The 62,911-nt window shown below is 42.7% G+C and overlaps 1 protein-coding gene across 7 annotated transcripts; it reads right to left on the bottom strand.

Moving 5' to 3' along the window:
- Window positions 1-22,750: 22,750 nt before the first annotated feature.
- Window positions 22,751-47,827, bottom strand: PGAP4 (post-GPI attachment to proteins GalNAc transferase 4). Of its 7 annotated transcripts, none has more exons than XM_073876639.1 (3): window positions 46,267-47,827; window positions 39,793-39,990; window positions 22,751-31,302 (listed from the first exon to the last, which is right to left on the bottom strand). In XM_073876639.1, exon 3 carries the CDS (start codon window positions 31,223-31,225, stop codon window positions 30,014-30,016), a length of 1,212 nt encoding a protein of 403 aa, XP_073732740.1. In that variant the 5' UTR covers window positions 31,226-31,302; window positions 39,793-39,990; window positions 46,267-47,827; the 3' UTR covers window positions 22,751-30,013. The 7 variants fall into 7 exon arrangements, with proteins under 7 accessions (XP_073732740.1, XP_073732741.1, XP_073732742.1 ...); XM_073876640.1 differs by having other exon boundaries at window positions 46,968-47,827; XM_073876641.1 differs by lacking the exon at window positions 46,267-47,827 and adding an exon at window positions 45,899-46,002.
- Window positions 47,828-62,911: the final 15,084 nt, after the last annotated feature.

The raw sequence follows: 62,911 nt of genomic DNA, 5'->3' as shown, positions 1-62,911 counted from the left end.
TTCGCCCCTGACTGGTGCCACCTGCTGTGGCTCTTATGGCATCAGCATTTGGCCACCTCCGGGCTTGGATGTGCCACTGAAACTCGAAGTGCAGGAAAGCAAGGGCAAGGCTTCCTGGAGCTTAGAGAAACAGCAACCCCGGCGCAACACAGACTGCTTGCAGGGTTGTGTGGTTTTTTAAAAGTCTCTTAACTTAGCAAAATGTTCCAAAGTGAGATATAATATGATATGTGGAAAGAGCGTGGGACTCGGGGGCTGTGAAACACTGGGGAATCCTCCAACCTCTCTGATCCTCAGTGTTGCCATTGGTAAAATGGGCTGGTCATGCCTCCATCCAAAACTGATTATGAAGCAGGAATGAAATGACATATGGTGAGGGGTGTAGCACAGAGTACATTTTTATTAAATGGCCCAAACTGAATGCATACTTCTGGTTTAGAGGTCTCCAACTGCAGACTCTCCTAACAGGCAAAAATAAGATGATGTCATTCGTGAGCATTACTGTCAATACCTCCAACAACTGCCATGTTTATTTTCCACTCCCCACCCCACTCTAGACAGTTCTGATTTGACTATGAAGGGCCACGAATTCAATGTATTCGTGAGCCCTATGAGGTCTGAGTCCACAAACAAATTTGTACATGCCAGTAAATCTCCTGGATCATGGAGTTACAATCAGTAGAGACTTAATAATATTATAGGGGAAGGACTTTCATAAAAAGGGACCACATCTACACGATGCAAGGAAGATCCATGGTTGGGTCAATATGGCATTTTAAAAATCTCTTTTCTAATCTGTGGTGCAGATGTTTCCTTATTGTCTTGAAATCTGCTGTGGGGGTCGGGATAGTTTCAGCACCCTGAAACCAGCAGTCATTTTGGTCATAGGGATAGAGCTAGTGTTATTTCAGCATGGTTCACAAAATTTTTATTGAGGTTCTATGTATAAGGCATTTGGTTAGCTCCAGAGGCATTTCGCAGAGAGTATACTTTTGTAGAGAATACACGGTGAATAAGACTGGCCTGTTGTCAAGGGGCTTCTAATCTAAGAAGTGGGAAGAGAAAGTTGAGTTGAGAATCAAATCAAATCAAACCAAATAAGAGAATGCATATTTAAAAAGTACCAAGTTGTGGTGGTAGTGGCAATGTTCAATGAAGACTCCATGAAGTACCGTGAAAGAAAAGTCTAGATATTCCAGATTGCTACATGGCTAAATCATGCTCCATACCGTCTGATCGAGCGTGTCAGACTGTAAAACCTATGCACAGAGGGACAGTGAGAATTTAAGATGATCTAAATTCTAGGGCTTAGAAATACCACCCCCTTGAGACTAGAGACAACTAAAGCCTGAATGTGATAAAGAACAAGGTTTGCCTTGTCCGAGGAAACATATATGTGCAGTTAGGACGCTGCTGAGTCAGAGTCAGAAAGGACAGGGCTGCAGACTTTCAGGATTAGAGTGACCAGTAGTTATCTGACAGGAAAGAGTTACACTGGGGTCAGCAGTGACCACCAGCCCCCATTGTCCCATATTCCCTCCTAGCGAGTTGTTTACTGCCTTGTCAGTGTTTTGTCTTTGACTTTTGCTCAATCATATCAAAGTCCAATTTTTCCCTCACTATCTAATCAGGATTGTCAGTTACTTATGTCATTTATGACCCCCAGCCTGTATTTTTTTCACTATTCCTTATCTCTTTGGTGGAACTGTTTGGCCTTTATGTGGGTAGGCATTGTGCACCAGTGGAAAGAGGTACAGGGAGGGAGGCACAAGATCTGGGTGGTGGTCTGGTTCTGTCCCCGGCTAGCTAGGGGACTGAAGGAAACCACGTTCCCTCATCCTCCCATACCTGATGTGCAAGGTGGGCCTAGGAATCCCACCCCTGTATAACTTTTCCATGTGGTCCCACTGAGTGAGCGATAACATCTAAGTGAGTGTTTTGGAAACGATAAAGCCCTACCTAATTACAGGATGACTAAACCATGTTGCTTCAGGGAAGCAAACATTACCAATGCTTCTGTGTTACGCATGTACATGTGTACACACACACACACACACACACACACACACACACACACACACCCCACATGAGAATCAGAAAATAAGGTTCTGGTCCTAGTTCTACACTGGGTGGTGGAACATATTACCCAAGGGAGAGTAATACTATTTGTTGATCCTTCCTCCTCACAGGACCTTTTCTGGGCACCTCACATAGAATACATCATTCAGCTGGCTAGGCTTTGTTTTGGAGAGGAAGGAGTTGATCCTGACTCTGGCTCAAGGTCACGCCATTAGTAAGTAGCAGGGCAAGGACTTGAATATTAATCTGTGATTTTAAAGCCATCCTCGGGCCTTGAACTCATCATCTCTGCAGTGAAGGAGGGATCCCGTCTAGTGGCCATGTTCTATGGTCTTCTCCTCTGAAATTGCATGTTTTTTTAACACACATGATTGTCCTAAAACAAAGTAAATGGTTTCAAACAATAATATAAGAAACTCAGACCATAAAAATGTTTTCTTTTGGGAAGTATTGTTAAAATAGATTATTTTTGACTACAGATCTTCAAAATACTGGGGCACCTGGGTGGCCCAGTTGGTTATGCATCTGACTCTTGATTTCAGCTCAAGTCATGATCTCAGGGTCCTGGGATCAAGTTGGGCATCAGGGCATCAGGCTCCACGCTCAGCAGGGAGTCTGCTTGAAGGACTCTCTCTCCCTCTGCCCCTCCCCCCTGCTCGAGCTCCTGCTCTCATTCTCTCTCTCTCTCTAAAATAGATGAATAAATCTTTAAAAGAAAAGAAAAGAAATCTTCAAAATACTGGTGTGTATGAAAGAACCTGGGTAGTTCTAACTCCCTGTCTCCTATTCCCCTACCCCTTGGGTTGCTTCTTCCCATAGGAATGAAGAGTGCCAGGCTGACCCGATCCTGGAAAGCTGGACAAAAGGCTCAGACTCTGAGGGGCAGGCAACCAGCCAGCATCTGCAAATAGTGGACCAGTCCATTGCTTAGTGACCACCTCAGCCATCTACTCTCAGGTAATTAATCCAGTTACCTACAAACTCAACGTTGTGCCTTTCTGAACATCTAGACATAAAATTTTGTGGCAAGTCAATATTTTTTCATCATTAAGAATCTGGACTCTGAAGTTAAATAGAACTTACTCTTAAATTCTGGCTCAGGGCTTCCTCACTGTGTTACTTTGGGCAAGTCCTCTAAGCTCTTCGAGCCTCAGTTTCCTCAGCAGTGAAAGGATAATAATAAAACGTAACCTACAACATTGTTGAAGGATTGGATTGAATGATGATGAACAAAAAGGGCTATGCATAATGCCTGGCAAAAATTAATTACTGGATAAATAACAGTTGCTATCATCTTCTTCATCATTATCCCCTTCTCCTACATTCTCCAAATTCCCTTTTCCCTCTCAGTCACCAAAGAAGAGTCACTCTAAAACTTTTGCTCCCACAATACCCAAACTCATCATCTCCTGTGTCCTTCATCCTGAATCTTCCCACCTCACTCCCACCCTCAAAAGCTTTTCTCATTTAATAGGCAGAAAAATTAAGCTGGATCCCGAGTTCATCTCAAAAGTGGCGTACCCACACCCAAGAAGAGTAACACTCCCCCTACCCCAGAGGGTAGCGGGGAGCTTTAGATGAGGAAAGATTTTTTTCACCCCTTATGGTATCCAAAGTTTCAAAGTGTGACTTATCCCTTGAAAGAGATGAAGAGAGAGGTAGAAGCAGGTCTGAGGAGATGGAAGAACATGGCAATGTCTGGGCGCCTGGGTGGCTCAGTTGTTAAGTGTCTGCCTTCGGCTTGGGTCATGATCCCAGGGTCCTGGGATCGAGCCCCGCATCGGGCTCCCTGCTCTGCGGGAAGCCTGCTTCTCCCTCTCGCACTCCCCCTACTTGTGTTCTTGCTCTCGCTATCTCTCTCTGTCAAATAAATAAATAAAATCTTTAAAAAAAAAAAAGGAAAGAAAATGGCAATGTGATTTGTGGAAAGCGTAAAGGGGCATGAAGGAGGAGAGATGAATAAAGACATGGCCATGCATTGAAGACTTAAATATGAGACAGAAAACCATTAAAATCCTAGAGGAGAACACAGGCGGTAACCTCTTTGACATCGGCCATAGTAACTTCTTACGGGACACCTCTCCTGAGGCAAGGGAACCAAAAGCAAAAATAAACTATTGGGACTTCATCAAAATAAGGAACTTCTGCACAGTGAAGGAAACAATCAACAAAATTCAAAGGCAGCCTGTGGAATGGCAGAAGATATTTGCAAATGACATATCTGATAAAGGGCTAGTATCCAAAATCTATAAAGAACTTATAAAACTCAATACCCAAAAAACCAATAACCCAGTTAAAAATGGGCAGAAGACATGAATAGACATTTTTCCAAAGAAGACATACAATTTAAAATTGAACATTCGTCATCCCTGTTCCTAAAAGTCCTTTGAGGGATGCCTAGGTGGCTCAGTCGTTGAGCGTCTGCCTTCGGCTCAGGTCATGATCCCAGGGTCCTGGGATCGAGCCCCGCGTCAGGCTCCTTGCTCAGCGGGGAGCCTGCTTCTCCCTCTCCCACTCCACTGCTTGGGTTCTCTTTCTTGCTGTGTCTCTCTCTGTCAAATAAATAAATAAAAATAAATAAAAGTCTTTTGAAACACCCCCACACGCAAGCGGGCTGTTCCATTCACTGCTGGAGGCTCTACCTCTCTCCTCTGCCATGTCCCCTGCTCATTTCCTCCCTCTCAGGTTGTCCTTAGAAGTCTGACTTGTTTTTACTCAACCAGTAGGTTGAGGCAGTACCCCACCACGCACCTCCAGACCTTTGTATCTCCAAACAAATTAACGTTCTGGGCTGTCAGACGGCGCCCTCTGCTCTGCTGTGACAAGCCACTCAGAAACCCTGAAACTTCTCCAACCTGCTCCACCTTCCTTCAGGGGTGTTTGGCATTACATCATAATTTTGGTTTCTCTTGTAAGCATATCCCAAAGTTGTGTGGCGAGGGCCACAAGAGAGGCAAGCCCCCTTGTGAGTTCAGAGGAGGGTCATCTCTTTCTCTGAGATGGTCAGGGAAGAATCCAAATGCAGGCCCGCTGACCAGAAGTGAGAGGGTCGAGATTTTCCAGCTCTGAGATCGAACTTCAGGTATGTGTTTTGGATGGAGGTGGGTGCCAGGCTGCAAGGAGGAGCAATCCCCTGTGGGCCTGTTTCCCCCTTGCCCTACTGCTCTGAATGTGGGAGTGGAACAGAACCAGAAAACACCAGAGAAGAGTGAACAAAGGACAAATATTCCTTTGTACGCAGATGATGTAATTTCATTTTCTTGAGCTAGACATAACAAGGACAGACTGTGACCCTGTTAGCTAATCATGGCCTGGAAGAAAGGCAAGGGAAGATCTGCACGATTCTGACTTTAAATTATTTGTTCGTAGACATTTACCCCTTTTAAAGGGGGTCTTAAAAATCAAGCCCACACTAGTGTGGTTTTTACACATTTGCTTATAAAGCCAGGAACAGCATTGTTTTCATTAGGTATATATCAATGAGGTTTTTTATCTTGGCCAAGGAGGCATCTAGCCAAGGCTAGAACTACTTGGCTATTAACATATAGACTATAAGTTTTGGGCATTTAACTTTAACCAGGACCAACACGAGAAGACCAGGAAGATCTGAGCTTCACATTCAAGAAAGGCCTCAAATCCATTTTCAACGTTATCACCAAATGAGTTATACACAAAATTATTGTTAGATGTGTGTATTCAAAGCATTAACATGCTAAACGTATGCATGCAAATTAACTCTGGTTTTGCCATTTCTTCATTTTTAATATACTTACTGGAAGCTGAAAAACAGGGAAGTAGCTTGGATCTCCCATGGCCTCTGAGAGGCCCTGTCCCATGACTATCTTGATTATGTAGAGAGAGAGAGAGAGATCTTTGTTTTACAGCAAAGGAGTATAAACTTGGGCTTAAGTCCCTTAATTATTGGAAAGATCGCCTGAAAGAAACATCAGGAGAGGATCCCTGGAAGAATATGTAGTCCATCCAGTATGATAATGTCAGAGGTATAGAGAATGGGCACATTGCATACCCAGGCCTACACCTTTCCTGCTGGAACTGTTTTTGGGTGAATAGCGCTAATGTGCTTTTGGTGTGTCATGCTCTGACTTGCCTGGGAGCCATCACCAGAAATCAGTCTGTGCTACTCACTCTCAGGCCATTGTCCAATAATCCCCTCACAGCGTGTGCTCGGTATGAAGTGCACAGACAAAAATTCTTGCCTGACCTGAGAACTAAGAAGAGTTGTGCTTCTCCTGAACAGTCAGTTAATCTTCTAATGTTGTGAAACCACTTAACTGACCACGTTTCCATTTCTCATTGCCTGCTAGTTCATTCATATTTTTGATCTACTCATATTAAGTGTTGAACCATAGTGGTTAGTTAGTTCATTGTTATTAGTTTGGCTAGTTCTGTTTAGGTTTATCTTTGTTTTTTGGCGTTTTAATGTATGTTTGGTTTTATGTGTGTGTATGGGTGTGTGTTTTTACATTTTATTCATTAATCCAGATGTATTTTATTTTTGTGAATAGTTTGAAGCAGGAATTTAAATGTATTTTTCCCCAAAGAGTGAAGAAGGAATTTAAATGTATTTTTCCCCAAATAGTAAAGTGTATGAGCCATGCATGTTTTTTTTTTTTTAAGGATTTTATTTATTTATTTGTCAGAGAGAGAGAGCACAAGCAGGGCGAGCAGCAGAGGGAGAGGGAGAAGCAGGCTCCCTGCTCAGCAGGGAGCCCAATGTGGGACTCGATCCCAAGACCCCGGGGTCATGGCCTGAGCTGAAGGCAGAAGCTTACCCCATTAAGCCACCCAGGGGTTCCAACCATGCATCTTCTTAATGTTCTTCATGCATGTTCTTAAATGCAAATAACAGACTCAACTTGTCTTTGCTTGGTCTGCTATACCCAAATACGATAGAGTGGGTGGCTTAAACAACAAACATTTATTTTCTCACAGTTCCGGAGGCTGGAAAGTCCAAGATCAAGGGGCTGGCAGATCCAGGTTGTGGCGAGGACATGTCTCCTGGTTTGCAGATGACTGCCTTCTCATTGTATCCTCCCTCACCTGGCAGAGATCAGAGAGAAAGGAAGCAAGCTCTCCCCTGTCTCTTCTTGTAAGGGCACTAATCTCATCCACGAAGGCTCCACCTTCCCAAAGGCCCCACCTCCTAATACCATTATGCTGGGGCTTAGGAATATGGATTTTGCGAGCACACAAACATTCAGTCCATGACACTACTCCAACTTAAGCAGAGAGGGATTTGTTAAAGGATATTTGGTAACTCACAGACCTCTGTGAGGGCCAGAGAACTAGGCTTGTAGGCTACAATACACAGCCAAGAACAAGACAGGCATGGTCAGCACATCTGACCATACCGCAGGATGGTTCTAACAAAAAAACCCCAAAACTTTAAAAAAAAAAACTGACTCAGTGAGACACCTGCAACTCTGACATGGCTGCTCCAAAAGAGCAAATGCTCTTGACACCACAGGTCCCAGAAGAATAATCTCTCCCGGAACATGCCTCCTCACGTGGCTCTTTTCCACATCGGGTGTCTTGGGGCAGGGTAGGGGGAGTGTAGACCTAAGTCATATGCCCGACTTATGGATTCTCCTGGGAAAGCAGGACTTGTTTACAAAGTGAGAAAGGTCAGAGGGTGTTCAAAAGATGTTGGAGCGCCATGAGAAGAGTTCTGTTACCTTAATCTGGATACTATTTCTAAAAAATTCAGCATTCTTTTGAGGTACTGTTCATAATATACTTGATTAATACATATATGTAGGGGCACCTGGGTGGCTCAGTCGGTTAATTGTCTGCCTTCAGCTCCGGTCATGATCCCTGGGTCCTGGGATGGAGCCCCGCATCGAGCCCCGCATCGAGCCCTGCATCGAGCCCCGCGTTGGGCTACCTGCTCAGGGGAGAATCTGCTTCTCCCTTTCTCTCTCCCTCTGCTGCTCCCCCTGCTCATGCTCGCTCGCTCTCTCTCAAATAAAGAAATAAAATCTTAAAAAAAACACATATATGTATATGCATGCACAGCACACATATATGCTTTCTGTTTTTCTATGAATGCATTTTACTTTTTCCTTGTAGTACTCAGCGCTGTTTAATTACTTTAACTTTATTATACATATAAATATCTAGATGACCTCCCCTACAATCTTCTTCAAAGATTTCTTGGTTCTTCTTATCTTCTAATTTTCCAAGTGAACTTTTAGGAGGGTTTTGTGAAATTTTCAATTTGACATTCTGATCGAAATTATAGGAAATAATTGATCTGTTGCTAGAACTTAGTATCAACAAAGATGAAATGGCACCTCTACTTATTTTGTATTCACAAAATTATCATAGTTCTTGTGATAATTGGCTCTATGCATTTCTTGCTAAGTTTATGCTATGTTGCTGTGTTAAGTGAGCTATTTTCCCTTTATATTTTTAACTTACGATTGCTCTTAGAAAATCCATTTCTTTCATTATAGAAAAGCTCTTTAGTAACTCACCTTCTTTTTGACATTCATAACTAGTTCTAATAGTTTTTCAGTTGATGTTCTTCCATTTTAAGTATTCTACTCTGAGAGAAATGATATCTTGTACGAATAATAAAATACTGCCATAGTCCTTTTCAATAGCCTCTTATACATTGGTTAGAACTTACAAAGGCTAAAATTTTGTGCTAATAGTGGCCTTCTTTATTTCTAAATTATTTTTCATGGCAATCTACCAGTGTTCTATTGTTAAGCGTGATACTGCTTTTTGGTGCGAGATACTCGTTTTTAGGAAATGGTCTGGCTTCACACAAGAAGGAACGCTGAAGCACTAGCTTCCGTTGGGGCGAGGCAGTCGCGCGGGGTGCCAGTAGGAGAGGCTGGCGGGCCGGGTGCGGAGAGGGGACGCTGCCCGAGGCGGGCAGCAGGTGCGGGCTCGGGCTGCAGGGACCTGTGGGACCCAGTAGGGAAGGTGGGGCCGAGGTAGGGGGGGGTGGTTTCTGTCCCGGCAGGTCGCGCTCTTGCTGAGGGAGGGGCTGTCGCCGTGCCAGGCGGGATGGGGGGCGCGCGCCGTGGCAGGGAAGGGGGAGCGAACCGCAGAGCCCAGGCCCTCTGCGGGGAGCGCGCTGCCCCTCTGCGCGTCCCCGATGCCTGCGGAAAGCAGGCCAGACGACCTGCAGGGGGCGCACGAGGAGGCGGTGGCCCCGGCGGAGGCAGAGCCTGCAGAGTTGGACGCCAGGGGCTGCGGCGCCAACACTTGCGGGGGCCGCAGTAAGCGCAGCCACCTGACGACTTAGTCTTGGCATCAAGCCCATAGGACCGTCCACGAACAGGCAGTATCTATCTGAGCGAATCGCGCACATCCGTGCGAGAGGAGAGGAAGGGCAACCATATAAACCGTGCGTCGGCAGGCAGATAAAAATGTAGATAAAGATACAGATATACATCATCCTCTCTGACTTCCAAAACAGATTGAACGTATGCTTCAAGAATAAAGGAAAAAGACGTATTCCACCCCTCAAAAGGCAACAAAGGAGAAAGAGGGAAACAAAAATGGAAGAAGAGATAGTGCAAAATAAGGTGGTAGAAATAAATACAAAAATCTCAATTGTGATAATTGTGAATAGATTAAGGTCTCCAATTAATAAATTTCCTATGCTGGATTTTTTTTTTTAAATCAGTATATGCTGTTTATAAGAGACATAGTTGAAATGTAGAGTCAGAAAGTTTAAAGTAAAAGACATTTTTTTTTGTTCTAAATGTTTATATCACAATAGCAAAGAGACTGAAAATTGAGCTAAGCTACTTAAGTTGAAAGACAAAATAAATCCAAAGAAAAGATGAGTAGAAACAAATGAAACAAAATAGAGGTAGAAGATGATTCTTTGAGAAGATGAATAAAATGGCAAACCCTTTGCCAAGACTGTTTACTTGTCTTCTTTTTTCCTTTATCAATGTTAAGAATGAAAGGAAGGGAAGAAGGCAAGAAGGATCTCAAGAAACTTGTTATTGGGGCGCGTGGGTGGCTGAGTTGGTTAAGTATCTGCCTCCGCCTGGGGTCATGTTCCAGCCTCAAGTCCGGCTCTCTGCTTAGTGAGAGCCTGCTTCTCCCTCTCCCTCTGCCTGCCGCTCTGTCTGCTTGTGTGCACTTTCTCTCTCTGTGTCAAATAAATAAATAAATAAATAAATAAAATCTTTAAAAAAAGAAAGAAAGGACCTTGTTACCTACATATCTGAAAACCTAGCTAAAATGAGTAATTACTGGAATAATATAACTAACAAAAATGACTAAAGAAGAAAATAAAATAATCATTAAAGAAATAGAAACCGAAGTTGATCTTACCACAAGGATAACTCTAATGTCACACAGTTTTATTGGTTTGTATGAACCATGGAACAAATGCTTCTGATTTGAGTCAGTACCATTCCAGAGTACAGAAAGCGGGGACACTACCCAACTTATTTATGAGACTTCCATATAAACCTGCAGCCAGAACCTGACAAGATGGTATGAAAGAGGACAATTACAGCCAATCTCTTTAGTGAACATAGATGGAAAAGTTCTGGAGAAAATCTTAGCCAGTTGAATACAATAACTTGAACAAGTAACCATGACATGGGTTTATCTCAAGACTGCAAACTTAGTTTATCATGAGAAAATCAAATAATGTAAGTGGCTACATTATCACATTAAACAGGGAAAATAATCATTTCTTAGAGAAAGTTGTCAGACAAAACTCATGATTCAAGACTTATTATTGACAAAAGGAATTGCCCTTTAATAAAAGTATCTATGAAAAACCAATAGCAAGCATGATCGTTAATGGTGAAATATTGGAAAAATTTTGTTTAGGATAAGAAGTAAGACAAAGGTCCCTGGTATCACCACTTCTGTTCAGTATTGTCCTAGCCAGTGAATTAAGACAAGAAAGAATATGGGGCACCTGGGTGGCTCAGATGGTTGAGCGTCTTCCTTCGGCTCAGGTCGTGACCCCAGGGTCCTGGGATCGAGTCCCACATCGGGGTCCCTGCTCCTTGGGAGCCTTCTTCTCTCTCTGCCTCTGCCTCTCTCTCTCTCTCTCTCTCTCTGACTCTCATGAGTAAATATATAAAATATTTTTAAAAAAGACAAGAAAGAATAAAAAGCATAAAGTTTAGAAATGAAGAAACAAAATTGTTCATTATTTGTAGATGATAAGATTGTCTGCTTGGATGGAATAATTATTAGAATTAATCATAGTTTAGGGGCGCCTGAGTGGCTCAGGTCATGATACCAGGATCCTGGGATCAAGTCCCGTATCGGGCTCCTTGCTCGGCGGGAAGCCTGCTTCTCCCTCTCCCACTGCCCCTGCTTGTGTTCCCTCTCTCACTGTGTCTCTCTCTGTCAAATAAATAAATAAAATCTTTTTTAAAAAAGAATTAATCATAGTTTAGTAAGGTTGCAGGATACAAAATTGGTATCAAAGGGCAAATGTCTTTTCAAATACCATCAAAAAAACAGAAAACATATCTTTTAAAAAGTAACTTTCCAAAAAAAGTAATTTTCAAGAGCATCAAACAACACAAATTACTTAGAAAAAAAACCTAACAAATAGGTAAGATCTCTATGAAGGAAATTAGAAAACTATTTAAATTTTAAAATGAAAATATAATTAAAAGTTTAGTTCTTTACTTACTATAGTCTCATTTCAAGTGTTCAGTAGCCACCTGTGAACAGTGCTGCCTTAAAGTCTTAAGGTTACAGAAAACTAAGAAAGCTTTTTTTTTAAGTTGGTTGCAGAGAAGTATGATACAGTCAATAATAAGACTTCCAAGTCTAAAAATATATCATATATAATTCTATTTAGCTAGAATTCTGTGAGGGAAATGTAAAAGAATAATAAAATGTTCCAAACTGGGGCACCTGGGTGGCTCAGTGGGTTAAACGTCTGCCTTCGGCTCAGGTCATGATCTCAGGGTCCTGGGATCGATCCCCACGTTGGGCTCCCAGCTCAGCAGGGAGTCTGCTTCTCCCTCGCACTCTCCCTCTGTGCTCTCTCTCTCTCTCAAATAAATAAATAAAATCTTTTTTAAAAAGGCAGCAACTATGTGATGAGGATGAATAAATGAATATTAAAGTATTTTTAGAAATTTTGCATGATGCCAAATGTCAGCCAGATAACCTCCTATTTCCTCATCTCCTCATTTAAATATTTTGGCATCTCATAGACACCATTTAATTTTACTCATGTACTTTTTCTTCATGTCTGATCCATGTCTATAGTAGCATTTCCTGAAGGTTCTTATAAAAATGCGTTATTGTTTATAAAATAGAATCTATCTTAAAAAAAAGACCCCAAAACATACTTCCAGATCACATAACCCAGAGAGTACGTCTGGTTAATCCCCCTGTAAGCTACGTGCGACTGCACGCACTTCACTCTGCTCTTGGTTCGTCTCCATTTTAATGTTCCACCACCTCAAACTTAAAGGGCCCCAAAGTGAACTCATGTCCCCTCCACTATCAACCATGGACACAAGAACCATTAGCATTTATTTAGCCTTTAACACGAACCAAGCATGTTACATACCTCCTTCAATTAGTAAATATTTTCCTCATCCTCATCATTTTCCAGATGAGGAAGTGGAGAGCTTATATAACTTGCCCAAGGTCATACTGAGTGAGACATGACCCCAGCAGATATGACTCCCACGCCCTGGTACTTAACCACTTCTTTCTTCCTTTCTTTCTTCCTTTCTTTCTTTCTTTCTTTCTTTCTTTCTTTCTTTCTTTCTTTCTTTCTTTCTTTCTTTCTTTCTTTCTTTCTTTCTTTTAATTTAAATGTTTATTAAATCATTTACAAAATCATAGTAAGCCTAATATACAATAACATGAGGATATTTTTATGAAAAATAATTACATTTTCAGAGGGCAGGGTGCGCGGTCCACGGTCTGCCCCCAGAGCCGCGCGCCTGCCTGCCCGCCGTAACCACTTCTTTCTATTCAAGCTTTCTATGATGATAAGATAATTCCTAAAACAATGGCTGATGGAATGATTGGCAAAAGAAATGTTTTCCTTTACATCTTGGGCAAATCAATGTCTACAATCAATCCAGAACTCTGGTATCCTCTCAGATCACTCGGTCCCTATGATTCCTGCCATTGCTAACACCCTGAAAATTAGTGTGTTCAGCCAGATATATTCTGCTCAGAGAAGCTGTGGTCTTTTATCCCCTAGTGACCTCTTGTGGTTTGTGGACTGCCTGCTGGGGCATCCACTTGGGAGTATCTCTGTCTTGCTGCCTCCTGAATGCTCATCCTTGGGCTACAGAGAAAAGGCCATAGGTGAACTGCCTGGCTCTGGGACCTTCGACTACTCCGTTCATCAGTATGAATGTCAGTTTTCTCATCTAGTAAAGGCAGGCACAGATACATGCCCCCAACAGAACTGTAAGAATTCGATGAAATATGGCATATGCAAGGACCATATAAAATGCTAATTATAGTATGTGACAGAGATAAAAGAACAGAAGAGAAAGTAGAAAAAAGAACTGAACATTGCAAGATAGGAATGTGGTTAAACAGTTTTTGTTTCTTACAGATGCTTCCATTCCTCCAAGTACCATCGCTGAGGGCTGGCTGTGTTCCAGACACTGTTACAAAGGATGGAGAAGACCTCAGGACAGGTGCTTCCCTCAGGGGCTGTAGGGGAGGTGAAACTTGACCTCTCCCCTTGTAGGGTCTCCTCAGCTGGACCTGAGAATTGAATCAACATAGAACAGGTTAACAGGAGAAAAGCAAACAGATTTTCACATGTAGATGGGAGGTCCCACAGGAAAATGAAGACCCAGAGAAGCAGGTAGAGATGAACGTCTATACACTAAATTGAGCAAAAGTAGTAAATTGTGGAAATATGAAAAGACAAACCGTTGGGACAGTCAATGGTGGAGAAGTGACTGAGATGGAAGGGTTAGTTTAACAAGGTTTGTTTGTATAGATTTCTCTCAGCCTAGTCTCCCATCTCTGGTGATAAGAATTTTTCTTTCCTTCTGTTATAGGGGAGGCATCTTTCACACAGAACTTTCGTCTCCTGCTTTCAGGAATAAAAAGGAAGGTCAGAGTGTCCTTTTTGCATCTGCTGTCTTTTAGGTTGGCTTAACGCAAAATAATCGATGTCAAAGTGACATTTTTGGAGATGACATCTTCTGGTTTCCTTCGGGGCTCACACCGGCAGGGGAGAGATAGGTTGTAACAAATAATGCCCTGTGATAAGTACTGTAAGAGAGGTATGCTCACAGCAGTAGGGGAGTCTCCCACGCCTTTTCTGGAGAAGGGAAGTAAAATCCCAGGTAAGCCTATGGGGAGCATCAAGTGGGGAAGTGCGGGATTGTGCTCTGTCCTCTAGAGGGAGCTCGTGCTCTTTCTCTGAGATCTGAGATGCTCGTTCGTTCTTGTCAGGTAGAGATCGCTTCAATAGAACTGGGTTAAGATAAACGCTAGGGTGCCGCTTGGTCTTTTTAGATGTTTCCTATTGAATCGCTTCCCTCCTTGCTCCTCTTCAAGCTGGTACTGTAGGAGGAGTCTGAGTCCTCCTCCCACTTGAAAAATTTGCTTCCTTCTCTTGAAAGATGAAGCAAGAACCAGAGTGAAGTCCCCCCAGGCAGGAGGATGACTCATCTAGGCACAAGTCATATTTCCTAGCCCGACGTATGAGGATAGACGACATCAGGATTTGGGGATGAGTTTCCATAATAGTCGCTTGTGCACATGTACTCTAAGGGGGTGGCCTTTGCCAAGGTATTGAAAGGAGGTGTCAAGACAGGGTTCAGAAATTTGGGACCCCGACATACTTACCACTCACCACAACTAACAGATAATTTTGGATATTTCCATTTTATTATTTATTAATGTTTTCATTATCATTTCATAACTACATGATCTGTTGAGTCAAGGTTCTCTTGAGAATTTGGCAAAAACGTGAATCAGAAATTTTCTAGGATTTATTTATTGCAGCAACTATATTTTATAGGAAAATACATCTCTAATTCCTAGATGGATTCCCTTCCTTTCATCATGTATATTTTTATAATCTGTCAATGTTTCCATTTGCATACTCTTACATAAGGAAGCCTAAAATAGTCTCTGATTGTCTTACATGGAAAGTTAAGATGGAGTCTCTCAGTTTGTATGATATCCAAATGAAGGGAGATGTGGACAATTTTTCTCACTTAATTTAAATTTTGTTTATTTCTTTTTTGACATATAAAAGCTGTACTTATTTAATGTATACCACTTGATGAGTTTAGAGATAAGTATACATTCATGAAACCACCACAATATATACCAGACATATTTATCACCTCCAAAAGTTTCCTCCAACCCTCTTTAATTATTACTACTTTTTATATGTGATAACATTTAACAAGATCTTAGCAAAGGTTTAACAGAAGATTTTCTTTTTTTCTTTCTTTTTTTTAAAGATTTTATTTATTTGACAGAGAGAGAGAGCACAAGCAGGGGGAGCAGTAGAGGGAGAGGGAGAAGCAGGCTCCCCGCTGAGCAAGGAGCCCGATGCTGAACTCGATCCCAGGACCCTGGGATCATGACCTGAGCCGAAGGCAGCTGCTTAACTGGCTGAGCCACCCAAGCACCCCAAAGTTTAACAGAAGATTTAACATAAGATCTTATCAAGTTTTAAGGTGTACCATTGGTATAGGCTGACTGCTAACTGAAACTTTACCATTTGATTAATACTTTTCGGTTTCCCCCTCCGCCAACCCTCAGATGCTAGAAGTCACCATTCTACTCGCTATTCAATGAGTTTGACTATTTTAGATTCCTCATATAAATGGTATCATGTAGTGTTTGTGTTTAGCTTATTTACTTCCTCTCCGTTCATCCATGTTTTCAAAATGGGCAAGACTTCCTTCTTTTTTTAAGGCTAATATTCCATCGTATGTGTACAACACATTTTCTGTACCCATTCATCTGTTGATGGACATTTAGATTGCTTCCATGTCTTGGCTATTGTAAAGAATGCTGCCATGGCTACAGGAGTACAGATATTTCTTTTAGATTCTGATCTCAATTCTTTGGATATATACCCAGAAATGAAATTGCCGCATCATATGGTGGTTCTATCTTTAATTTTTTGAGGAACCTCTGTACTGTTTTCCATAGTGGCTGTACCAATTTACATTTCCACCGACAGTGCACAAGGGTTCCCTTTTCTCCACATCCTTGCCACCATCTGTGACCTCTTGTCTTTTTTTTTTTTAAGATTTGATTTATTTATTCATGAGAGATACAGAGAGAGAGAGGCAGAGGCAGAGGGAGAAGCAGGCTCCCCAAGGAGCAGAGAAACTGATGTGGGACTCGATCCCAGGACCTTGAGACCATGACCTGAGCCGAGGGCAGATGCCTAACCATCTTGTCTTTTTGATAATAGCCATTTAATAGGTGTGAGGTGATATCCTATTGTGGTTTTGATTTGCATTTCTGTGATGATTTGTGAGCCAATTTGCATAAATGTAACCAATTCACATTTTTAAAAGATAAGATGGGTTCTGGATACAACCCTAGCATCAGGGCTCCTACAGATTCCGGGCAAAGAGGAAACTTATGCTAAGTATGAAGTTTGGGGTTTTAGTGTGCTGCTTCTTCATTGAGAGACTGTGCCTGAGACTAGCCACAGTGCTGAGACCACACAGGGGCACCTTGAGCTTACAAAGGGGGGCCCTATGCATCCTTTCCGACAGACTTTGGACTACTTGCTACAAAGACTATCGTACTTTCTAATATTTTTGAAGTTGGAGTGAATCTTATAAGAAGTGTAATTTTATTGCTTTTGCTTTTATCCCCCCTAAAAAGCTGTTAAAAGCTTGAGATATGGCATGTCTTTTATACTTGAGGGCATCTTCAAATCAAAGGGATAGTATACGTAATTCATTTATAGAACTTTAGATTCATAAAATGTTATAACTAAGTGGGTGTTAAAGATCAGATGATCCAGCAAATTTTAAAGGCTTTTTCCATTGTTTCTTAAATCTGGGCTTTTTTGAAATAAGTCTTTAGAGAAGCTCTAAAGAAACCAACAGATCAAAGCACAGTGAGGTGATAGATAACCCAGCACATTCGCCCTCCTCTCTGCTGACCTATGCTCTTGAAAAGAGCTTTTCAAGAGCAGTTTGAAACTTAATGAAAAGATGCAAGCCAGCTCTTCATCTTTGTCTGGTGCAAAAACCACAACATGAGTCTTTTCTAAGTAACAATTTTATGGAGATTTTTTTTAAAAGATTTTAATTATTTATTAGAGAGAGAGAGCGAGCACAAGCAGGGGGAGTGGCAGGCAGAGGGAGAAGCAGGCTCCTCGCTGAGCAAGGAGCCTGATGTGGGACTTGATCCCAGGACCCTGGGATCATGACCTCAGCTGAAGACAGATGCCCAACCAACTGAGCCACCCAGGCGTCCCAATTTTATGGAGATATAATTGACATAATAAACTGCACATTAGTAAAGTGTAACATCTGATGTTTTGACATGTATACACCCATGAAACCATCACTGCAATCAAGATATTGAATATACCCACCACCCCTAAAAGTTTCTTCATGTACCTTTATAAACCCTTCCTCCCTACCTCATCCCATCTCATCTTCAAGCTTCCTGTCCCTATAGGGGGGAAAAAAGATTTTTTTATTTTCTAAAGTTTTACACAAATGACATCATACAATACATGCTTTTGAGTGTGTGTTCGCTCTGGCTTCTTTCACTCAGCATAATTATTTTGAGATTCACCCATATTCAAGCTTTTCGTTGCTGACTAGTATTCCATTAGACGGATTTCCTTCTGTGTTTACCCGCTTGCTGCGGACAGACATTTGACTGGTTTTCAGTTTTTAACTGAAATTATAAATAAAGCTCTATAAATATCCATGCACAAGTCTTCTTAGAGACATATGTTTTCATTGTTCTTGGGATAAATACTTAGGGGTGGAATGGCCGGAGCTGATCAAACGGTAGGTGTATGTTGAACTTTTCAAGAAATCACCTCTGGTTTCTCAACATGGCTGTCCCATCTTATGTTCCCACCAGCTGTGTATGAGAGTCTAGCTGCTCCACATCCTCACCAACACTTGGTATTGTCATTTAAAAAATTTTTTTTAGCTATTTAGTGCATGTGTGGGGGTATCTCATTGTGGTTTTAATTTGTATTTGCCTAATGACTAATAACGTTGAGCATCTTTTCATGTGCTTATTTGCCATCTTCTGGGTGGAGTGTCTGTACGTTACTTGTATTTTAGCTTCTTCAGTTTTTTTTTTCCGTGTAAAGTTTCTGCAGTTATGAGAATGCTTTGAGGCATTTTGCTCTCTATTTTTCTATTCTAAAATTTTGTTGACAGAACTGTTAGATAAACAGCACAATTAGCTGGAAACCGAAGAAGATCGATGTTAACCAACAGCTATCTAAATAGGTTGGTACTTAGGGCATAGACAAAGACTCTTCACACTTACTCAGGCCAGCAGAAATGAAGGTGAATGGGGGAAATAATGGTGTATAATTGGGAGAGAGTGGGAGGAGTTGAGAGAAAGAAGCCAGGCAGGGAAATATTAACTCTGCCCCGTCCAAAGTCTTTCCTCTCACACTGCCTCTATCATGGCCAAACTTTCAGTCTTTTTTCCCCAAGTTACTTTTTTTTAATTACGATTATGGAAAAACTTTTTGTTATTTTCATAGCAAACATGTTAAGGAGATGGGGACGTTAGCCCAGCAGCAGAATCTAGCTGCAGTCTATTCCTTGTGGTAAGGCTCCCAAGAACGTTCATAGTGGGCCACTTGATCAGAAATCCATGTATAGGCAAAAGAAAGCATATCCATGGGATGCCTGGGTGGCTCAGTTGGTTAAGCATCTGCCTTCAACTCAGGTCATGATCTCAGGGTCCTGGGATTGAGTCCCGCATCGGGCTCCTCGCTCAGCAGGGAGCCTGCTTCTCCCTCTGCTTGCTGCTCCCCCTGCTTGTGTGTTTTCTCTCTCTGACAAATAAATAAATAAAATCTTAAAAAAATTAGAAAGTGTATCCAAATACAAGTGTTAATGTGTAGTAAGTTTTGTATTTTTTTTAAAAAAGGACTTTGTACAGAAATGCAGTAATAAGCCTACAGTTTGCACTTGTCTCTAACAAACGGGTGTAGTAGAGTGAGGACACTGGCCTAGACTGGAGTTCTGGAGACAGTCTGTCATGGAGTGGAATGGGTGTGACCCCATATAAAGGACCGAAAGGTTTGGGCAAAGGGGAGAATGAAGATGGCATTCAAGAGGAAGAAGGGTAAAGAGCTAGGCATGGAATAGGGGAAGAGGAGATGAAGAATCCCCAGCCAGCTCTCCTCCCTTGTCCACATTGGCCTGTAGGGGAGGGGGCATCTCTGCTGCTCCCACACCTTCTGTCTACCCTTCTTACCAGCTGCTTCTGGAGGGAGGAGGGATTGCTCACACTCTCAAATCACAGGGACGTTACCCAACACCGTTCTACGAGAGGGTGGATTGTCCAAGCTGAAATTCCCTCTTTTGCAAACAGTCCCTTTACTGCAGTGCACTGGGTCGGGCCTGGCCGTTCACCCTTCTACCTAAGTGCCTTAGCATCAATTGCATCTAGTCTGTTCCAGACCTTTCCGTCATCCCCAAGTGACAGGCCTAAACAGCATAATCTAATTTGGCTTAACCAAGATGTCTGCCCTGGCAGACAATTGGGTGCTTGCTTATCAGTTAATAAAAAGGTATTTCGTTTTCCATGTGGTTCTTGTTCTCATGTGCACATCCCTTAATTAGGAATCCCTGAAGTTGTCTGAGTGCTAGGATTTCAGCCACTAAACTGAAACACTCACCCTCCCATAGTTAATCCTAAACAAGGTCCCAGTCCAAAGGGAGCCCCCCAAAAAAGAGGTAAAAATGGTGTCCAAGATAGAAGGACCGCAGGTAGGGTTGAAGTGCCAGAGGTTCCAAAGGTAAATAGAAAGTGGTAACAGGCCTCCTTTGAGCTTCCTCTCTGGGTGGAGACGAAACTATGATTCATCGATCCGCCCCCCTCTTCCATCCCTCCAGCCATCCACTCCTTAACTCATTAATGACACACTTTGGAGTTCCAGGTACTAGGCTGCGACTTCATGATACAGTAGTGAACACGTCAGACACTGTCTGAAGGAGGATTAGAAACAAAGGGGTGTATGCCAATTTGTCATGAAAAAGAGAGAGATGGCACAGCATTGTGTCCCCATTCTTGGACTATGTCAAAACTCCTGGGGCGCCTGAGTGACTCAGTTGGTTAAGTGTCTGCCTTTGGCTCAGGTCATGATCCCAGGGTCCTGGGATGGAGCCCTGCATCAGGCTCCCTGCTCAGCGAGGAGTCTGCTTCTCCCTCTCCCTCTGCTTGCTGCTCTCCCTGCTTGTGCTCTTTCTCTCTCTGCCAAATAAATAAATAAAATCTTAAAAGAAAGAAAGAAAGAACAAAAGAAAGAACGAACGAAAGAAAGAAAGAAAGAAAGATTCCTAACAAAGAAAAAATGATGGATTAAACACTGACAATGGAGCTTACTCATGAGAAAGTTTCTGGGACTCTGGACATAAGCAGTACTGATTTGAGGATCAGGTGACAAAACAGAGCACAGAACTGGAGAGAGAGGGGTGCCTGGGTCGCTCAGTCGGTTAAGTTCGACTCTTGATTTCAGCTCAGGTTGTGATCTCAGGGTCCTGAGATTGAGCCCCATGTAGGGCTCCGTGCTCAGTGGGGAGTCTGCTTGAGATTCTCTCTCCCTCTGCCTCTGCCCCTCCCCCTGCTTGCACTCTCTCTCTCTCCCTTTCTCTAAATAAATACATAACTAAATAAAAAAAAATCTTAAAAAACAAAAACGGTGAGGGTCATTGTTTCCACTTTTTCCCAGAACCTAGCACTGACCTGTAAAGTAGGTATTACCACTATTCACCAAATACTGTTTCACTACTGTTCTTCTCCTCTTTCCTACATATGGAGGACCTCTCTGTACTTTTCAGCCCTGTTGCATGCAGTTCAATGAGGCCACGGCTCTGGCCATTTGCAGTCTGACGCAAAGAGCTGCTGAGTACCAGCAAGCCTTTTCTTTATCTTTCTTTAAGCCTGCTTGGTTGACCAAGGAGGTTTCCTGCTCCTGATGGGGCAGCTACATGACTGTGAAACCTCTCTCAGCCTCAATTCTTGAGTTGCTACGTGGAAAATAGTTGTCCTACAGGGTTGCCCAGATCTTTATTGGATTTTATGGCAATGAGAAGTAAACCTTTGTCGCTGAGACTTTAGCATTCGTTCTTGTTGTGCCAAAGTCTGGCTTAGCCTCCAGGACTGATAGTTCGGTGAGCATTCAAAAATAGTAACCCTGGCACAGACTACCATAGCAGGGGAAAGGGAGAGGCCCTTTAGAGTTACTTTGCAGGCAGTGTGGGGCCAGAGTAGGAGAGGAGAGACGAGATAGATGCTGTGTGATAATTGTGGATAGCAAATTGCTATGTGACACATAATGTAAGGTACCTTATTGGAGGTTCTCAAGAAATATTCAAGTGAGGATTTTAAGGGGTGGGGAAGAGGGTGTCAACAAAAGAACCTGCATTATTTAATGTTAACATGACTTCATTTGCACTCACAGGCTGGTGAGACTAGGTGTCTCTAGCATTAATTGACTGAACTGGGGGGATATCTTTTGTTGGGGAGAGCTTGCAATTCTAGAACTGATTGTGGTTATCTTCATCTTTATTCCTTTCTTAAAGAGTGAACTGCCAAACACTGCTCAAGAGATTGCTAGAAATTTCAGGATCTCCCTAGAGTTCATGTCAGACCTACCTCTAACCTTCCAGGGATGCTGAGTTTTCTTGGTGAACATAATTTCACTGATTTCAATTGAAACATGATTTCAATTTCGTAGTTTTCTCATGAAACTGAATACAGACAGGAAAATACTTTCTAATGTAGACATATTAAGATTTGCCTGTTTCAGAAATTTATAGCACAGTTCATATTATATATCAACATTTATGTGACCACTTTCTAAAATTGTGAATTTGGAAAAAAATAAAACACTCTTGGTGTGCCCCAAATCAGTAATTCAGAACAGTTCAACAATAAGTAGAAAGCATGATCTTCAGTTGTCAACTGGTCATTCCCCTTGTCCAGTTTGAGTTTGAATATCTATACTTCCTTGAAACTAGCAACAATGATCTTATTGTTTCCATGATGTTTCCTGATCAGCAGCTCAGACAGATGTCCTATCAAATTGGGAAGAAAATGAAGTCTTATGGGCCTCTAGGTCATGGGGCTTTTGACACTCCAAAACAATCTTGTAGCAGTATCTTTTTTAAAGGCTCCTATGACATAACTCTGTGACTATATGGTTAAATAAATCTAATCTAAATAAAATAAATCTCCATGTTGCTTCAATTTCTAAATATCATACAAAGTGGCAAGAGCAGGAAAAATATTAAGTCTTGACTACTTCCTCCAGAAACAGGGCAGTCACTGTTCACATTTTGCCCATCAGCAATCCACATCCATCTTTCTGGCTAACAAAAGCCCCATTCTATTTGGGTGATGGGTAGAGAGCCCTTGAGGTCAAGAAAGATAAGCCCCCACCCAAGCTAAAATGGAGGGATTTGGGATTGGGTTTATCCAATTTCCTTTTGCCTGGAACTGGTCAAAGAGAGGGCCTGGCCCATATCTGGCCAATGAAACAAAAGGAGAGGTCTCAGGGAGACATCCTGAAATTGTTCTTCCTGGAAAAGAAACATAGAACTTCACAAGGAGGAAGTTTTTTTCTACCCCAGTCTCTTCCATCTTGAATGTAGCCCTGTGAGGATGTAGTATTTGAAGCTGCAGTAAAAGATGGCGGACAAGAAGGAGAGACAGAATCTGGGCTCCGAATGACACCATTGCATTACTGAGCCTGCTTTCTCCAGACTGCTTTTTAGGTGATAAAATCAAACGTCATTATTGCCTGAGGCCCTGGGAGACTGGATTCTGTTATTTGCAGCTAAATGCATCCTTATGCTACAACCATCTCATGCACTGAAACCAACCTGCAAAATTTGCAATGCACCTTCCTGATGTATGAGATATAATTCTGAATTTTAATGTGAGTCTCTGCCTTAGTGTGAGGATTCATATTTAAGCATGACTGTAGGGGTTAATTTGGTTAAAACAGTTTTCTTCCTCTGGTGTTAACTGATAAAATGAAAGATAATGTGATTCTAATCTCTTCAAAGCTTTTTCTGTTTCAAATATGGGAGTGTGTTTCTGCAGAGTGGGGCATTTCAGCTAATGGTTCAGTGAAATTAAAAAAAATCATGACAAGGAAAAAATAGTTTTTTCTTGTTTTTTCTTTTTATTGTACCTATATGACAAGATGGATGTTAGCTGAACTTCTCATGGTAATCATTTCATAATATATGTAAATCAAACCAGCATGCTATATGCCTTAAACTTATACAGTGATATATGTTGATTATTTCTCAGTAAAACTGGGAAAACATTTTAAAATAAGGAAACAACTTGAGTCATCTGAATGAATATTGCTAATGTGATTTAGGCATTTTTTAAGATGGAGATAAAACGCTATATTTAGATTTACATGTGATTACTTTGCTTGATGTAATTCCTTGCAGAATAATACATGAACTATAATTATGAATGTGATAGACACCATTATTTTTTTTAATAACTTTTAAAATTTAGATGATTTTTCCACTTCTTGTTCAAAAGGAGAGCACTCCACATGTAGATTCCAGGGACCCTGCCTCCTCTATCATAAACTCCATTGCAGGAGGAGGCTAGATGGAAGCCAACCTTCATTTGGTGAACCCTAGGTGGCTATGGATTCTGAATATATTTAGGTCTGGCAAAGTATGGTTGAGAAGGACAAGAGGAATTGCCCAAACATGGTGCTAGAAAGAAATCTACCCAGACTAGTTGACTGGTGTTTCTAAAGTATGGGCCTCTAGGGGCGCCTGGGTGGCTCAGTCGGTTAAGCGTCAGCCTTCAGCTCAGGTCATGATCCGCGGGTCCTGGAATTGAGCCCCGCATCGGGCTCCCTGCTCAGTGAGGAGCCTGCTTCTCCCTCTGCTGCTCCCCCTGCTTGGGCTCTCTGTCAAGTAAATAAATAAAATCTTTAAAAAAATAAAATAAAATATGGGCTGCTAACTGTACAAGCAACCAGGTCTTTGGGGTCACAACAATGCCAGAGCTTACATCTTTTTCTGGATAAAACCAAATTGAGGTGGCATACATTCTTTGTCTCAAGTGTTGCTAGTGTATGAGTTTTGCAGAGGACTCAACTTTTGTGGAGAATTCCCATTTAAAAAAAGCCATGCTATGGGGCACCTGGGTAGCTCAGTCGTTAAGTGTCTGCCTTCGGCTCAGGTCATGATCTCAGGGTCCTGGGATCAAGCCCCGCGTCGGGCTCCCTGCTCAGCGGGAAGCCTGCTCCTCCCTCTCCCACTCCCCCTGCTTGTGTTCCCGCTCTCGCTGTGTTCTTGCTGTCAAATAAATAAATGAAATCTTAAATAAATAAATAAATAAACAAAGCCATGCTAACAGACATCAAATAACCCAAAAGTCATGTATCTGAAAAATGATCCTCTAAGAGTGGCCTGTTCCTCATGTCTCGTCTCTGGGAAGGTTTACGTCTCTATCCTTGGTTTGTGTTAAATCATATAATGTTTTGCCAAAGACCACTCCTACCGCCCAGAGCCACTCAGCCCTATAACGTGAGTTCACCGGTATAGTGTGGGGATTGTTCTGTCTCTCTCTCCAGCCTTTTGGCCTAAAAGTCCCAGATGAGGCCGTGGACCCACCATGCGTGGTGTTCATATCTAGATGATCCCCACTGGCAGCACCAGGAAGATTGCAGCCCGAAGGGAAAATCCCAGCCTTCGCCTGACAGTAACACACAGGACCCTCCCCTGCCCCCCACCCCCACAACTCCCAATGCACACACTAGAAAGAAAACCATAAAACCCAAAAAAGCAGCTCTGTGGTTGGTGTCAAAAGTTCCTTTTTGTGCTTGTCATTCCCTCTGCCTGGAATGCACGTAAAAAACTTTTCAGTGGAGTCAGAATTGTACATCATAACCAACCCTCACTACCTGGATCCTTCTCTGTCTCTCCTAAATTTTCCTCCCTAGTCCCTTTTCTCTTCTATTAGTATTTCTCTTTTCCATAGGCAGTTCCACTGTGGACCCCTATACCCTTTCTAAACCCCTTTTTCTTTTCTTCCCTCCCTTCCTGCTTGCCTTTCTTTCCCTCCTTCCTTCCTCTTTCATTCATTCATTTCCTATTATGTGTCAGGTATTGTTCCAGGGCATACAGCATAAATGAAAAAGAAGAGTCCAGATATTGGGAAGTTTATATCCTGTGGGGGGAGAAGGAGGGGGAAATATCCCAAGATAATAAGGGAATTTCAGGTCATGACAAGAGCTTTGAAGAGAATCAAACTGGGTAAGTGATAGATGGGCCTGGGGGTCGGGAAGGGGGATGGCGACTGCTTTAGAGGGATGGGAAATCTATTGGGAAGGATTAAAATTAAGTTGAGGCCTAAATTATAGGAAAGATTCAGCCAAGGGAAAACTGTTCCAGATAGAGAGGATGGCCACGCAAAGGCCTTGCGGTAAGAGTCAGTGCAGCAAGTCGAAGCAAGTGAACGCGAGCTGGCGTGGTTAGAACCTGGAGAACACGGATGGGAGTGGTAATAAGACATGAAGTCTTATTAATCTGCAGGGGCAAGATTCCACCTGGCCTGGAAGGGAATGTAGGGGGGCTGAATTTTATTCTAAATGCAGTAGGAAGCCAGGTCCTAGCAAAGTAATGAACTATTTATATAGAACACTGACTATTCATTATTTAGTTCCTATGCATTCTCCATAGGCTGGTCCTATAAAGATTTCAGGACAGTGGGACACACAGGAAGAATTTATTACAGGGGCGCCTGGCTGGCTCAGTGGACCATACGACTCTTGATCTTGGGGTTGTGAGTTTGAGCCCCATGTTGGGTGTAGAGAGTACTTAAAATCTTAAAAAAAAAAAAAAGAATTTATTACATACGGAGTTTGGGACACACAGAAACAGGTGACCCTCTGCTTCACTCTACATCTTTGTCTTCCTCCTCCATCTCTCGGACATCTTAAAGCTATCCCATTCCTACATACTTACACCATCTGTTCCGTGTTTCTTTTGAATAAATTCATCATTTGGCTTTGGATTTTCATCTGCTTTTACCCCAGATTATTAGTAGAGCTGCCTCTTTTGAATCAGTTCATTCACTCACATTTCTGTGTAGGACATTAGGGAAAATAATCAAGAAAATTTGTTAAGTTCTAAGCCAAAAATCCCCATTCTTAAGAGTGATGACTCACGACAATGCTACAACACAAGTCCTGGAGTGAGCTGGAAGCCACAGCACATTTCCACTGCAGTTCTAATACATTAAGTACTTTTTAATTACAGTATCAATCATCTTTGACATAGCCCCCAAAGGTTTTCCAAATAAAATCCAGCCTAAAAACAAAACCCGTGCCAGTTAATGAGCATTTCTCAGCAAATTCACTGTAGTTGGGATAAAAATATCCAAGTGGTTCATGTGACTTAAAATTAGCCAACTTCATATTGTGTACTACTGTAACTCACAATGTTTCGTAGTGTATATAAAAATCCCACAGCAATCAACTCCAATTAGAATGCCTCTCTACCCAAACTTAAGTTACCAATTAAATAAGTTCTACCAAATAAGGAGTGTATCCAAGGTAAATTGGATTAATCCCATCATCATATTAATCTGATTTGTTCTCCAGTTGCACGGTTGCATTCTCAACCCTTTTTTCTTTAAACAACAATAAAAAGGAATGCACAATTCAAATGTTTCCACTTAAGAAATACAACTGAATCAGTTATGAATTTTTAAGCCAACAGCCCATAATTGTGAATGGCTACCTTGGGACTCCAAAATGCAGTGTGTGTGTGTGTGTGTGTGTGTTTAGTTTTGATACTATTCACATTAGAAAAATCCATCCAAAGAAATTTGATAGAGGGGCATCTGGGTGGCTCAGTTGTTGAGTGTCTGCCTTCAGCTCAGGTCATGATCCCAGGGTCCTGGGATCGAGCCCCGCATTGGGCTCCCCGCTCTGTGGGAAGCCTGCTTCTCCCTCTCCCACTCCCCCTGCTTGTGTTCCCTCTCTCGCTGTGTCTCCCTCTGTCAAATAAATAAATAAAATCTTAAAAAAAAAAAAAGAAATGAGAGAGAATGACAAAAGTCTTCTCAGGATGCCTCGGTGGAACAGGTGTTTTAATTTGAACTGATACATCTATGCAAATATACCCAATCACAATAGGGAACTTCTTAGGCCCGACAATTATTTAAACCCTGAAGGGTGAGCAGGTTCTGTTAGAGACCTTCACCCTCCTGGTGACCTATGTCCTTTAGTTCTCCTCTAGCCCCCTTGCTTAGGGATTAAACGAGACTTCAGCTTTGGTGTAAAGCTGTCAGCTGTCCTAACCAAGGATAGTATACAAAAACTGGACTCTAGGAATGAGGGAGAAAAGGGAGGGAGATCTAGAAGAGGGTGAGGATAAGACAGCAGAACTGAGCCTGCCTCTGCAGAAAACGTCCAAAGACAGTAGGCTCTAGTTAAGATCGATGGGGGAAGGCATCTTAGTGGATAGGTAGGAAATTAGACAAGGCAAAGATGGCTTTAGCCATCCAGAAATGAAGGAGTCAAGGGAGGAGATATCTGCATGCGGTAGACAACTGAATCCAAAAGAGCAGAAATATAAACCAGCAATGATTCCCTATCTTCTGCTTAGCTAGCTTAGATGTAACTCTCCTGTTGCTGGGCAAAAAAACATTCCTGAGGAGATCCGATCGTTAATGCAACAGACTCTAATTTAGAGTTGCAGGCCGGGGGTGCTTCTGTTCCTGAACATGGGATGAGCCAGTGATGGGGAGAGGATGAATGAAGCAGTGGAATCTGAACATCCTGACAAGTCATCCAGAAGCTCCGCTCACTTTGGACATTCCTGAGCGACACATGACATCTCACGAGAACAGTACAACACACACATAGACCTGCTGGTTCCCCAAAATCCACAGGACAATGAGGTTCTACCACGGGAGCTTACAGAGACATTGTTCTGCCCAGGTTACAGTCAGGTTCTACAAAAGAGATGCTCACAGCACGGATATTTAGAAAATGAACGTGCTTAAGAGAAAAGTGCCGGAGCTGGAAGTCCACTGCTGTCCAGCTGAGCGACCCTGGGGAAGCGGTTTCACCTCCCTTGGCCTCAGTTTGTCCATCTGCAAAGTATGGTGTAGAACTCCCAAGTCCTGTCTACTGGGAGGATGGGAGCTCACTGGAAATTTCAAAGCAAATGAAGACGTGGCGCTGAAACGACCTGTCAACGCTTGAACTCCGATGTCGACATCCATCTTCACGAGGGGACTTATTGGCCTCCGGCTTGATAAGTATCGTCAGGGGACATTTAAGTGTAACTTCGGAGGAGAGTAGTTTTCAGATGCAGGTCTTGGAATAAGCTCGAGAGCAGTCTCAGATCATTTCCAGTTCGAACAAACCATTATTTTTGTCTTGGTTGGAGGCAGCGCCAGGTGAAAGCTGAGCTACATCTCCTTCACAAATCACAACAAGTCAGCCTTTATTCTAGGAGTTTGGTCCAGAATGGCTACTCTCTGGGCGGGAGCCCTATGCCCTACTGCACACCTGAAGCAGTATCACTAATATCTTTATCCAAAATACACTTGAGTGTTATATACTCATTACAGAAGAGAAAAGAACTAGTATTTGCCAAGTGCCTTCCATGGGCTAAGTAAGCACTTGCTGGGTGTTTTATATACGTTCTGTCACTTAATCCTCAAGGCAACTTTCAAAGGTAGGTATGGCCATCCCCATTTTACAGGTGAAGAAACAGAGACTCAGAGTGGTCATGACTTGCCCACATGCACATCGGAAGGACATGGCAGAGATCTGAAATAAAAACTCAGGCCCTTCCGACTTCACAGTCTATGCTTTTGCTACTCTAACAACCTGATACCCAGAAGGAAAAAAAAAAATGAGGTTGAATGGTTAGCCAGCAAAGTTAGGGAAAAGGATATGCTATTAGTAAAGAGCTCACCCAGTTTACGTCATTCTTCAATGTCCAATTTTCAAAGAATCAGAATATGATAGAAACATTCAATATGAAATCACTACTAAACATAAGCAGTCTGACCTTGATGATCCAGAGGTGCTTCCAGATCTTGCTGTGCCTTAAAGTTCTCACTAACAATACTGACCATCAGTATACTACAGATGCATGGGAAAGAAACACCATGTAACAGAAGCGAGATCACCTGCACCAAGTCGTCAGGCACTGCCAACGGCTCTTACCGGCTTTTACCGGCTTTTATCACACCAGGTCAAAGAAACAAATGGAACCTGTCAATATGGTCCTGCCTCTTTGGACATATGTTCTAGACATACATCCATTCTCATGCCCAGTGAGAAAGAAATCCCTTCAAAAGGATCTCACCTTTCACCAAATTCTACCCTTCAAGTCCTAAAACGGTCATTATCTTTGTGCACAATATTTTTGGCAGTCACGAGCTCGATCACAAAGCAGAGCTGACGACGAAGGCAGAACACAACTGGTATTTAAATGCCCCCTGGGCAGGCGGGTCAGACTGCATGAGGCAGTGTGGCTGTGTGGAGGGAGAGGGGTCCTGCCTCAGGGCGAACATCCACTCCTGCCAGAGTTACCAAAGCCAAGGTTCTTGACGTGTACGTTCTCAGCTGTCTCAGTGCCTAGATCCCTAACAACATGAAACAATGAAATAACTGCAAGCAACCATGTCGAAATAAAGAACTCGGTATCGGAATCACCGAGAAGCGGCCAAGTTCAGAAAGGCATTTCTTGGCACACTACAGCAGACTGGGATGAAAGTTGTACCGGAGGCTGGAGAAGAGCCCGATGTGCTTCACGAGGTTGGGCTCCACCACATAGGCCCGCTCCCCCTTGGCCCTCAACAGTGAGTAGAGTGCCATGTCCTTGCCAAAGCCCTTGTGGCAGTACACCTGAGACAGGTAGGTGAGGGTCCGGCGGGCCGCAGGGGCAGGGAAGAGCATGGCGGGGGTGCAACACTGAGAGGCAGGGACCACGCTGTACAGGGAAGGACTCAGCCGCCGCAGTTCCAGGAAATAGTGCCGGCCCACCAGTTCTACCAGACCCATGCTGTACAGGGAGAAGAAGAGCATGACGGGCCAGCTGAACCCTGGACGGCTGGCAAACCGCATGTATATCCAGGTTAGCAAGGGCCCCAGCAACATGCCCACGCCGACCCACTCCAGGATCCGCATGGGCTCTGGGTTGATGTAGTGCTGGAGCCTCTCGGGATGATAGAGCTTCAGATAAAGGGCATCTCTGAGGTGTGGCTCGGAGAAGCGAGCCCGCAAAAGGTGCTCCAAAACTGGGAAGATTTGCTCTTCTGGGACGGCGTCATCTTCCACCATCAGGACATAGTCTGGGTTGTAGGTCTGCAGGGAGGACTCCAGGCAATAGACATAGTCCTGCTTCTCTTTCTCAAACGAGTTGGTCGAAGGGTCATCACCATAATCATCCTCAGTGCCCTCATAGCGGTTGGCCACCGGGACATACTTCGACAGCAGCTTGGCATCGAAGTGGCTCACGCTACGTTCCACATTGCATAGGAAGAGCTGGTGCCCCTCGCACTGGGGGCCGCATTGTTGCAGAAGCCGGTGAAACTGGGACACCACCTGCAAGACATAGTGGAAGCCAGGCTGCCTGTCGACAGTGATGATGGTGATGACCAGCCAGGGGCGGGGGGTGGCCTGCCAGACGATGGGCACCGAGCCATTGGCAGATGGCAGCTCCTCAAAGTAGTGGAGGGCAGCTTCACCCTCTTTCAAACTTTGCTGCAGGAACTCTTGACTCATTTGGTTCAGGTGCCAATGGCGCAGATAGAAATAAGAGTGCAGGAGCCGGTGACAGGCTAGGGGGGCCAGCAAGCCGAATGTCACCACCGTTAAGATCAAGAGCTGGACAGCGGTGCTGCCCCAAGAGAGCCGCCTCAGCCTCCGGAGAAGCATGGCAGTGGGAGGGGCTGATGTGCTCATGAGGTCAACTTCTGGTCAGGTCTGGTCCCAAGAACAAACCATCCTGGAACACAGGCCCGAATCTGCACAAGTCAAACCTAGAGAGAGACAAGTACAGAATGGTAAGAGGCCTTAAAGAACAAACAAAAAAACAACCCAGAGACAGAATGCAGCACATATCAACCCAGAAATTCTAATTCTAAGTTGTAGCTACTAGAGACTTCCAAGTACTTTCTCCAGTACACTATTCTTCGGTTGTGTGGGTTAATGATCTCTGGGATTCTTTCATTATTTCTATGAGTACGGAAATCCTGGTGTACCCAAGCAAGTTGCTACACCCTCAGATGGTTAGTTGGGTTTACAATGTGCCAGAAAGTCATCAGGTTGGCTAGTAAGATCCTTATTTCAATGCAGCAGCTACAAAGACCTGTGTTCTTAAAACAGATGAAAAAGCAAGACTTGACACAAAGCAAATACACATTTAAAGTAAATTCCAAAGTAAGTGTGTATTGACTGACTACGCATAGCAGTTTCTGAAAACTGTCTTTTCTGCACATCCCAAAAAAGAAAAGGACTCTTTAGGATTCTCTGAGATGTCTTTGTCAAGATCTTCCATTCTTATTTCTCTAATCTCATGCAACTATACTTAAAACTGCATCTTAGTTTAATCCTGATTGTTCTCCCATTTTATTTTTTATAGCACTACCACAGGAATCAGTATCTCCCATATGCAAGCGAACTCCAGAGCCCCAGCCGTGGGAGGGGAGGAAATATCTGAAGAAAGGTCCATGAGCAGCTTTGCAATGAAGGAGGGAGGGATAACAGAAATGAAGATGAAAGAGACAGTTACCCCCAGCCTGGTCCAGAAAGGATGTCGCATGACGTGATGGCTCAGAGTGCAGGCTGGAGGTCAGGCACACATGTGACTCCCAACTCAGCCACTCAGTGGGTGGAAAGTCCCATCATTTCTCCACAGCTTTGGGGCGCCTGGCTGGCTCAGTCAGAAAAGCCTGCGACTCTTGATCTCGGGGTCCTGACTTGGAGCCCCACATTGGGTGCTCAGATTACTTAAATAAAACTTTTTAAAAAAATGTATCCATACGGGGGCAGCTGAGTGGCTCAGCTGGTTTAGCATCTGACTCTTGGTTTCAGCTCAGATCATGGTCTCGGGGTTGTGGGATCAAACCCAGTGTCGGGCTCCGTGCTCAACACGATGTCTGCCTGAGATTCTCTCTCCCTCTCCCTCTGCCCCTCCCCCCACTCACGCCTGTGCTCTCTCTCTCAAATAAAATAAACAAATAAAATCTTTTAAAAAAAATGTATCCACACAGGGGCAGCTGGGGGGCTCAGTTAAGTGTCTGCCCTTGGCTCGGGTCGTGATCCTGGGGTCCTGGGATTAAGCCCCGCATCGGGCTCCCTGCTCAGCGGGGAGTCTGCTTCTCCCTCTCCCTCTGCCGCTCCCCCCGCTTGTGCTCTCTCTGTCTCAAATAAATAAATAAAATCTTTAAAAATAAAAAAAAAATAAAAAGGTATTCATACATACAAACTCAAGTGATACCTTGGGAGTAAGGAGGCCTAATGATCTGAGGGAAAATAGACTCATATGAGAAACAGAATTAAAAGGACAAAAGCAGTATAACACCAGTAATGTCAATGCAAAACGAAGCGGTGTCTAAAGAACAGAAGGTAAACCTAAACCTCTTATGTCAGAAGCATAATACAGTGTGTACACATGTGGAAGGAACCGCCTCACTTGTGAGTTACCTTGAAGGAAGGGCCGCCCAGGGACCATATGAGGTTGTAGTGCTGAGTTCAGGGCAGTCATTTCCGTGTCCTCCCTTTCGCGGGCACACAGAAAGACCATATTCCCTAGCTCATCTTCTTCCAGGTGGGGTCCAGTGAGTAAGATTTGCCAGGAAAATATGAGCAACGTGACAGGTGTGACTGCTGGGCCAAGGTGGTTGAGAGCATTTGTGCCTTCCCGACTGTCTCATTCTCCGTTTGCCACCTGAGTGGCTCTGGAGGAGGGTGGAGCCAGCAGATGGCGGGAGCCTGAGGTCTTGAATGATTCAGAGAGGGAGGTCCCTCCCACTACTCACCTCCCAGGAGCCTTCCAAGCTAGAGTGGGCTGTGTGGGGAGTAATACATAATCCACTGTGTCTAGTCACTAATGATTTTTGGACTAGTTTATTACAGCAGCAACCTGTCCAGCCCACTAGAACTGCGTACAATACCACACCTCTCTCTATAAGATAATGACATAATAATTCAATAAAGGCTCATTTCAGCATCAGAAGCACATTATACTGTGGGACCCAGGGGTGAGACAGACTACCCCAGTACTAGTAAGTAGTGCCTGAAGAGGGAAATAGCAGGGAGAGGTTTGAATAGCAGGCAATCCCAGGCCTGCTGGTTTGTGAACGTTCACAGTACGATAGAGGGGATGCTTCTCCCTGTGAGCTGCTCAGGCCAATGGAGTTAATAAATCACGTGGATGCACATCACTCCTAATGGAAACCAAGGACTGAAATTGCATTGAGCTTATACTCCTGGTAAGGAACGGGGTCATTCAGGTGTCTTTCTGCTCGCCTTGTTCTCCCTGCGCTTGCTATTACCCAAGAGAGCGTACCCACTTAGAAGGAGGAACAAAATACAGCCACTAAGATAAGGCCTGCAGCTTGGAGAACGCCAGGCCCATGGTGAGCACGGACGTGACAATGTGACAATGTGACACTGCAGAGCTCTGTGTTTGGTGCCAAATCCCCATCCACACTCCTTTGACACAAATTGGTGAGTTTCTGGTAAAGCAAGAATGTGACGCTCTTTAGTCCAGATCAGTCCCAGGGGTGGGCTGTTTAAGGATTGTGTGTGTGTGTGTGTGTGTGTGTGCGCGCACACACACACACAGTTATCATTTAAAAACATAAATCTGCTCATATCACTCTCCTGCCTAAAGCCCTTCTTTAGCCTCCCATTGCTCTGGTAATAAAATCCACATTTCTTTTTTTTTTTTTTTTAAAGATTTTTATTTATTTATTTGAGAGAGCGAGAATGAGAGAGAGAGAGAGCACATGAGAGGGAAGAGGGTCAGAGGGAGAAGCAGACTCCCCGCTGAGCAGGGAGCCTGATGCGGGACTCAATCCCAGGACTCCAGGATCATGACCTGAGCCGAAGGCAGTCGCTCAACCGACTGAGCCACCCAGGCGCCCTAAAATCCACATTTCTTATTATGGTCCATGAGACCCTTTATGATCTGGACTGTGCGTTAGTTACTCAAAATTAGAGGTTGGCAATATTTTTCTGTAAGGGGCTAGATAGTAAATATTTTGGATTCTGTGGGCCACATACTGTCTCTGTTGCATATTCTTCCTAGACTTTTTCTTTTGTAAAACTCTTTAAAAATATAAAAACTATTTTTAGTGCTCCAGCCACATAAAAACAAGCTGCAAGCCAAATTTGGCCAGCAGCCCATAGTTCACCAATCCCTGTTCTAGACTAGCACTCTCCAATAGAAACATATGCAAGGGCCACTTAGGTATTTAAAATTTTCTAGCAGCCACAGTAAAAAAGCAAAAAGAAACAGATGAAATTAATTTTAATAATATATTTTAAATACAATACATCAGAACTGTTATTTCAACATGAAAGCAATATGAAAAATTATTAATGAGGTATTTTGTTTTTTTTATACTAAGTCTTTGAAATCCAGTGTATATTTTACATTTACAGCATATCTCAATGCAGACTGGTCACATTTCAAGTAATCAGTAGCCACATATCACCAATTAGTAGCTCTAGACACACTGATCTTTCAGAATACTGACTGTGCTACACTCTTATCCAACTCCTGGCCTTTGCTCACACAACTCCCACACCCCTGAACATTTTAGTCCCCCACCCTCCCTGCTTCTTTATGTAGATAGCTGCTTCTCATCCTTTAATACACTCTCCCTGACCCATGCAAAGTAGGGCCTACCAAATTGGCACACACATATTTTGCTAATGGGAGTATAAATCAGCACAACCTCTGTAGAATTAATTTGGGAATATCTAGGAAAACCACTAATGACTCTGCAAATTCCATTTCTAACATTCCTTCCTAGATAAATATTCTCAAGTGTGAGAAATGACTTGCGGCATCATTTGTAATAGCAAAATACTGTCAAGTGCTCATCAATTGAGAGTGAGTCAAATAAATTATGATACATCCAAAGAATGGAATACAAAGTACCCATTAAAAGCAAGCAAACTTGGAAGAGACCAAGATGGCAACATACAAGGCTCCTGAACTTCTCTCCTCCCATTGGATGCATTAAATGTACAGCTACATTATGAGAAATTCCCTGAGAGAAATCCAGAAACTAGCTGAGGAACCCCTACACCTAGGGAAAATGACATAATACCCACGTTGAAAGAGGTAGGAAAGAAAGGCTGAGACACACTCCAGCCATAAACCCCACCCCCAATACAGTGCCCTATAACGGGGAGGGAACTTCCCATTCCCAGCTTCTCCCTGAGGAGTAAAGGGTTTGGGCCACATATCCAGCACCCCAAATTTTAAGACTCCCACCTGAAAGATGGGCTCCCAAAACATCTAGCTCTGAATGCCAATGGGGCTTGCATCCAAGAGACCAACAGGACCATAGCAAACAAAGAAGCAGTTCTTTGTGAGAACATGAGCACTTGCCAGTTCTATCCCCTCCAGGGCTCAGCATGCAGGGAGCAGGCAAAAATGACCATCCCCTAATTTTTCCCTGGAAGGGTTTTGAGTGCATACTTTACAAATTCCTGCCACAGGGTCCAGCTTCTAACTTAACACATATTTAGGAGCTGGCTGAGATTCTCCCTAGAACCCAGGGGAACTGATAGGCACTTCTCCCACCTTCTCCCATGGGCTCACTCCAATGATAAAACCAGATCCCCAGCATCTCCCTGAAAGGAGCTTATACAAAGGCCTGGTGCCCCAGCTTTTGCAGCAAAACCTGAGGGATGGGCCCCTGGATCACCTGGCTCTAATTGCCAATGGTATATGACTCAAAAAACCGAGAACCAATAGATGAATTTAGTGAAGTTGCAGGATATGAGATCAACATACAAAAATCAGTTGCATATCTATACACTAATAAGGAGAAATTAAGAAAACAATCCCATTTACAATAGCATCAAAAAGAATAAAATACTTAGGAATAAATTTAACCAAGGAGGTGAAAGATCCGTACACTGAAAACTATAAGACATTGTTGAAAGAACGGAAAATGACACAAATAAATGGAAAGATATTCTGTGGTCGTGGATTAGAAGAATTAATTGATTGTTAAAATGTCCATATTACCCAAAATGATCTACAGATGATCTACAAAGGATCTACAGATTCAATGGCAAACTCTATTAAAATTCCAGGAAAAACCATCCTAAAATTAGTATGCAACTACAAAAGACCTTGGAGAGCCAGGGCAATTTAGAAAAGATAGGAGGTAAGCGTCTTGACATTGGTCTTGGCAATGATTTTTTTTTTTAAAGATTTTATTTATTTATTTCACAGAGAGATAGCAAGAGCAGGAACACAAGCAGTGGGAGTGGGAGAGGGAGAAGCAGGCTTCGTGCCGAGCAGGGAGCCCGATGTGGGGCTCGATCCCAGGACCCTGGGATCATGACCTGAGCCGAAGGCAGACGCTTAATGACTGAGCCACCCAGGCGCCCCAATGATTTTTTTTTAAATTTTACACCAAAAGCACAGGCAACAAAAGCAAACATAACTAAGCGGGCCTATAACAAGCTAAAGGGCTTCCACACAGCAAAGGGAAACCATCAATAAAATGAAAAGGCAACCTATAAAATGGAAGAAAATATTTGTAAACCACATATTAGACAAGGAGTTCATATCCAAAATATATAAAGAATTCATACAACTCAATAGCAATAATAATAATAACCAACTTATTTTTTTTTTATTTTTTTTAAAGATTTTATTTATTTATTCATGAGAGACACACAGAGAGAGAGAGAGAGAGAGGCAGAGGAGAAGCAGGCTCCCAAGGAGCAGGGAGCCTGATGCGGGACTCGATCCCAGGACTCTGAGATCATGACCTGAGCCGAAGGCAGACGCTTAACCATCTGAGCCACCCAGGTGCCCAATAACCAACTTATTTAAAAGCAGGCAAAGAAGGATCTGAATAGACATTTTTCCAAAGACATATAAACAGCCAACAGGTACTTGAAAAGGTGCTCAACATCACTAATCATCATGGAAACACAAATCAAAACCACAATAAAATATCACCTCACACCTATTAAGATGTCTGTTATCAACAAGGCAAGAGATAAGAAATGCTAGCACAGATGTGGAAAAAGGAAACACTTGTATACTATTGGCTGAAACCTAAACTGGTAGAGCCACTCTGGAGATATGGAGGGAAAACAGTATGGAGCTTCCTCAAGAAATTAAAAGTACAACTACCAAATGATCCAGCAAACACCCATCGGGGTATATATCCAAAGAGGAAAAAAAATCACTATCTCAAAGAGGTATCTGGATTGCAGCATTATTCACAATAGCCAAGATATGGAAACAACCCAAATGTCCACTAATGGATGGATGAATGGATGAAGAATATGTGGTGTTATCTATGCAATGGAATATTATTCAGCCTTAGAAAAAAAGAAGGAAATCCTGCCATTTGTGACAGCATGGATGAATCCAGAAGGCATTATGCTGAGTGAAATAAGACAGAGAGACAGAAATACTGCATAGTATCATCTGTATGTGGAATCTAAAAAAAAGTCAAACTCACAGAAGCAGAATAGACTGTTGGTTACCAGGTGCTAAGGGGAGGGCCGTGGGAGTGGGGAGAGGTTGGTCACAGTTTATACTCTTTGACTCATTTTAGTTATAGGATGAATAAGGTCTGAGGATCTAATGCCTAACTTGGTGACTACAGCTGACAATACTGTGCCTGCTAAGATACAATACTGAAATTTGCTAAGACAATAGAACTTAAGTGTTTTCACCAAATAAAAAAGGTTCAAAAAAGCAAATTCTGGGGACGCCTGGGTGGCTCAGTCGGTTTAGCGTCTGCCTTCGGCTCAGGTCATGTGGGATCGAGCCTCATATTGGGCTCCCTGCTCCTCTCTCTCTCTGACAAATAAATAAAATCTTTCTTTCTTTTTAAAAAGCAAACTCTTCATATATAGATATGGAAAAATTTTAAGATGTATTTTCAGCGAAAGAAGACCTAGAAAAGTCTGTCTAGCATGCTACTATTTGTGTAGCAAACGGGGGGAAATATACTCAAAGGGCACACTCTTAAATCCAGGTATGACCGGAGGGACCCTAAAAGCACCCAGCCTTCCCAGGCCCGTGGCTTCCTGCTTTATTTTCTAGGATCTTGCTAAGGGGCCTGGTGTGTGTGCAGGGCTGGCTTCAGATTTTCTGCACAAAAGAGGCTTGTATGTTCCAGGTGGATACAAGGGGAGAAGACTTTCTTGAAGCTGTTCATCAAGCAAGCATGATGATCTTCCTTCGATTTCGTTGTGTGGGGCAGGAGAAGTTAAGATGTCAGTCCTCTCCAAGCCCCCCTGTGTTGCTGCCCTCAGGCCCTATTATCCTGCCCCTTGACACCCCAGGCTCCTGATTTTCTCTCCCCTCTGGCAGGTGGGTCAGGAACTGGAGCACCTGGTACCGACATCAAGAGGACCTTTAATCCCAGGCAATTTCCCCACTGGGGGCAATAAAATCATTAACATCTCAGGAATAGCTTGCTTTAAAAATATGGTGCCAGAGTGCTGTTCTCCTGATGAAGGTTCAATGGAAAGCAAAAGCAGCAGGCCAATTTCTAAGCCTGCAGGAAAAAAGAAAGGCTCTAGCAATCTGCTGAGTCTGGGACATTTCTAAAATGTTCACAAGGCATCTGGCCCCCATATCACTATAAACAGTATGAGTCAGGACAGACTAGAGTAATGACCCCTAAATCTCAGGGGTTTATAAGAAAAGAGGTTTAATTCTTGCTCATGTTACTTGTCCATTATGGATCAGTGAAGACTCTGCTCCCTGTCATTCACACTCCAGGACCAAGGTAGATGGAACTGCCTCTTTTCTAGAAATTGCTGGTTTTGTGGCAGAAAAGAAAGAGACACAGCTCAAGGTCACAGCTCAAAAATGACACACGTCATGTCCACCTACCTTTCACTGACCAGCCCAAGTTACATAACAACCCTTGAGTTCAAGAGAACAGAGTTATGTAATCTTCCCGCAAGAAGGGGTACCGAAAGACATACGGCCAAGCCTGAAGCTAATGATTAGGGAAATATATGTCTCTCCAGGGAGAGGCAGAAAATATCTTGGACAATAATGCAATCTAGTACACCCATTTTGGGCCATGGGGGGTGGGATCAGATCCTTCAACGATCAGATGACTGGTTTGCCTAAAATTCAGCCACATGGAGTTAGGTAGATATTCAAGACTATGTTCTGGTTTGCTTTTTCAAACATCTTCTTAAAGGATTTAACCAATTGCTGCACCATGGGGTGTGGTGTTCCAGGCCTCCTATAATTTATTTCACTTTACTGATTTGGTTTTAAGATAACTTACCTGAAAACAGGATTTTGCAGTGGTAGTCTGAGGGAAGGAGGTCTCTACCCTCAGCCCAATATGGGGATGGGACAGAAGTAGGACCATGTGTGCATTACCACTCTGTCTTTTCCCAGAATTCCACAGTCACCCAGGGCATCACCAGCTCAGGACCACACTCCACAGATGTTGTGGGCTGACCGGCATTCGTGAGGTGGCCTGAAAGCAATGACACCATTACAGACCCGATTCAGACGGCGTAATGATTACTGAGTTATCTATGCCTTCCTGGTACACTTTGAAACACAACCATTTTGTAAATTGGATTATGTCTGTTACTGTGTCTCGGATGGAGGCTCAGAAAAGACAGTAAAAGACAAAGACACCAAGAAATGAACAGGAAATAGGGCTAGAATGAATAAATGGAGCGACAGTGACAGTTACATTTTCCTGCAGCTTCTAAAAATTAAGCTGGGGCCGCCTGGGTGGCTCAGTTGGTTAAGCGGCTGACTCTTGATTTCGGCTCGGGTCATGATCTCGGGGTGGGATCGAGCCCCGCATCGGGCTCCGTGCTCAGCGGGGAATCTGCTGGAGAGTCTCTCTCTCTCTCTCTCCCTCTCCCTCTCCCCCTGCACTCTCTCTATCTCAAATAAATAAATCTTTTTAAAAAATAAAATAAAATAAATAAAAATTAAGCTGAAGGGGTCACAGGGGCAGGTGAGGCAGTACACCAGGCTGAGTGTCAGGAGATGAGCAATCAAGACTGCTTCCCACTGCTGCCCTCCTACGTGAATGGCACCACCACTCTCCCAGGAACCTTGGGTCCAAAAGACCAGTACGTTCTGACTTCTCGGCCCTACCCGGTCACTTTCCAAGTCCCAGCAATGCCACCCATATGGCCTCTTTGGCGCCTCTCTTCCCTCCTCTCCCCGCCACAGCCATGCCCTTCTGCACTGCCTCACCCTTGTTACTCCTCATCACCTGCAGGCCAGCTGATAGCAACAGGCTCCTAACTAGGCCTCCGACTTCCAGAAGGAGCAATGGATTGGAAGCCCAAAGATCTTGGTCCGTGTCTGGTCCAGCACTCACTCATTAGGTCCATTTGTAAAATCATTTATCTGAGACTGCTTCTGCCAAATAGGAAAATGAAAAATACCTCGTTTATGGAGGCATTGTGGGGATGAAATGAGACAGTGGCTATGAAAGCCCTTTTTCAGACAGAAGACACTGCAAATGATGGTAACGTTTTACATTATCAGCGTCCCTCTGATGCTCTGAACCACAGGTCTGAACACGACGCTCTTTTCTGTGGAACTATTCATGTTCCCCAGTGACTACAGAATGAAGTCCAAACTCTTGACCAAGATTCTTCACAATCCAGTTTCAACTATCTCTCTGGTCTTATTTCTTCTCCTCACACAGGCTACTCAACCATCAAGAATCACCTCAAAAGGGACCTCATAAAAGCCAACCCTCATCTACCCCAAACAGAAATAAACTCTTGTTTCTCAAGTGCTTGGCCCCTTTACATAAATTTCCCTCCCAGAACATTCATTTATCACTTGCTACTTCAGACTGTATCTATGTATAGCTACCACTTATTAAGCTCCTACTACATACCCAAGTTCTGTAATAGACTCTTAACATCTATTTCATTTAACCAAAATAGCAACTCTTGAATAGCAATGGAACTAATCCCATTTAGAGGAAAAAAAAAATAAATGCTACCAAGTTGAGAGCAGGAAATTAAAACACAGGAGAAATTCCAAAGCCCATATTTTGTCCACAATGCCTGCTGCCCTCCATGGCTTTATTCATGACCCCTGACTTATGCCCCAATTGGACTTACAAATCTGTTGTTAGTGGAATTCAGTATGATTTATCTTTGATATCCCTTGCGGACTTATCACAGTACTCTATGCATAGGAGAGGCTCAATGTTTGTTAAGCAAATAAACGCTCACAGTCAAGTCATTTAACCTCGGTGGGTCTCAATTCCTTCAGCTATAAAATTGGGAGTATCAGAGAGCGTGGCCTTATAGTGTGCAGAGATCAACTTATTTGTACATGTCTACTGAGCACGTACTATGTGCTAGGCAATGTTCTAAGCATCTCATCAATCCTCATAAGAAGCCTATGAGAAATACTATTATTCAGTCCATTTTATACCTGAAAAACCTAAAGACACAATTAATCGTACCAAAGGTTAACAAAGCTTTTAAGTGTGTGGGAAAATTTGAACCTAGGCAGACAGGCTCCAGAACCCATGTTCCCAACCAATATGCAATACTGTCACTGCAGAGATTGGAAACCCAAGAAAATCAGCTGAAAAATCATTAGAAATGGTAACAGAGTTTCAGAATGTAAATATTAATATGTAAAAATAATAATGTAAAAATATATTTTAAAATAATATATAGTATTACACACACACACACACACACACACACACAAACTGCTTCACCTAATCAGTCAATAACCAAATGAATTAATGGGATAAAAGATCCCTGTGAAAATGGGGTAAAAAACCTAGGAATAAATTATTTAGATATGCAGAATATACACACATACTATAAAATTCTACTGAAAGATATTTAAAAAGTCTTTAGTAAGTGGAGAAACATAAGATTTTCCCCATTGGAAAGCCTCACTAATGAAAGAGGACAGAGATCTCTTTCTCCAGAATTAATCTCTGTATTTAATATAATGTCAGTTCAACTTACTTCAGGAGGGAGGGGCCCAGTTCAACAAATGGGCACTTGATACAAATTGGTGGAACCTTTGGAAGGAAAATGGAACCAGTATCTATAAAAATTTTATATGTGCATCCCCCTTGACATAGAAATTCTTTCTAGATATCTATCCTGCAGAAATGCCAACACTTGCTACCAAAGATGGACAAGGAATGTTCATGGCAGTTTTTGTTTGTAATAGTAGGAAAGAGAACGATAAAGAGGGGGAAGGGAGGGGAGACAGGGGGAAGAGAGAGGAGGAAAGGAGAGGAAGAAGGAAGGAGGAAGGAACTGCAGGGAAAGAAAATACCCAGCAACAGGAAACATATTTTTAGATAATTACACAAAGGGATGATAAGGAGCCATTAAAAAAGGAAGAGAAAGCTTTAAATATACTAACCTTTAAAAAGTCTTATCTAGGTCTCTGCTATGGACTGAATGCACTCCCCCCAAATTCGTGTATTGAAACGCTAATCTTCAACGTGATGGTATCTGGGTATGGGGTCTCTGGGAGGTTATTTAGGTCTTGCTGGTGGAACTCTCATGTTGGGATTAGTGCCCTTATACGAAGAGGTGGGAGAGTGCTGGCTTGCTCTCTCTGCTCTCCGCCAGTGAGAATATAGTGAGAATACAGTGAGAATACAGTGAGAAGGTAGCATCCATACACCAGGAAGAGGGCCCTCAGCAGAACCCAGCTATGAGGGCAGCCTGGTTTCAGACTTTCAGCCTCCAGAAGGAAATGTTTTGCTGTTTACACCACTCAATCTATGGTAATTTGTTACAATTTGAGCAGATTTTAAGTCTCTACGGGAAAAATAATGCCAACTATGTCAGTGCAATTGTAGAAAAATATACATAGTATGGTCATTCTATTTTTAATATGGAGTATAATTTAGGGAAAGAGAGATGAAGGTATGGAGGAATAGAAGCTTCCTGTTTTGCTTTTGCTTTTTTTAAGATTTTATTTATTTATTTCAGAGAAAGAGAGCGAGAGAGCGCAAGCACAAGCATGAGCAGGGAGAGGGGAGGAGCAGAGGGAGTAGCAGACTCCCCCGCTGAGTGGGGAGCCCGACATGGGGCTGGATCCCAGGACCGTGAGATCATGACCTAAGCCGAAGGCAGATGCTTAACCGACTGAGCCCCCCAGGCGTCCCCTTTCAACACTTTTGTAAAGAGTATATATTACTTTTATGATAATTATTAAACATTCATTCAACACATACTGAGTCTTGTCCTGGGCAGTGGGATGGTGAACATGACATCCAGGGCCCCTATACTCTGAGGACCCTTGTTATCAAAATCCCATAGAAATCCAGACAAGATTTTGTTTGTTTCCTTTGGTGGCGCAGGGAGGGAGAGGTTAGTTAAATTGACCAAAGCATTCAAAAGATTTTCTGGAATTAGTACTAATAAAAACTGCTACGAAATACTCGTTTTGCTGGCACATATACTAAAATTGGGAGGATGTATCAAAGATTAGCAGGGCCCCTGTGCAATAATAACATCAATTTTACGTAGCGCTTCATAATTTTTTATTGTGATGGTGGTTACATTTGATAAAATTCATCAAAATATACATTTAAATGGTGTATCTTATTGCATGTAAACTATACTTCAATAAAACTGATTTTTCTAAGAGCCAGGAAAATGATAATACAGAGTAGTAAGAGAGAATCTGCCTAAGCAGATCTTAAACCTACTATAAAACTTCAGTAATTAAAATAACATGGCACCAGCACCAAAATATACTGATAAATAGACAGAGGTGAAAGTCCACACAGATACAAACTTGTAATAATTTAATCTACCATAATCAAAGCAATTTAAATTGGGGTGAAAAATGGACTTAATAGCTTTGTGGCAACTGGCTAACTCTTCAGGAAAAGTAAATTAGCTCTCCACTTTATAACTTAAGCTAGAATAAATTTCACATTAAAATTTTCAAACAAAAGCTTAAAGATACTTGAAGGAAATACAGAAGAATAGTTATATATTTTAGGAAAGGCCTAAAGGTTTAGGAAAGCCCCTTCTCATCAAGGTCCGCAAGCAGAAACCATTAAAAAAAAAAACACACCACTAAATGAAAAAGTTAAATTTGTATACGGTCAAAGATGAAAAACTGACAAAACCATCAAGCAGACTGGGAAAGACTATGCAACATAAATGACAGAATTACTTCTTTACTGTGTAATATATAAAGAATGCTTAAAAATCAGGAAGAGAAAGACACTCCAATTGAAAAGGGGGCAAAGGAGGGGCGCCTGGCTGGCTCAGACCGTGGAGTGTGCAACTGGTGATCTCGGGGTTGTGAGTTCAAGCCCCAGGTTGGGCATAGAAATTACTTTTAAAAGACGGGGGGTGGAACAAAAGAATTAAGAACGTTCACCCCTGCAAAAGCAAAAAGCCAGTATACAGAGGAAAAGGTATTAGCTACCCCTGGGTAACCAGATGTGCAAATTAAAACAAGATACTGTTTTTGTCTACCTTGTTGGTTTAGATGTTTGTATGCAGAGAAAACTTTAAGACGATATCCAGAAAGTCTCAACAATCTAAATGAAGTTTTAAGTTATCTTTATCTTCTCCTTTACATTTTTGTTTCCTGAATGCTTTGTAATACACTAATCCTTAAAAAATTCTAATAATTTTAATAAGGTTAGGTGTTAGACACACGTAGTTTTCTCTTGTCACCGCCCAAAGTACCTGGTACAGTGCACTCTAGAAATGCACCCCTAAAAAAAGCTATCCCCCTTACCAGTCCAGTTCTCCTGGAGAAATACACAAGCGCACACGCACACACACCTGCAGGTTCTGCTAATGGGCCGCATTGTGAGATCATCATTGGAGCCGCCCTGCGCTTCTCCCGGGGGCGGCCCGGGACCAGCAGGGAATGCCAGGGTCACACCCACCCTGCAGGAGCTCTCGCCCCTGGGCACTTCGGGCGCAGTGCGGCACCGACAACGCCCGCGCCTAGAGGCCAGGAGGAGGATGTGGCTAGCGGGGGGTGGTCCCCTCCAGTCTTCGCGGAAAGAGAATGGGAGCGGAAGACCACAATCCCGGATCTAGCGTCTGCTGCTGACCTTGGGCAGTCCCCGCCGCGCTCTGGCCTCAGTTTCCCCACCCGTAGGTCGAGGCTAACGGTTCCGATCGCCGCGCTGGCTCCCTTCGGCTGGTCTTTCCGGGAGCTGGGACGGACGTCTTCCTCTGCCGGGTCGCCCTTCCTCGGTCCCCGGGCTGCAAGGTCGCGCGCAGAAACCCCACGCCGCAGCAGCGCTTTGGCGACCCTGGCCGGCCCGAGGGGCGGACGCGTGAGGGACCCTCGCCGCGTGCGGGCGGCCATTAGGCGATGCGCCCTTTGGCTGGGCGGCCCCGCCAGGCGGGCCAGGAGCAGGGTCTTACCTGAGCTCGCACGCGCCCGGCTCGCGCCTTCCTGTCGGCCTCGCGGCGCAGCCGAAGCGGGCGAGGGGTGGAGAGACGCCCTCGCCGCGACACTCATTCATCCCTGCCCTGACACCGGCCCGGGCCACGCGGGGGACGCCCTTCTGGGGTCCCCGCGGTCCTCCGGCAGGAAGCGGCCGGCGCCCCGGCCCGGGCCTCAGAGAAGCTCGCCTGCCCAGAGCGCACGGCCGGGGGCGCAGGCCCTCCGGAGCGGCGCCAGCACCCGCCGCGGCTCTCCCCGCGCCAGCGGCGGCCCGGGTAATCCTCGTCCCCGCGGTCCGGCTGCGATGCCAGAGAGGCTGGGCAGATTGCACGCAGCGAAAACCTACCCGGTGGGGGCGGTCAGCTCCGTCCTCCGCGCACGCCGAGGGCCGCCTCTGGTGTCGCCTAGGCGGGCTGGCTCATCGCCACAGAGGAGCCATCGCCCAACCCCGAGGCCCGGGCGGAGCGGGCGCCGCGCGGCTCGGGTGCGCGCCGGAGCCTCACCTCCTCCAGCGGCGCAGCTCCCGCGCCGGGTCCCCTGGCTCCGGCAGGCCATGTGACCTGCGAGCTGCGGAGCGACCGCAGCCCGCAAAACCAGCTTGAGGGAAAAAAAAGGACGGCAAAAGGCGCCAACTGATGGGCAGAAAGGGAAAAGCAGGCTCAGGGCTAAGGAAATTGAAACGCTGGAAGGATGAGGTCTCTGCGCTTTTCACAGCCCCAGCCGGCCTGCAAGCGTGTTCTCCGCTGGAGGGAATTGGTTTTGCCCATAATAAAAATAACAGCCGACACCACTTCCGCCCCAAATCCCTACCGCACTCAACCTTATACCGGGCGCCTTATGAACGTCACTTCACTGCTGGACGTGAGAGATTATCATCCCCAATTTGCAAACGACGAAAGATTTGAGAAGATAATTGCCAAGTGCAAACCCTTCCTTATTCCAAAAGCCAGAAATGTAAACATTTATTTAAAAAAAATCAGAAAGGTTTGGTTTAACCAGGTCACCTAGCCAGTCATGGCAGTTAGGTCTGTGGCTCCTTCCACTTACCTGTCAGTCTCCCGGGAGTGGCTTCCGTGGTTCAGTACCCATCCCCAACCCTTCATTTTGGCAGACATTTATTGAATTGTTCTGACGTCGTGCCAACACCACAGATGAGAATGAGGTAAGAATGAGACCGCCTACTTCCAGATTTCTTATACATGAGAAGGTTAAAAATTTTGCAAAGAACATCTAGGAGAGAGAGCTGAGCAAAGGGAGAAGAAACTCATGAGACAGCTGTCTGAAAAGTGGCTCTCATTACTAATGAAGGGCTTTCATGCATTGAGAGAGGTCATTTCTGAGCTTTGTCTCTCAGAAATCATTTAGTTAACAGGCCACAGAGGTTTAATAAGAGATCCAAAAATAACTGGGTGAGAGCTGAAGGAGATAAGTTAGTGCTCATTGTCAAAGTGCCAAATAGTCAATAAGTATATAATAAATGCTCATTTAAGTGGTATGTGATGATGTGATCTGTCATACACTGTACCCTTTATTTTATTCACATTTGAATGAAACTACCTAAAATCTAAGCACTTCTAAAAAGAGCAGTGAGGTCTCAAGCCAACTCAGTCTCCACATGAGAAGTGCAGAATATTTTTTCCTCTTGGATAGGTCGTCACTACTCGTTCCAGCATAGGTATGTACGTCTGTTCCTGCCTTAAGGGCTGCCCCAAGTCATGCCAGCAGGAAGCATGTTTCTTTTGTGAGAGGAATAGAAGCCGGCATGATATTTCATCATGGGGACCCATAGAGATTTATTCATATTAATGAAATGACATCTCTTGGGGTGCCTGGGTGGCTCAGTCCTTAGGCGTCTGCCTTCGGCTCAGGTCGTGGTCCCAGGGTCCTGGTATCGAGCCCCGCATCGGGCTCCCTGCTCCGCGGGAAACCTACTTCTCCCTCTCCCACTCCCCCTGCTCGTGTTCCCTCTCTTGCTGTGTCTCTCTGTCAAATAAATCAATAAAATCTTAAAAAAAAATGAAATGATATCTCTCAATGCACGAAAGCCCTTCATTAGAAAGCTATTACTTTGGGTCTCGAACGTTCTTTGGTCTTCCAGAATCCTATTTTAAGCAAATACTGTTCTGAATGATATAACACTGGAGGTATGAGGAAATGGGCACACTGGTTGAAAACAAGTCGCGAGGAGCTCAGGAAAGCAATATGGAATGACCCTGGGGAGGAAAAAGGAAAGCCAAAGGAAAATGAAAGCCAGCTAGATTCTACTCTGGCTTCCTAGGGTTTCCACCTAATAGTTTTATTGCATTTCTTAATGCTTCTAATTCTAGGTCAGCTTGCCTTTCTAGACCAGGGGTTAGCAAACTACAGCTCACTGCCTGATTTGTGCAGCCCACAAACTAAAAATGTTTTTTTTCTTTTTAAAAAGGTTTTATTTATTTATTTGACAGAGAGAGAGCACAAGCAGGGGGAGTGGCAGGCAGAGGGAGAGGGAGAAGCCGCTTCCCGGAGGAGCAGGGACCCCAACTTGGGGCTTGATCCCAGGACCCTGGGATCACGACCCAAGCTGAAGGCCGTCTGTTAACCAACTGACCCACCCAGGCTCCCCAAGAATGGTTTTTATACTACTGGATGGTTAAAAAATAAAAAGAAGAATATTTTGGTACATGTAAAAATGATATGAAATCCAAATTTCATGTCAGTGGTGCATGGTCATTCCTTTACATGTGTCTATGGCTGCTATAGTGAGTTGAATAATTGTGACGGAGACCTTATGACTCACAAAACCTCAAATATTTACTGTCTGGTTTGCAGACACCTATTCTAAAAAGTCTATTCAGTGGTCACAAGGTAAGGCAGTAAAGCCAATAAACGCTTATGTAATTTTTCTTATGTCAGCATACTTGGTACTAGATATTAAATTCCGTTAGAATCTCATATCCATCTACCTGAGCATCCATCCATCCACCAGGGCATCCGTCCATCCTCTATTTTACAGCTAATATTGATTGAAGAATTGTTCTGACATAGTGCCAACACCATGGATGAGAATGAGGTAAGAATGAAATGTGTGTCCTGCTCTCAAGGAGTCTGTCATTAGGAATGTCTGGAAGTATAGGAAAGACTGCCTAGGCTGACAGCTGGATCTGGCAGAGAGAACAGCTTGGGAAGCTGGTCCCATTTCCTGGACCAGTCCCAGACCTTCTCCTTCCAGATTTCTTCTACATTAGAGGTTAAAAAATGTTTTATTATTGTGATGTTGGCTCTTTAAAATTATGTGTGATTAAACTTCATCCAATAGGAAGAGAAATACACAATGATTTGAGGTTGTTTCATACTCTATTTGTTAAAATCATATGGGAAGTCTCTAATTTCCATGTTGGATGGTAGTTTCAAGGGTGTTTATTATCATTTTATATGATTATAGTTGTGCATAGGTAATAATAACTACATTTTTCTAATACAAGAAGAACAGGGAGCCCGTTTTTCAGATTAAAGCCCAAAGTTGAACAGCTATCAAGGGATTTTATGAAAGACAATAAATTGAGGGATTCTAGAGAGAGGTAGGAGGAGTGGTAAAAGACTGGGAAAATTCTTGGAAAGACTAGATTCCAAGATTCTGGTTCTCATTTAGTAAGCCCCCTTCTTTGTTCCACATTAGCTGCCTTCCCTCCCTTGTGGTAATGAGGGTGTTTTCTCTTTTTTTCTTCATTTTTTTATAAGACTGGACTTTGGGGTCACAGAGAGAGAGTAATCATAATTCTCATTACGTGTCTATGTAAGGACTTCTATCTATTAATGATAATAATAATAATATAGGAAATGCCCTTTGAAATCACCACCCAACATGGAGGGGGCCTGGGTGGCTCAGTTGGTTAAGTGGCCAACTCTTGATTTCGACTCAGGTCATGATCTCAGGACCGGGAGATCAAGCCCTCTTATCAGGCTCCGACCTGGGTGTGGAAACTGCTTGAGATTCTGACAACAGCTTCCATCTGTGTATATGATCCTTACTTGTCCATCCTCTTGCTTGTGTTAAAGAAAAAATTGTTCAGTGGCACTTATTGAAGATGGTAAGGCATCAAGGGGGGCCATGATGGTAGGTGTAGGGACCCCTGAAATGGGGTCTTGCAGAAGAGAATTAGACTCAACTCCAAAGATAGCATGAGCAAGTGGGACTATATAGCCAAGGAACAGCATAGGGATTGGTGTATAGCAAATTACTAAGGGGAAGGAAGCATCAAGTGTGAAGGGTGATTTTGGGTAAAGGTGCTTAACAGGATTCTTGCCGAAGATAAGCCACAATGATCAGATATCCAGGGTGAGGTTTCTTGCTAAACTCATTTAACAGGGTTCTGGCTAACACTGGAGTTTACAAGGAAGTATACAGAAGGGTCTAAGAGAAGATTCAGGAGCCTGACTACAATTTGGTCAAGCAAAGAATCTTTGTGAGTTGTGAGGAAAAACTTTTATTTTTTTTTAAGATTTATTTATTTATTTATTTGAGAGAGAGAGAGTAGAGCAAATGAGAGAGAATATGGGTGGGGAGGAGCGGGAGAGGGAGAAGCAGGCTCCCAACTGAGCAGGGAGCCAGATGTGCATGGGGCTTGATCCCAGGACCTTGGGATCATGACGAACCAAAGGCAGATGCTTAACTGACTGAGCCACCCAGGCACCCCCATGAGGAGGAAAAGCTTTATTGAAACTGTAACTTTACCAAAACACCATAAACATTTCATTAAAGATATACTGCAGACTGTCCCAAGAAGTGCCTACAACTAACCTGCACACTCTTGGTTTCCTTCTTCATCCACGGTGAATAGGATCTCCAATTGCTCACCACCCTCAACATGGGAAATTGTGTCATGGTAACCTCTAACCATCACCTAATCCTGCGATTCTAACCATTTCACAAAAGAGGAAAAAACCCCAAAGCAGAGACCTTCCGGGGTTAAGTCCCAAAGTAGACATTCTAATCTATTTTTATTGCAGTAAAACTTTGATTAGTGGGAACTAACATTGTGCATCTATAAATAGACTTCTCACTCTGCTCACCTGACTTTGACAGCGGGAGCGTAAAGACATCATCTCTCACCTGTTAATAGTCTCCTATTCAGCTCACCTGTTAATCGTCTCCTACTGAGTCTTAGCCTCTGTAGTCTGTGGCTTCTAAACAAACCTCCAGAGGGCTAACCCAGTGAATTTCTAAAAATATAAACCAGATCAGGTTTCTCTCCAGTTTAAAACACTCCACCAGACCAAAATTTCAAGCTCATTTGCATGACAGTTAAAGCCATGCATAACGTGGCCTTGGCCAATAGCCCTTGCCCAAGAGGGGATTACCTTTCTGGAAAATGAGCTCCTTGTGGGCGTGTAGCAGTCTTGTCATAGACCAGTTGGTTGTAATGGGTGTTTTTGGGAATGAATGAATGAATGAATGAATGAGTAAGAAGATGAAGGAACCAGTTGTAAGTAGGTCTGGATACTACCTGTGTTATCCTTTCAGGTAGCCTCGATCAGGTGGAAGCTATAGTTGATCCTTGATATCTACAAGCAATAGTTGCTTAATGAAATATAATATGGTATTTTTTTTTAATTTTATTTATTTATTCATGAGAGAGAGAGAGAGGGGCAGAGGGAGAAGCAGGCTCCCAAGGAGCAGGGAGCCTGATGCGGGACTCTATCCCAGGACTCTGGGATCATAACCTGAGCCGAAGGCAGACACTTAACCATCTGAGCCACCCAGGCACCCTATAATATGGTATTTTTACTGTGAGTCTTTTTTCAAATTGTGTTCATTTTTACTGTCTGATGTCCAATTTATTTTACTTTAGACCCAGAGTTCATGAGCAGTAATTTATCCAAATTTCTAGAGGGATGCCAAACTTTATTTGATTGGCATACATTTTTATAAAATTTCCTATTTAAATATAATATACATATCATCAGCTTTTTTTAAACCTGAGATTTTTTTCTTCTATTGTTGCTATAAGTATTTAGTTATGATAATGAGAGTTTATGTTTTTTAATGTCAGAGTAATTTTTTTTCTGCTTTTTGAGTCATACCTACGTGGTATTACAGGGATTGAAAATTAAGTGACTATATTAATGTGGAGATTCTTACAATCTACTATTTTTAACTCTGTAAGTTTATTTTATTTTATTTTAAAGATTTATTTATTTATTTATTTGTCAGAAAGAGAGAGAGAGCACAAGCAGGGGGAGCAGCAGAGGGAGAAGCATGCTCCCCGCTGAGCAAGGACCCCCCCCCCCCCCACCCCCCATCATGACCTGAGCCGAAGGCAGACACTTAACTGACTGAGCCACCCAGGCGTCCCAACTTTGTAAGTTTAATTTATAAATGTTTTTCTGTTTATAAATCTGATAGTTTTATATGTAAGTAAGTAATTTTCCTTTTTTTAATTAATTGATTTGAAATTACATTTGTTTATTTAAATGTATTTGGTTTTCTTACATGTTTTAGTTATCTGACCATAAACTCAACACTTTCGTAAGCAAAAGCTTACTAAGTATTTAAACAACTTTTGAATATCTAATACATTTCTGTATAGAATACCTCTAAAATCTTGTAACATTCAAAGCAGTTTCTACAATCAAATTCTCCTACGTCTTTCAACCTAAAATTATAAGACTGACTGCCAGATTCTCTTAAACATTGTAAACAAACACAGCTTTTCCTGAATTAAATGAAAGTATTAATACTACGTGCTTTTTTTAAAAAAGATTTTACTTATTTATTTGAGAGAGAGAGAGCACAGAGGGAGAGGGAGAGGGAGAAGCAGACTCCCCCCTGAGCAGAGAGCGCAGAGAGCCGGATGCAGGCTCCATCCCAGGATCCTGCGATCAGGACCTGATGGCAGATGCTTAAACAAGTGAGCCACCCACCCGCCCCAATACTATGTGCTTAATTCAATTCATTTGCTCTATACTTAATTATAAATCTTCCCAGGATTGAAAAGCCACACGCCTAACTAAGGAGAGTTGTTGTTTTAGCTTCTCACGGAAGCTGAAGATACTGGGTCAAAAACTCAGGAATAGGAATCAGAGGCATATCTGAGAAGAGATAGAGAGATAGAGAGAAAGAATCTCAAGCAGGCTCCACACCTGTCGCAGAGCTCAAAGTGGAGCTTAATCTCACAACCCTGAGATCATGACCTGAGCTGAAACCAGGAGTCAGATGTTTAACCGACTGAGCCACCCAGGCACTCCAACCCCACAGTGCTTCTAAAAATAGGTTATACCTAATTGATATAGTTTCTGTTTTAAAGTTTACTTATTTTATAGTTTATGCTCATGTGAAAAATGTACAAATACAAATAAAAAGAAAATCAAAATTTCCTGAAAGTAAAAACCAAAATCTAATCCAAATTCATATCTTTATGTGTTCCCATCTCTCTCATTCTGTGGTGTGTGTGTGTGTGTGTGCGTGCGTGTGTGTGTACACGACACTTTTGGCTGTTTGAGGTCAGTGGTGACCTCACTGCAATGTCCCACCATTGCATATTTGCATTCATTGCAATGCTGAGGCTTTTATTTTGGAACTAGAGAACATTTGGGTCGGAGGCAGGGTGAACAAAGAGAAGGAAAAATTAAAGGGAACAGGATGGCGTGTGTCTCATCCTACCCGCTGAACAGGGAAGAGACTCTGATTAGAGTCAGAAATAGAACAGACCATTTGTAGTGAAGTCAGGTTTCCACCATTTCCCTCATCACTTTTCACATTTAATGGGGGCATATAAACAACTCCAGTTGGGAAATCAGTCCCCAAAACGACCAGGGCATACTTCCACTGGGACTGTTTCTGCTTTGGGGAGGGGTGGCTCAGAGATACCATATTTGGACATATGTATAAAGTGACGATATTTTAAATTCATTCAATCCTCCGACCGATTCTTTGAGTGCTATATTCGTTTCCTATTGCTGTTGTAAAACAGCACAAATGTATTCTCTTATAATTCTGAAGGTCAAAAGTCTGTTTTATGGACTAAAATCAAGGTGTCAGCAGGGCTGGTTCTTTCTGGAGGCTTTAAGGAAGAATCTGCTTCCATTGATCTATTCCAGGTTCTAGAGGCTGACCACATTCTTGGCTCATGACCCTGTATCTCATCACCTTTTTTTCCCCTTCTTCTATCAGCCCATCATTTTCTTCCTCCTTTAACCTTCCTGCCTCCCTCTTATTATGGACCCTTGTGATCACTTTCAGGGCTCACCTGGGTAATCCAGGATAATCTCCCTGTTTCGGTCCACTGGGGCTGCTATAACAGAATGCCACAGACTGGTGGCTTATAAACAACAAACATTTCTTTCTGACAGTTCTGGAGGCTGGAAAGGCCAGCACCATGGTGCTGGCAATTTTGGTGTGTGGTGAGGGCCAGCTTCCTCGCTGATGGCTGTTTTCTCATTGAAACCTCAATGCTAGAGGGACAGGCCAGCTCCCTGGGGTCTCTTTGATCAGGGCACTAATCCCAATCATAAGGGTTCTGCCCTCATGACCTAACCACCTCCCAAAGGCCCCACCTCCTACTGCCATCACCTTGGGGGTTAGGATTTCAACATATGAATTTTGGGGGCACACAAACATTCAGAACTCCCCAACTCAAGATCCTTAAGTTAATTACATCTTTGCAATATAAAATAACATATTTATAGGTTCCAGAGATTAGGATGGAGACATCATTGGGGGCCATGATTCAGCCTGCTACAAGTGCCTACTATTTGCCAGGCACTACTGTAAGTTCCAGAGAGATAGTAGTGATTAAAATAAGAAAGCTCTGAGCCTGAACAGAGTTGGAGCTTAATGAATAGGTGGGAAAAGTGATCAGACCATGCAAATCTTATAAACCATAGCCACATGATTAGATTTTATTCCAAGTGCAATGGGAAGCCAGGAGGTGGCATTATTCAGTTTGTGTTTTTAAGAGATCACTCTAGGGGCACCTGGGTAGCTCAGTCAGTTAAGCATCCCACCCTTGATTTTGGCTCAGGTGATGATCTCAGGGTCGTGAGATCAAGCCCCACTTCGGGCTCTGGGCTGAGCATGGAGCCTGGCTTAAGATTCTCTCTCTCCCTCTCTGTCTGCCCCTCCCCCCACCTGTGTGCACACACTCTTTCTCTTTAAAAAAAAATAAAGAAATAAAAATAAAAGATCGCTCTAATTGCTATAAAGTGAATGAAAGTTACTGGAGGGGTCCCCTTCACTATCTACCCTTTATGGCCAGCTGAGTGCTTAGGGCCCTCTAACACTTAGGGGTTGGGTGGTGGTGGAGGAAATAAGCAAGTGAGCCTGAAAAGAATGAGTCTGTGAGACAGGAAGAAAATCAGCACACTGTGATGGTATCATAGAAACCAAGAGCACGTTCTTCAAGAAGGCATTCATCAGTTGTGTCAAAGTGTTAGAGATGAGGACACAACATGGATGAGCAACAAGACTGGAGTCTATTGCGATGCTGAATACAGTGGTTTCTCAGTGGAGTATTGGGAGTATATAACCTTCTCCAGCCAGACTGGAGAAGGTTAAAGAGCAAATGGAATAAAGGCAAAGGAGGAGTGGGTAAGGAGGTAAGAGCAACTGAATGTTGGAGAACGGAAAGCAGCTGGAGGGAGGGGAGAGTGGAGATGGGCTGGCTGTAGGTTCTGCTCTGGTTCCAACCAAGACACTTTTCTAGTCCTACCGCTGGTTCCCTCCATCGAGAACAATCTTGGAGGAAGCAAGAAATGGAGAAACGCCTATGGTGGGATGGGAGGCTGTTTTTACCTGGTGTGTGAACAGGATGGCGTGTGTCTCATCCTACCCGCTGAACAGGCAAGAGACTCTGATTAGAGTCAAAAATAGAACAGACCGTTTGCAGTGAAGTCAGGTCTCCACCATTTCCCTCATCACCTTTCACTAATGAGGGCATATAAACAAGGTGGGGTGTAGTGAGGACTTTGAACTGGGCACAGGAGGTGGCCAGGCATTGTGGTGGGAGGGTGAAGTAGGAAAAGAGCTGTGGGAATCTGTCCTTGCTTCTATCATCGCTTTGAGACAACCTGCCTTGTGCCTCTACCTGTGGTGACTCAGAGCACAGGCCCAGATGTCGCTATCACACAGTAGGGCCCGAGTCTTATGTGTATAGATGGGATTGACTCACTCTGGGCAATAACTTTCCCACCCTTCCCCTTCCAAACTCCAGGACTGGTGAGCAACATTTTTGGAAGAATCTCTCCCAAATGCTCTTCTCTCTGGGAAAAATTGGAGTCTTGACCTGAGAAATTATTTTGAAAAGTGAGTGTGATTAACTTAGATTTTTTTTTTGGTGTCTGGGCTCTCCACTTCAGGCCTCATTCATCATAACCAGGAGCTGACATGAGGGCTGGCCTTCCCCCTAGTATATTGTCTGATATGTGCACAGGCAAAAATAAGCCCACTGGCCAAAATAACACGACATTTGAGAAGAAAAACTATTTCAAAATAAAGACAATATACTAGGTTATAAATTCCATCAAAAGGTAATAGAACAAATAGACCAGTAATTTTAAAGTAGCTAAAATAAACATACTAAAAGAGATAAGAGAAGATGTTAATAATATCAAACAGGAAAACGAAAATGTAAAAAAAAAGGGAGAAATATTAGGTACAAAAAGATAGGTGAAATAGCAGAATGGATAAAGCTGAGGAAGACCAGATTGAAGAGTTTTCCAGAAAGAAATAAGAAAGGACAATATAAAAGAGAAGCTGAAAGATAACAGAGGTTAGAAGTAAGAGTTCCAGAAAGACAGAGGGGAAAAAAACAAGACGGGAGAAAATACTGAGAAAATAAAAGATAAATTTTGTTTAAAGATAAATTTTTGAAATTTAAAAAGAAAGATGAAAAAGCATATCAGAGAGAAGAGGTAAATAAACCCCCCTATATGATATATTTTAGAGACATTTAAGAAGAATACGAAAGGCAAAGAAAAATTATAAAAGCTTATAGGGATGAACAGATCATATACAAAGGGAAAAACAGATTGCCATTAGATTTCTCAACGGCAATCATGGAAGCAATCAACAATACAGTAGGATTTTCAAATGATTAAAGGAAGAAAAGTTAGAATCCCGAATTTTATATCCAACGAACTATTGTTCAGATACCTGGGCATGACAAAACTCTTCTCAAGTACAGGTGGTCCTCCCTTCGCACAAAAGTGAAGGGCCAGAATGTTTGTGCAAGTGGGAGCCACACGGAACCAAATTTAATAATCAGAACATTTATGGTTGTTTCATGACCTTAAACATTTTTGCCAAGGGGCACCTGGGTGGCTCAGTCAGTTAAGCGTCTGCCTTTGGCTCAGGTCATGATCCCAGAGTCCTGGGATCCAGCCCTGCATTAGGCTCCCTGCTCAGTGGGGAACCTGCTTCTCCCTCTTCCTCTGCCTGCCACTCCCCCTGCTTGTGCTCTCTCTGTCAAATAAATAAATAAAATCTTTTAAAAAAATATGCCAAAACTTTAAAAACTGTTGGAAATGTATGGGGAAATGAAAAACACAGTCAAACTCATATTTAGTGCATTGTAATTTAAATCTTAGAAACATTGAGAATTAAATATTTTATTTCTTTGTAAAGAAAGTATCAAAAGTAGTTTGATTAGTGCTTACCTTTTTATTTTCTTCATATAAATTATAGAGAATTTTTTTTTCTTTAAAGATTTTATTTATTTATTAGAGAGAGAGAGAGAATGAGAGATAGAAAGCAGGAGAGGGAAGATGGTCAGAGGGAGAAGCAGACTTCCTGCTGAGCAGGGAGCCCGATGTGGGACTCGATCCTGGGACTCCAGGATCATGATCTGAGCCGAAGGCAGTCGCTTAACCGACTGAGCCACCCAGGTGCCCCTTCTTCATATAAATTATAATATAAAGGAGTCCATCTATCTTCAACTCTCTATTGGCCACTTTGAGATTTTTCTGTCGTCCTTTGAGTAAATTCTTGATGGTGTTGTCTTTGAGAAAGGTTTTCCTCATCAACAAATACTATGGGATGATCATCATAACCACCTGGGGGTCCTAATTTCCTGATTCTGACCTTAAACAAAACTTAAGGTTTCTTCATGTCCTCATAGCATGACCATACAGCTTCCTAGCAAGTCAGCCACAAAGTGATTATATGCAATGAAATGGAATGTAAGTTTCCAGTAACCAATCATAACAGAAACCGATGTACTCATTCATGCTTCATAAACTGAGCTGTAACTACTGAGAGCTGAACTTCTCAACCACCTTCCCTAGGAAGTCTCCCTGTTCTGGAACAATCTGTTTCTTGCTCAATATAAAAGAGTCATGTTAAGTAAAGTTCTCTGAATGTTCTTTTGGCAGAAGCAATGAGTGGGATGGGGGGGAACACCATGTGGTTGAGTGTGAAGTTCTTGTTGAGGCCCTCGTTTTGTTTGGGGAGGTTCGCTGTCCAGCCCAATGCCATGAGCAGTGTGTTTCTTGGGACTCACCTCTGACACTCCTTGAATCTGTTAAATTAATTAAACGAGGAGGCCGCTAGGCGGATGTGGCTCTCATGCTGTGGTGGCCTATTTAAGCAAACCAAAAGCTAAGCCTATAAATGGCCCAAGCTTATGGAAATCAAAAAGCTAAGGGCAACTGATCATAAACAGCCAACTAGACTTTAAGCTACAGCCAGTCAGTAATTTCCTTACTTTGCTTACACCTTTTTCTCTATAAAAATCTTTCTGTCAGCTCCTCTTGGGAGAGCTCTCCTAACCGCTTGCCATTTGACACTGCCTGATTGGAATAGATTTTTGCTCAAATAAACTCTTACGTTTTTTTTAAAAAAAGATTTATTTATTTATTTGAGAGAGAGAGAGAGAGAGCAGGGAGGAGGGGCAGAAGGAGAGGGAGAGAGTCTTAGCCTCACTGAGCACAGAGCCCAAAGCAGGGGCTTGATCTCATGACCCTGAGATCATGACCTGAACCGAAACCAAGAGTCAGATGCTTAACCCACTGCACCACCCAGGTGCCCTACTCTTACAACTTTTAAGATGCCTCAGTTTCTTTTAACAAAGCCTAAGCCAGGCTCTATCCAGCTTCTTGTTGTAGGAGGAGAGGAGGCCTTTTAACAATGGCAACAATGTATCAAAACCCTTTCATATTATTTGTATATAAATAGTTGATAAATAAAATATTGATTTAGAAAATGGAATGAATGGTAAATGCTGTGGAAACAGAAATTGGTGTAACTCCTCACCTGGTAGCACATTGGTTTTAAATGTTTCTCATTTCTTATAAAAATGGATGCTCTAGGGTGCCTGGGTGGCTCAGTTGGTTAAGCGACTGCCTTCAGCTCAGGTCATGGTCCTGGAGTCCCGGGATAGAGTCCCACATCGGGCTCCCTGCTCAGCAGGGAGTCTGCTTCTCTCTCTGACCCTCTTCCCTCTTGTGCTATCTCTCATTCTCTCCCTCTCAAATAAATAAATAAAAAATCTTTAAAAAAAAAAGGATGCTCTACACATATTCCTGTAATCTGCTTACTCCACTCAGCAACACATTGTAAGCTTACTTCATTTTAAGAAATACAGCTCTATATCACAATGTTAATGGCTGTAGAGAATTCTATATTATGTATTTAGATTGATTCTAAAGTTTTGAAATTACAAATAATGCTGTGATAATCATTTTTGTATAGTCATATTTAAACAATTATTTGCTTCTGGGCTTTTTTAGAATACATTATTAGAATTATGTGTTCTAATTGTTGGGTCGCTGGGTATGACTTATATTTTAAACTTCTAGTACAAGTTGACAGATTGATTGGCAATCATTTTAAAAAGTGGGACAGTCTTTACAAGAACAAAAAAAAATATAAACCAAGATGTTCAGTACTTCAGATATTTTAGCATTTAGTAGCAGCTGTAACCACACATCTCTGCTGTTATTCTACATGTTAAGGCCACTTTTCAAATAACGTGATCAAATTAGGCTTGGTAACTACTCAGGGCTAAATGTCCACACATATCATTATTAGCTTAATAAAAATAAACACAAGCCAAGAAGAGACCATACCATACAGGTCTTAGAGGGAATTAGTCTTCAAGATCAACTGACATTTGAAATGTCAATGCAGTTGCAAAACATTCTCCATGGCTTGGACATGTTCAAGGAACAATATCTTTATCACTATACTTTTGAAATGCCTATTACCCTGGCATCCAGTTAACTTTTAAAGCCTTATGCGATTATAGGCTGCAAATAAATCCAGCTTCTAGGTTGGTGCATAAATTGTAATTTGAGGTTTGGGTTCAATAATGAAAGCATAGTGACTTAATCTATTGTGAAGGGAAAATGCTACCAGCCAGGATGATGCTTTAGGAGAAAAGGTAGGGAACGGATGTCGCCTTAACTCCCTCCCACCTGCTCCAAATGAGATCACGTGTCTCCTGCTTTATGAATCTCTTCAACAGGAAATGATACCACCACTCTAGCTTCAAATTCTAAGAGCTACCTGTGAGAGGTAACACATCAACTTAAATTCACAGTAGTCAGTGTGTATGTGTGTGTGTGTAAGGTCAGTGTGTTTCCTGAGGTTCTGAGAGTGACAGAGGGGGAGTTGGCAGAGTGCCAGAAGTCTCAGGCGATGATGTGGCTGATGTTGGTTGGGAAGACTTTACATGAGCTGAGGTGCTTGGGGCAGTCTCTGTTGACTTCACAACTGTAGAAAATAACTGTGCTAGTGATCAGTGTAGTCAGTCTTATTATTCCTCTGAGGTGGGAAGTGGTGCTCAAAGGTAAGATTTGAAACATATAGTTCTGCTGCAAGACCTCCTTTTTTTTTTTTTTTTTAAAGTAGGCTCCAAAAGGGCTCTTGAACTCACAACCCTGAGATCAAGAGTCCCATGCTTAACCAAATGAGCGACCCAGGCACCCCAAGACCTCCTTTTAACTGGATTGGCCACTATGCCTTCAGGCACTGGAAATTCATAACTGAATGTATTGGAATGAATGTGAGTAACATCTTAATATGTGCAGTTTGTTAGAATCAATGAAGGTTTAAATTGATACACTATGTCTGTTATATTGATATGAATTCTTCTTTACTGATCTCAGAATTATTTAAAAGTGAGAAATATATAATCATCATGAGCCACACAGGACAGCTCATATACAATTAATAAATAGTATTTTTCAAACTTAAGTAATGTACAGGCCCTCTCTAAAGGAAAACAAGTTTCTCATGGACCACCTAGGGCTTACCTAAATTATTTTTATTATAATGTTAGTGAAAACATGTATAAACATAATAGTCGTATAAATGCCTGAGCTTATATAGCTACACAAATCAAAACATATACAAATTAAATATAAAGAAAATCAAACAAGCTTCACATGAACAATATTTGATATGATGCTTGATGTTGTTTTGCTGAAATTAAGACCATACTTACACTGTGAACTTGGAGTGATATAGATTCTTTGGAGTTCAGTGATCCAGCTCACCACTCTTGACGGCCTCTGGGGAAGATGCCTGATCTCTATTCACGTGGATTCTTCTGAGATTTCTATGAACTCCAAGGGTGAGGGAGAGTGTTCCTGGAAACCTGACTCTCCAAATTCGTCCTCAGAGGGGTTGAACAGGATAAACACAATTATCCTGGCCTGGGATAATGATTATTTGTGTGTGTGTGTGTATAAGAAATTTTTTGTGAAGGTGTTATCAATAGAGATGTTAAAAGGATTTAAGTTCCCTGGTTAGCTTTCTATAAAAGACCAACCCTAAATGCCCTCATTGGCAACCCTGTCGGGGACCCCCTCTCCCTCTTGAGAGCTTTTTCTGTATCTTCACTTAATAAACTTCTATCACTTTACTTAAAAAAAAAAGAAAAAAAATTTTTTTTGTGAGAAACGAATTTTGTGTGTGTGAGGATATTTAAGTTCTACTTAGCAAATTTTGATCATACAATATAATTTTAAAAATGAAAATGAGATTGTGCTATTCATAATGTCATGGTGTTCATGTTAGCGCTATAAAGTTAGACACATTTTCCATTGTGAAGCCATTCCATAACTTAAGCCAGCTCTTCTTAATAGGTCCCATCAATATTAAAATAATATATCTAATCTTGTGTGTTTTGATTCTGGATTCACTAAGTAGCCTTCTGATTATTTATAAATGTAGTTTCATGCACGGACCAGCTGCAAGGAATATAAATATCTGGTCTTGTTGAAATAATTAACAAATCAGCATTTTGGTTACAACATTGCATGTAAGTTTGGATAATGAATGTTTTATTTATCCCTGATCACCCTTGGGGGTTCCTAAAATTGTACTCAGCTCTGTGTATTTGCCCCAGAGTGGGAAATAGGTGACTTCACCTATATAATACCACTTGGGGAGGAAACTTTATACTGATCAGCCAGTCTTCTCTAGGGATGCCTCTACCTTCCATCGTATTTCAAGTTTTAACACTACCTTCATTGTCAGAGCTGATGGGTTTGAGCAACAGGAGCTGGGACATAATCTGGAAAGTCTTAGTCAGAGGAATAGAAACTTGAATTGGACCTTAAAAGACAGATATGATTTAGATCGTTGACCCAGGTGAGTCAGTCAGCTGTTTACTTCTGAAAGCCATGATTACAAGATGCAACTCAGTAACAACTATCAGGAAGCTTTGAAAAAATAAAGGTTTATTTCTTCCTGGGTTACTCTACAACATATTGGAAAGGCAGCAAAAAAACTATCATTATTTGCAGATGCTACAATTATTCTCTATCCTCAGCCACTCCCCATATCCAAGAGACTCAACACAAAGTTTTCTAAGATAATAAAAATAAGTAAAAAGCAATATATATACATATATATATGTATATATATATATAGCTGTCCTATATGGCACTTATAAACAATTGGAGAAACATAATGTAAAAAGTCTCATTATGGAAAGCAGCAAAACCTCAGGACTATCTGGATATAAACTTGATAAGTGACTTGAAAGACTTATAAGAAGAAAACCCAT

The sequence above is a fragment of the Callorhinus ursinus genome, unplaced genomic scaffold (assembly GCF_003265705.2).
Source record: "Callorhinus ursinus isolate GAN/ISIS: 27379988/994484 unplaced genomic scaffold, GSC_fseal_2.0 scaffold24, whole genome shotgun sequence".
NCBI classification, from domain to species: domain Eukaryota; kingdom Metazoa; phylum Chordata; class Mammalia; order Carnivora; family Otariidae; genus Callorhinus; species Callorhinus ursinus.
This window is presented reverse-complemented; position numbering and strand designations above follow the sequence as displayed.

Excerpts from the sequence above, each read along its gene's own strand:
- PGAP4 (XM_073876639.1), bottom strand. The coding sequence starts at position 31,225 with ATGAGCACATCAGCCCCTCCCACTGCCATGCTTCTCCGGAGGCTGAGG.